Source organism: Heterodontus francisci, chromosome 29 (genome assembly GCF_036365525.1).
Source record: "Heterodontus francisci isolate sHetFra1 chromosome 29, sHetFra1.hap1, whole genome shotgun sequence".
NCBI classification, from domain to species: Eukaryota; Metazoa; Chordata; class Chondrichthyes; order Heterodontiformes; family Heterodontidae; genus Heterodontus; species Heterodontus francisci.
In genome coordinates this window covers 17,882,999-17,955,087 of record NC_090399.1, presented here as the reverse complement: position 1 = coordinate 17,955,087, position 72,089 = coordinate 17,882,999, and the positions used below count along the sequence as shown (strand labels likewise).

At 50.1% G+C, this 72,089-nt stretch overlaps 1 protein-coding gene across 1 annotated transcript; it reads left to right on the top strand.

The window, feature by feature from the left end:
- The first annotated feature begins 28,363 nt into the window (after nucleotides 1-28,363).
- Nucleotides 28,364-41,336, top strand: LOC137345697 (probable G-protein coupled receptor 139). The gene is made up of 2 exons (XM_068008961.1): nucleotides 28,364-28,430; nucleotides 40,426-41,336. Exons 1-2 carry the CDS (start codon nucleotides 28,364-28,366, stop codon nucleotides 41,334-41,336), a joined length of 978 nt encoding a protein of 325 aa, XP_067865062.1.
- The last annotated feature ends 30,753 nt before the right edge of the window (nucleotides 41,337-72,089 follow it).

Here is a 72,089-nt window from a genome sequence, read left to right as displayed (position 1 = left end):
TTTATGGCTGTCCGCCATCTCTGGCGATCACTGGCAACTGACTCCCATGACTTGTGATCAATGTCACAGGACTTCATGTCGTGTTTGCAGATGTCTTTAAAGCAGAGACATGGATGGCCGGTGGGTCTGATACCAGTGACGAGCTCACTGTACAATGCGTCCTTGGGGATCCTGCCATCTTCCATGCGGCACACATGGCCAAGCCATCTCAGGCGGCCCTGGCTCAGTAGGGTGTGTATGCTGGGGATGTTGGCCACCTCAAGGACTTCTGCGTTGGAGATACAGTCCTGCCACCTGATGCCAAGGATTCTCCGGAGGCAGCGAAGATGGAGTGAGTTGAGACATTGCTCTTGGCTGACATACGTTGTCCAGGCCTCTCTGCCATAGAGCAAGGTACTGAGGACACAGGCTTGAAACGCACACTCCGACTTTTGTGTTCCGTGTCAGTGCGCCATTTTCCCACACCCTCTTGGCCAGTCTGGACATAGCAGCGGACGCCTTTCCCGTGCGCTTGTTGATTTCTGCATCGAGAGACAGGTTACTGGTGATAGTTGAGCCTAGGCAGGTGAACTCTTGAACCACTTCAAAATCATGGTCGCCGATAATGATTGATGGAGCATTTCAGACATGCTATCCCATGATGTTCATTTTCTTGAGGCTGATGGTTAGGCCAAATTCGTTGCAGGCAGCCGCAATCCTGTTGATGAGTCTCTGCATGTGTGAGAAGCAGGGAGAAGAAGATCCCAAACAGTGTAGGTGTGAGAACACAGCCCTGTTTCATGCCACTCAGGATTGGAAAGTGTTCTGATGAGGCACCGCTATGCTGAATTGTGCCTTTCATATTTCACACACAGTGATGTCCTTTAAGAAAGTAGTGTGCGAATCAGCTAAGTACGAGGAAATAAACATGTGACTCAAAGCCAGAGTCACTCTGCAACTGTAACACCCAGAGTAAAGTTCTGTAAATAGTTTGCTCTGTACTGTATATAATAGTTAAGCTGCAATAAACCTGTTTGAGATCCGCAACATAACTGTACTCCACGCATCTTATTTCAGTTGCATCAGACAACAAACCTTCACTCAATTGTGGTTCGGGTGGTGAAGAGCAGATTGCAGCCAAAGTCCAGCTAGGCCTTGAGCTGCAGGATATTATTTTAAAGCACAGAGAACGGGAACTGCAGGCAGTGAAACTCCGGGGAGTCATTCACCATCTCATTGGCTAGAGTCTTCAGCTGTTCCTGGGAAGGGGAAAGGGAGGAGGTGACAAGGACAGGGTAAACCAGAGAGAGAGATTCACTGCCCACCACACCATGTCTGACCAATCAGAGCAAACACAGGAACAGGAGGAGGCCATTCTGCCGCCGTGACACTGTTACACAGGAACAGGAGGACTCCATTAAGTCCCCTCGAGCCTGTTACACAGGAAGAGGAGGAGTCGATTATGCCCTCTCGAGACTGTTATACAGGAACAGGAGGAATCCATTCAGCCACCTTCGAGCCTGTTACATGGGTACAAGAGGGGTCCATGAAGCCCCTCGAGCTTGTAACACAGGAACAGGAGGAGTCCATTCATCCCCCCAAGACTGCTCCATGGGAACAGAAGGAGTCAGTGGATGGCACAGTGGCGCAGTGGTTAGCACCGCAGCCTCACAGCTCCAGCGACCCGGGTTTGATTCTGGGTACTGCCTGTGTGGAGTTTGCAAGTTCTTCCTGTGTCTGCGTGGGTTTCCTCTGGGTGCTCCGGTTTCCTCCCACATGCCAAAGACTTGCTGGTTGATCGGTTAATTGGCCATTATAAATTGCCCCTAGTATAGGTAGGTGGTGGGGGAATATAGGAACAAGTGAGGATTTGGTAGGAATATGGGATTAGTGTAGGATTAGTATAAATGGGTGGTTAATGGTCGGCACAGACTTGGTGGGCCGAAGGGCCTGTTTCAGTGTTGTATCACTAAATCGAAATCTAAATCAGTTAAGCCCCTCCAAGACTGTTACACGGGTACAGGAGGAATCCATTCTGCCCCCTCGAGACTGTTACACGGGTACAGGAGGAGTCCATTCAACCCCCTCGAGCTTGTTCCACCTTTTGATGAAAGTTGCGTGGAGGGAGGAGGAAATTGGGAAATAGTTTTGAGTTTTAACACAACAGAGGGATTCATGACAGGGGGAGGTGTCGTGGAATCTTTTACCACCACCTGAGAGGGCAAAGAGAAACTCAGCATTTTGTCTCATCGAAAAAATGGCACCTCCGACATGCAGCACTACCTCAGTACTGACCCTCCGACAGTGCACACTCCCTCAGGAACAGCCCTCCGACAGTGCACACTCCCTCAGTACTGACCCTTCGACAGTGCACACTCCCTCAGGAACAGCCCTCCGACAGTGCACACTCCCTCAGTACTGACCCTTCGACAGTGCACACTCCCTCAGGAACAGCCCTCCGACAGTGCACACTCCCTCAGTACTGACCCTTCGACAGTGCACACTCCCTCAGGAACAGCCCTCCGACTGTGCACACTCGCTCTGACCCTCTGAGTGCTGTGCTCCCTCAGGACTGCCCTTCTGACAGTGCAGAAATCCCTTAGTGCTGGTACTGTCAGTAAATCTGAAACTGGGACCTTTGCACACAAGACTTTAAATTTGGCTGGGCAGGTTTAGAGGATTCATTGAAATACATACTGGATCCTGGGATTTATAAGTAGAGGCACATGGACAAAAACATGGAAGTTACACTAAATGTGTATAAACCGCGAATCGGTCCAAGCTGGAGAATTGTGTCCAATTCTGGGCACCACACTTTAGAAATAATTTTAAGCCCTTGAAGAGCGTGTAAGAGAAGATTGACCAGAATGATAGCAGGGCTGAGGGACTTCAGTGAATGTGGAGAGGTTGGAGTAGCTGGGATTGTTCTCCTTAGAGCAGAGAAGGTTAAGGGGAGATTTAATCAAGGTGTTCATGAAGGATTTTGACAGAGTGAATAAGGAGAAACTGTTTCCACAGCAGGAGGGTCAGTAACGAGAGGGACACATTGAAGATAATCGGAAAAGGAGCAGAGGGGAAGATGAGGAGAAATGTTTTTCTGCAGCGAGTTGCTATGATCTGGAATTTGCTGCCTGAAAGGGCGGTGGAGGTAGATTCAATAGTAACTTTGAGAAGGAGAGTTGGATAAACACGTGAAGAGGAAAACTTTACGGGGTCATGGGGAAAGAGCATAGGGAGTGTGGCCCTAACTGGATAGCTCTTTCAAAGAGCCAGCACAGGCGCACTGGGCCGAATGTTCTCTAGTGCTTCATGATTCTGTGCTCGGGTGTATTACTCAGAGTGAGAGAGGGCTGTTGGTTCAGTGTGGCACTCCCAGGGCCGTGACTAGGGCAGGACTGGCTTCCGAGTGACACACTTGAAGGATCCGGTTAGATCAACAGCGGTGGGGGATCAAAGTGGAGGTTTCTCAGCTTCGGAAATACCGAACCTGCACGTCCACTGGACAAAGCGTGAAACGCCTTTTCATGCACACGGTCTCACAGTCCGCAGTGACCACGATGAGGAATACTGTCCTGACATTAATGGTCAAAGCCCCAGTGTACAAATTATTCGATTCCTCAAAGCTTGTATCATTATGATTTCCCCTCGAACAGAATATATAGAGAGACAGGAAGAGTCACAATAACCCGAGCTGAACCTGCCCTGGAAGTGTTTGACGGGACAGTGTCGAGGGAGCTTTACTCTGCAACTGAGCTTTCTTTTGGCATTTACTCTGCATCTAACCCATTTTTTGGCCCTTTTTCCTCAGGCCCTTTTTGTTTTGGCTTGGAGGGGCCTTCAATTTCTAGGCCTTTATATGTGGTTTTCAAAATTAATAACTTTATTAAAAACAGATAAATAAAACAAAGCTCAAAATAATATAAGATAATCCACATCTCTGACGCTCTCCAGCCCCTGCAATGCCCTCCTGTCATGGAAAACCTCAAGCGAATCGGAAGACACCACAAGCTCCCTCTCCAGGGACACCTCGTAATCTCGTAATCAGGGTGGGCAGACCTACCATTGCCCGCAGCCGGGACCTGTGAATCAACACTTTGGTCCGGTCCAGGAACAGGCCAATGAGGAGAGCCCATTCCTGGCCCACATACTGGGTGCCCGAAGATCAGGAGTGTGGGGATGAAGCACAACCAAAATATTCAAAGGGGAGTCGTAACCTTGCAAACATCATTTAATTATGATACACGGACGTGACAGGCTGCAGAAATTACAGGTGGCCTGGGAGTCCGTGAACCAACTTAAAAGCATGATGCACGGGACTGCCCTGTGATACAGTATTCCTCGCACCCCCCAGGTCTCCCACATAAAGTGGGAGATCTGCAGTGTAGAGACAGGTCCACCGGGGCCCCCTGTTATGCCAGATGGCAACACGGATTTCCACAGCGTGGCCAGGCAGCAGACAAAGCCGAGGAAGTGGAGAGTGTGCAGGAGTGGCCCAGACAGGAAATCCCTCCATGCCGTATGGAATGGCACGGAGGACATTTCCGAGAGGTGCTTCATGTTGTGTGGGAATAGCTTCTGAGGTGGGTTTCAGGACCTGGGTCCGATGGGCAGTCCAGCCGAGCGGGGTCAGCTCAGATGGGAGCGCTCCATATTCCTGTGCCCCCTCAAAATTCACAGTGAGGAGCATCCCAGAGATTTTGGTTACTCCTCCACCTGTCAGTCCCTCCCCAGATTCGGCTAACCGGGCAGCCAGAGCCCTGTCCTCCACTGGCGGGGAGTGCCCTGACTGGAGGTGGACAAGTTCCTGACTCTGAATAAATCCTGGTAAAAGACGGGCAACTCCCTCAGAGAGGTGCAGCTAGCGTTTGCTGCTGGGAGGTGCAGGTCGTCCTGAAGGCAGGAACTCTAGCTGAAGAAAAATATATCACCAGTGTACAGCATCTAGGAGGATTCTTGATGTACCGGTATCTCTGCAGGTTCCGAAGGCAGACAGTCGCAGCCTGGGTCTCTGCTGGGTCTGCAGGTGGAGAGTCACAACCTTGGTACTGAGGCAGATCAGCGACTCATCACCTTCCTCAATTGGGAGACTCTGGACCGTGGCAGAGACCCACTCCTTCCTCTTACACCAGAGAACAGTGGACAGTCACAATTTAAACACAGGCTGAGGAGAATACTGGACAGTCACAACTTTAAATACATAGCCTGAGGGGAATCCTTAACAGTCACAGCATTAAACACAGGACGTGGGGAGAAACACCAGACAGTCACAAGTTTATACACAGGGTCTGGTTAGAATCATGGACTGTCACAGCTTTAAGCACAGTGCCTGGGGAGAATCTTGGATAGTCATAATTGTAAACACAGGACCTTGGGGGAGCTCCGGGTCTTCTTTGCTGTTAGTAGAGGTTGTGGCAATGAAGTAGTTGAAACTGTTGCTGCCGTCTGAGCCCATCCCTGCCGCTGTGAAAAAGATGGGGAAAGGCACAGATGTGCGACCGATTGTGCAGCGTCGGTTCAAGGCATTCCTCACTGGGGTGCTGAGGGTACAGTCAGCGATGAGCACTTCCACTCCGTCCTCACAATGAAGTGTTCTGATGACGGGATTAAAGTACTTTTGACATTAAGATAACCATATCCGGGTCTCAACATCAAGGGCAGCAGGGGCTGTCCGCAGATTTCACAATCTCTCAGTCCTCAATGAAGGGAGGTATGCGGTGAGCTTTCTGCAGGAAACCCACACCATACCGGGGGATGAAGCCCCGGGATCCTGGAGTGGCAGGGTGGGGTTTACACGAGTCACCTCACCCCTACTTCGAATGCAATGGCTGTCTTGTTGGCCACGACTTTTCAGCTGGAGATCTTGGGGATCAAGGCTGCATGCTCTCCCTCTCCATTCACCTGGGTGGTGAGCCACTCAAATGTGTGAATATGTATGTGCCCAGCCCCAGTGTGTTGCAAGTCCGTTTCTTTAAAATGTCTCTTCTTGAGGTCCATCGATAGCAGTGAATGCACCATCCTCAGGGAGTGAGGGGTGGGATTTCAACTGTAACGTCAAGGTGAGGGATTGCTCTGCTCCCCAGAGCGGACAGGTGTCAGGAAAGAAATTAATGGAACTGATCAGCTCCCTCAGCTTGGTGGACGCCTTGCAGAATGTCATCCCGACTCCAGCACCTTCACCTAGGGGTGGAGGAGGAGGGTCCTGAATTGACAGCCTCTACCATTTCTCAGATGCACATCTCCTGCATCTCAGCAGCATCCATGCAGCTAATGCCGTGTTCAGACCACCATCTAGTGGGCAGAGCTCACTCCATTCTGCATGCAGATGGGGTCCGCATACTGGCACTTTAACAACTGGCTGCTGGAGGATGAGCAATTTCAGGATGAGTTTCATCAATTCTATGCAGACTGGAGAAGGAAGTGGATGGGCTTCCCCTTCTTGAGGCTATGGTGGGGTTGCAGCAACACTCACATCTGTGTCTTCTGTCTGGAGTACGTGAAGGGTCGACCAAGAGGTAGGAGCCCAAAATTGGGCTCCTGGAGAGAGAGGTTCACGGAATTATAGAATTACAGAAATGTTACTGCACAGAAGGAGGCCATTTGGCCCATTGTTTCTGCACTGGCCCTCCAAATAAGTAAATTTAATTAGTGCCATTCCACTGCCTTCTGCCATTAACCCTGCACATTCTTCCTTTTTATTTAATGGTCCAATTCCCTTTTGAATGCTTCAAATGATCCTGCCTCTATCACACTCCCAGGCAGCACATTCCAGACCTTAACCACTCGCTGCGTGAAAAAGTTTTTCCGCATATCATTTGTGCTTCTTTTACGAAATACTTTAAATCTGTGCCCTCTCGTTCTCTTTCCTTTCATGAATGGGAACAGTTTCTCTCTATTTACTCTGTGCAGACCCCTCATGATTTCGAATACCTCCATCAAACCTCTTCTCAGCCTTCCTTTCTCCAAGGAAAACAGTCCTAACCTCTTCTATCTATCTCCATAACTGAAGTCCTTCATCCCTTGACCGAATCTCGTGAATCTATTCTGTACTCTCTCCCATGTCTTCACATCCTTCCTAAAGTGCGTCACCCAGAATTGGACGCAATACTCCTGCTGAGGCTGAACTAGTGTCCTATATAAGTATAATATAACCTCCTTGTTCTTGTACTCTAAGTCCCTATTAAAAAAGCCCAGAATACTGTATGCTTTATTAGCTGCTCTATCAGGCTGTCCTGCCACCGTCAATGGCTTTGAACAGATTGGACAGTCTTGTCAGATGCTGTAGAAACGAAGATCCTCCGTCCTTATAATGTGCAGGGACCTCACTAGCAGTGTCCTGTTTAGTGGTCGTCCCTCTGTTAATTTCTCATGAAAAATTCAATCTGATTTATGCCTCTTCTAGTTTTAGTTTACTATTTGTCTTTGTGTGTGTGCACAATAATTGATGATGCAGTTACCCTCTCTCACCATCTCCCTCTGCTGGTGTCCCTGTCTCACTGCAGATGGTGATGCGGAGAGGGTAGCAGTTATTGCAGTGAGACAGGGACACCAGCAGATGGCGATGGCGAGAGGGGACAGTAACTGCAGTGAGACAGGGACACCAGCAGATGGAGATAGTGAGAGGGGAGCAGTAACTGCAGTGAGACAGGGATAACGGCAGATGGAGATGGTGAGGAGGCCAGTGACTGCAGTGAGACAGGGAGACCAACAGATGGAGATGGTGAGAGGGGCACAATAACTGCAGTGAGACAGGGACACCAGCAGATGGAGATGGTGAGAGGGGAGCAGTAACTGTAGTGAGACAGGGGCATCAACAAATGGAGATGGTGCAAGGCGGACAGTGACTGCAGTGAGGCAGGGACACCAGCACATGGAGCTTGTGAGATGAGGCAGTGAATGCAGCGAGACAGGGACACCAGCAGATGGAGATGGTGAGAGGGGGACAATGACTGCAGCGAGACAGGGACACCAGCACATGGAGCTTGTGAGATGAGGCAGTGAATGCAGCGAGACAGGGACACCAGCAGATGGCGATGGCGAGAGGGGTCAGCCACTGCAGTGAGAGAGGGACACCAGCAAATGGAGATGGTGAGAGGGGGACAGAAACTGCAGTGAGGCAGGGACACCAGCAGATGGGGATGGTGAGAGGGGGACAATGACTGCAGTGAGAGAGGGACACCAGCACATGGAGATGGTGAGAGGGGGACAGTAACTGCAGTGAGACAGGGACACCAGCAGATGGAGATGGTGAGAGGGGGACAATGACTGCAGTGAGAGAGGGACACCAGCACATGGAGATGGTGAGAGGGGGACAATGACTGCAGTGAGACAGGGACACCAGCAGATGGAAATAGTGAGCGGGGGACCATAACTGCAGCGAGCGAGGGATGCACGGCAGCACCATATAGATCACCACTCCATAGGAAGCAGCATGAGCTCTGCAAGCCGCACAGCACCCTGTCTGAAGGGAGGAGGGGTGGTGTTGGGGTGTTCTTCATTCTGCCGCAGTTGTAACTGTACCCCACATACTGTAAACAGAATGGTTCAAACACCCTTTTCAATCAACCTCCAGCTGAAATAGGAATAAGCCCCACCCTTTAGACTTTATTTTGGAAAAGAGGGCGCGACTGAGGTGCCAAGTGGTGATTGGCTGTTCCCATTCATTGACCCATATGGGGCACTGGTTTCCAATTCAGCATAAAGCCAGGAAAGGAGAATGGCTCCGCCTTCAAAGGGCTGGACCAGAGCTCCAATAGAGCAGGACAGAAGCAGCAAGAGATGACCATCAAAGGACCAAAAGTAAAGGTGCTGGACAAGTGGAAATATCGAAGGATCAATGGGCAGTGGGCAAGAGTTGACAACTGGAGGAGACGCTATAAAGAGGCAGGAGGCGTAAAACACACCAAAGAGCTGTCAGGGATGAGAAAGAGGTGATGGCTGGAGGACCAGCAGTGCGCGGGCAGTGGTGTCACGCACACCAACGAGCAGTGGAGAAAAGGCAAGAGATGAAGACTGGAAGACCAGATTAAAGTAAGGGTGGGGGTAAGAGGAGTGAGACCACCCCCTGCAGGAGAGAAAGGGAACCAGCAGCTACAGCTTTTCTCCACATCCCTGGTTCGATTCTCAACACCTCACATCTGCTCAGAAAAAATGACTTGCTCTTCCAAAAGCAAAATGCTTCAGATGCTGGAAATCTTGTGTGAATTTTTTAAAATATTATTTTATATATTTTTGGAGATATTTTATTGGATCCATCTCCCTTCTATTCTGCCTACCCAGTCGTTGCTGCCTCCCTCTCTCTCTCTCTCTCTGAGACAGACAGCATTGGGGGAGGGGACTGTAGATTTTGCAGCTGGACAAGAGATGGAAGGTGTCATTGGCAGAGCTATCAAGCGGCAGTTGCTTAGCAATAACCTGCTCAGTGACGCTCAGTTTGGGTTCCGCCAGGGCCACTCGGCTCCTGACTTCATTACAACCTTGTTTCAGACATGGACAAAAGAGCTGAAGTCAAGAGGTGAGGTGAGAATGACGGCCCTTGACATCAAGGCAGTGGAAATATGGCATCAAGGAGCTCCAACAAAACTGGAGTCAATGGGAATCAGGGGGAAAACCCTCCGCTGGTTACAGTCCTACCTAATGCAAAGGAAGATGGTTGTAGCTGTTGGAGGTCAATCATCTCAGTTCCAGGACATCACTGCAGGAGTTCCTCAGGGTAGTGTCTTAGAGCCAATCATCTTCAGCGGACCTATCAATGATCTTCCTTCAATCATAAGGCCAGAAGTGGGAATGTTCGCTGATGATTGCACAATGTTCAGCACCATTCATGACTCCTCAGATCCTGAAGCAATCCCTGCAGAAATGGAACAAGACCTGGACAATATTCACGCTTGGGCTGATAAGTGGCAAGTAACATTCGCACCACACAAGTGTCAGGCAATGACCATCTCCAACAAGAGAGAATCGAACCATCTACCCTGCACATGCTGCTAGAATTGGTAGAAATGTGGCAGAGTAAAATTAATGCAGAACAGTGCCAAGTGATTCCTTTTAGCAGGAAGAATGAAATAAGGCAAAATAAATTAATGAGTATTAATTTAAAGGGTGTTCAGGAGCAGAGGGACCTGGGGGTATATGTGAATAAATCATTGAAGGTTGCAGGGCAGGTTGAGAGTGTGGGTAATAATACATATGGGATCCTGGGCTTTTTAAATGGGACATAGAGGACAATAACAAAAACGTTATGGTAAACCTGTATAAAATATTAGCACGGCCTCAACTGGAGTATCCGGTCCAGTTCTGGACACTGCACTTTTAGAAGGATGTTAAGGCATTAGAGTGGGCGCAGAAAAGATTTACAAGAATAGTTTCAGGGATGAGGAACTTCAGTTAAGTCCATAGATTGGAGAAGCTGGGTCTGTTCCCCTTGGAGAAGAGAAGATTAAGAGGAGATTTGATAGAGGTTTTCAAAATCATGAGGGGTCTGGATAGAGTGGATAGGAAGAAACTAGTGGCCCATTGGTCAAAGGATCGAGAACTAGAGGACACGGAGTTAAGGTGATTGGAAAAGGAATGCACTGGTGGAGGCAGGTTCAATCAAGACTTTCAAAGGAGAAAGGGATAATTATCTGAAAAAAAAATGTAGGACTAATGAGAAAAGGGAGGCAAGTGGGACTAGGTGAGTTGCTTTTGCAGAGAGCCGGCACGAACACGATGGGTTGAATGGCCTCCTCTGTGCCATAACAATTCTATGATTCTACAATTCTAAGCCATACCCCCAACACTAACCCCAAAACTCTAACACTAACCATAACCCCTAACCAACAACCCTGACCCTAATCCTGGACTTGGAGCAGCACTGATTCATCAGCCAGCAGGGGGCGGTAGGTGGTAATCACAGGTTTCCTTGCCCATGTTTGACCTGAAGCCATGAGACCTCATGGGGTCTGTAGTCAATGTTGAGGACTCCCAGGGCATCGTCCTCCCGACTGTATACCACTGTGGAACAAGACAGACCCAGGGATGGTGATGGTGATGTCAATGAGATCCGGCTGAATTTTATGAGCACGCCACAAACCCACAGTGATGCGCTCTGATCTCGGCGGGCTGCCTGCAAGGATCCACTGTCACTGAGCCCCCACGATGTTTTGCACAATAATGTAGAGGGGGCGGCCACTCCGTCCCCGGGAACAACGTCTGGCACCACTGCACTGGTGCCATTTTAAAGGACTTCAAGCCCTTCGGGTAGGTTTAAATTTTTGCAGGTGCCGCCGCACTGAAATGAGAAATAAAATTTCAGTGAAACATCCAATCCCCTCTCCCACCCCGTCTCACCACCAAGTTATCAATAAATAAAATAACCAATTACCCCGGAAAACCAATGTTTTTAAATGACGAAACTCCATCCCCCAACTTCAGCGCCTTTGACCCTCAATCCCTTCCCATCATTCCCACACCCAATCGGAGCGGTTTTTCTCGCTCCCGCACCTACTCCAGCCCTGAAATTTTCACTCCTCCTCCCTCCCCACCAGTGTCATGACTCGGAACTCCGAACACTACCAGGTAGGTGATTATTCTTTAATTGTAATGTCATTTGCATATTAAAATGAAGGCCCCACCAACAAGCGATGGGAGGAACACACCGAGGCCTCGTCGCCAGTCAAATGCGGCGGGGCCTTCCTGGCGTCAGGGATCATGGTGGGCCTCTCCCAGAAGAATGTTTCTGACCCCCTGCCACAACCCCCAACGTCGGAGGGCTGGTAAAATTCAGCCTAATGTCTGTAAGATATAATTCTGTGAGGATGACTATGTCAGGCTGTTGCTTGACTAGTCTGTGGGACAGCTCTCCCACTTTTCACACAAGCCCCCAGATGTTAGTAAGGAGGACTTTACAGGGTCAACAGGGCTGGGTTTGCCGTTGTCGTTTCCAGTGTCCATCTGGTTTCATTCCTTTTCCTACACTTTGTAGCAGTTTGATACAACGTAGTGAAATGCTAGGCCATTTCAGAGGGCATTTAAGTGTCATCCACATTGCTGTGGGTCTGGAGTGACATGTAGGCCAGACCAGGTAAGGACAGCAGATTTCCTTCCCTAAAGGACATTAGTGAACCAGGTGGGTATTTAAATTGCTTTTATTTCTGGATGGAGAGAGTTCAACACTTCCAAAACTCTTTGTGTGAAGGAGTGTTTCCTTAGTTTTCTCCTGAATGGACTGCCCCTGATTTTAAGGGTCTGTCTCCTTGTCCTCCAGTTCCCCAGCAGCAGGAAAAAGGTTCCTTCCCATCAATCTTTATTAATTCCTTTCATAATCCAAAAAAATTCTCAATCAAATGCAACCCGACAACCCCCCATCTCTGTAACCTCCTCCAGTCCCTGCAACCCTCCCTATCTCTGTAAACGCCTCCAGCTCCTACAACCCTCCCTATCTATGTAACCGCCTCCAGACTGCCAACCCTTCCTATCTATGCAACCTCCTCCAATTCCTACAAACCCCCCCCCCATTTCTGTAACCTTCTCCTGCCCCTGCAACCCTCCCTATCTCTATAACCTCCTCCAGATCCGACAACCCTTTCTATCTATGTTACATCCTCCAGCCCCAACAACCCTCCCTATCTATGTTACATCCTCCAGCCCCAACAACTCTCCCTATCTATGTAACCTCCTCCAGCCCCGAAAACCTTCTCTATGTCTGTAACCTCATCTGGTCCTACAATCCTCCCTGTCTCCGTAATCTCCTCCATTCTCTACATCCCTCCTTATCTCTGTAAATTCCTCCATTCACTACATCCATCCCTATCTCTGTAACCTCCTCCAATCACTACATCCATCCCTATCTCTGTAACCTCCTCCAATCACGACATCCATCCCTATCTCTGTAACCTCCTTCAGTCATTACTTCCCTCCCTATCTCTGTAACCTCCTCCAGCCCCTACATCACTCCTTGTCTCTGTAAACTCCTCCATGCTCTACATCACTCCTTATCTATGTAACCCACTCCAGCATGTTCTGCTCTATCGCAATCCGATACAGGGCTGTACACAGCAGGTTAGCTTGTCCCAATAACACTTCAGGTCAGTTATACTGCAGGTTACATAAAGAATAAAGTTCCCTGTACAATGTTCCATCAAAGAAGCTGAGGACAGTTACAGCAAGGGTTAGATACAGAGTAATGTTCCTTCTACACTGTCCCATCAAACACTCCCCAGGACAGGTACAGCACTGGGATTGGCTGGTCAATTTGGAGCACTTCCTGCCAGCAATCAGGGGTAGCAGCTGCACCTGTGCTGCAGCAACTGCAGAGTGGAGAGTGGAGACTGCAGCAACTGGGGAGAGGAGAGTGGAATAACTGCAAAGAAGTGACGAGAGAGTGGAGACAGCTGCATTTACTGAGGAACTGTTGCACTTTTCCAAGGATTAAGAAGACCTGCAAGTCATTTTGGAGAGGTGGGTGTTGGAGCACCAGAGAACTGTTGGTTGTTTGGACTGTTGGGGGAGGGAGGAGGCACCAGAAGATCCAGGGGTGGGGCTGCCAAATTCTATAGGGAGCCCCTGTATTTACTCCTATGTTTATCTGCCATCCTGCACAGAAGGGGCTCCCTCCCCACCCCCAACTGTGTGGCTCGGGACGGCTGGAGCTGCCCGGCTGAAGACTAGCTTTATACAACAACAGAAAAGGGCTCTAGCCGACCCGGGCGAAGAGCCCTCCCCTAACTGGAAGATTGAATTGTCGACTCTGCAGGAAGGTGCTCCAACCACCAAGTGAACTGTAACATCCTCGCAGCTGTTCTCTCTCTTCCATCACTCGGCCACCTATCCTCTCCTCTCCTTGTCCTTTTCAACCCTATCCTCCTCTACTCCCATCCCCACATCCCCCATCATATTGTTTGTGTTAAAGAAAACTGTCGTGTGCTTTATTTCTTGGGGGTGGGCGTAGCTCTGCGACCCCATGGCAAGCCCCTCTTCGCCGATGGCGGGGCCTTCCCGTTCATATGCTGCTGCGGCTGCTGCAGCTGCACCTGTTGCCCCGTCACCATTTGCTTTATTAACATCGAAGCATGGGGTCAAGAGCTACATCCACCCGAACATGACTATCGAGGCATGTGTGAAAGCAATGGCCGAGGTTGTCGGCCTTTCAGCCATTGTTGCAGCCTCTAAAATGTATGGGAAGGCAGTGTTGTTCCTGAGGACCGAGCGGGCGGTGTCCCTGGCTCTGAGCAAGGGGCTCACCGTGGGCGGGACCTTTCTGCCAGTGGACCCCCTGGAGGCCACTGCGCAAAGGCTCATTCTAACCAATGTCCCGCCCTTCATTCCTGGTGAGCTCCTCCTTCCCCACCTGCACCATCTAGGGGAGGTAAAGACGGGGCTCACCCCAGTCCCGCTCGGTCTTCGGGAGAACAGCCTCCGACACGTGTACTCCTTCTGCCGCCAGTTATTCATGCAGCTGGCGCGGGACGAGGTGACAGAGGGCCACTTTAATGTAGAATTCCAGGGGACGGCCTACCGCGTCTTCTGGAACTTGGACGGGGTGCGGTGCCATGTCTGTAAGGGGGTGGGGCATGTTCGTAAGAACTGCCCCAACCTCCCGGCTGCCAACTCCAACTCGGCGGCCCAGGGTGGCGATGCTGCACCTCCTCCCACCCCACTACACCTCCACCAGATACCATTCAGTCGGTAACGGAGGCTGTGGTTTTGACGGCCTCCGGCAGGGAGGGGGGTGACCGTCCAAGTGGAAGGAAGGCGCGGAGGAGAAATAAACATCGTGAGGCGCGTCCCCTGGACACTGTGACACTACCCGAGTCTGAGCTCAGCCCAAGGCCCGATCTCGGGAAGTCAACTTGCCCCAGGGCTGGGCTCAGGCCCAGGGTGAATAAAAAAAAGGAGAGTGTGGAGGTGGAGGCCTCTGATGATATGGAGGTCTCTGAGCCTCCGCACACAACTGGGAAAAAGAGGAGAAGGCACCCCTCCACAGAGGTAACAAGGGGCCCTGAGGCGCATGGCCCATCAGTTGGAGGGGAGCTGTCTCCTGTTTCGGGTCCCCAGGTTTCCCCTACCGCCACCACCAAGGCTGCAAAGTCCGGGCAGGAGCACCCTATTCCTCAGGATGGAGGGGAGGGGAAGGCCCCGGTACTTGAGGCCCCTCCTGAAGGAGTAAGTGGAGCCCTGCTTGTGGTGGGGGAGCCTGGGGACGCCGCCCATTCTGCCACTGCTACTGGGTCGGGTGCCCTGAATGAAGGGGAGGGCGAGGCCCCAGAGGGTCGGCCCTCCCAGCCGGAGTCCACCACCAACCAGGAGACACCCGACCTGGTTATAACTGAGAATGCTGCCCCATCTGCTGGGCCTGTGGGTGCTGGCGGAGCGGGAGATAGCCTCCTCCCTCTGCCTCCAGTCTCGGCTCCGGCTGGTTTCCCGGAGTCCGGAACTTCTGTCTCCCCTGGACCACTCATTGGCCTGGGGACGGAGGTTGAGGGGGGTCCTGAACCGCTGGTGCCCACAGGCTCCAGTTTCACAATAGAACCCAGAGAAGACTCCTCCGCCATCGATCCTGGGGGTGGGATCGTGACGGAGGCGGGACCAGCTGGCGCGGCCGGGACGTCCGCCCCGCAGTGTGTGGTGGGCGTGTCGGCCGCTGGCGGTGACGACCCGGAGGAGGATGGGGATTCGGTGGGGGGCACGGAGGATGATCTTGATTCCATCGCCAGTGAGGTGGTGGAGTCCCTCGTGCCTCCCACCGAGTCTCCTCTCATCCCCACGGCGGAACTCCGGGATTTCCTCGCGGTTTGCAGGGGTTGCCGCAATAAAGTTCAGCTGGCCCTCGACCGTTGGTCGAATCTGGCGCTGATCATCCAGTCCGTCCGTGCTGCCCTGAAGATAACGGGCAAGCGCGCGGGCGTGAAACTGGTTGAGAGGCGCCGTTTTAATGTGTTCCTCAATGGGTTGCTGGGGGAGTGGAAGGCCAGGTGCACTTCCACTCCCTCCTCACAGTGAGCTGTTGGTGACGGGTTTTAAGTACCTTTGACATGAAGGTAACCATAGCCAGCCTCAACATCAATGGCAGTAGGGGGTCTCACCGCAGATTTCACAATCTCTCAGTCCTCAGGGAAGGGAGATAAGCGGTGAGCTTTCTGCAGGAAACCCACACCGTTCCGGGAGACGAAGCCACATGGCTCCTGGAGTGGCAGGGTGGGGTTTACATGAGTCACCTCACCCCTATTTCTAGTGCGGTGGCTATCTTGTAGGCCCCGACTTTTCAGCCGGAGATCTTGGGGGTCAAGGAGCTAGTGCCGGGCCGCTTGCTCCACCTCGCCATTTGCCTGGGTAGCGTGCCGCTCCACTTTGTGAACGTGTACGCACCCAGACCTGGCGCGTTGAAACTGCGCTTCTTTGAAGAAGTGTCCGCTCTCTTGAGCTCCATCAATAGCGGCGAGTGCATCATCCTCGGGGGGGATTTTAACTGCACCCTCGAGGTGGGGGATCGCTCCGGTCCCCAGCGTGGCCAAGCGTCGGTGGAGAAGTTGAGGGGACTGATCATCTCCCTTAACTTGGTGGATGTCTGGCGGAATCTCCATCCCGACTCCAGCGCCTTCACGTGGAGGTCTGGAGGAGGAGGGTCGCGAATCGACCGCCTCTACATTTCGCAGGCGTACGCCTCCCGTGTCTCGGCGGCCTCCATGCGGCTGGTGCCGTACTCGGACCACCGCTTGGTGTGGGCGGAGTTCACTCCGCTCCGCACGCGGGCGGGGTCCGCGTACTGGCACTTTAAAAACCGGCTGCTGGAGGACGAGCGATTTCGGGACTCGTTCTGTCGATTCTGGGCCGACTGGAGAAGGAAGCGGGGGGCTTCCCCTCCTTGAGGCTATGGTGGGATGTGGGCAAGACTCACATCCGCGTCTTCTGTCAGGAGGACGCGGAGGGGTCGACCAAGAGGCGGGAAGACGAGATCGGGCGCCTTGAGAGGGAGGTGCTCAACTTGGAGTCTCGCCTCGGTCATGCCGTCGTGGACCCGGCCCTGTGGCAGGCGTACAAAGAGAAGAAGGGCGCGCTGAGAGACCTGCAGCTCATCGGGTCCCGAGGCGCGTACGTGAGGTCGCGGATCCAGATCCTGGAAGATTTGGACCGCGCCTCACCCTTCTTCTACTCGCTGGAAAAATGGCGGGGGGTCCGTAAGCAGCTCGTCGAGCTGCTGGCCGACGACGGATCCTCCATCATGGATCCGGAGGGAATGGGCCTCCTGGTCCGTACTTATTACAGTGCGTTGTTCTCTCCGGATCCGTCCAGCGAAGATGCGCGCAGAGTTTTGTGGGAGGACCTGCAGCAGGGCAGCCCAGAGGGTGCCGAAGGATTGGAGGCTCCGCTCACGTTGGCGGAGCTGACTGGCACCCTCCACCAGCTCTCAAGGGGCAAATCCCCAGGGCTGGATGGGTTGACCGTGGAGTTCTTCAGGGCGTTCTGGGAGAAAGCCTGGCGACCGGGGAGATGCGCCTCTCGTGGCGCAGGGCGGTCATCGTCCTGCTGCCGAAGTGGGGCGATCTCCGCCTGCTTAAAAACTGGCGTCCGGTCTCCCTCCTCAGCACGGATTATAAGATCTTTGCCCGGGCTATGTCTACCTACTTGGGCTCCGTGCTGGCCCACATGATCCACCCCGACCAGTCCTACATGGTCCCGGGCCGGTCCATCCAGGTAAACATCCACCTGGTCCGGGACCTGATCCATCTTTCCCAGAGGACTGGTCAGTCGGTCGCCTTTCTCTCCCTCAATCAGGAGAAGGCGGTCGACAGGGTGGATCACAAATACCTTTTCGGGACTCTCTGCGCGCTTTTATACGCCGCCGCAGAGTGTCTAGTCAAAGTTAACGGGTCCTTGACGGCGCCCCTTCGATTTGGGAGAGGAGTGCGTCAGGGGTGCCCCATGTCCGGCCAATTGTATACCATCTGCGTGGAGCCCTTCCTGTGCCTGCTTCGCAGGAGGTTGACGGGATTGGCTCTGCGCGAGCCGGCCATGCGGGTCATCCTCTCGGCTTACGCCGACGACGTGCTCCTCGCAATCACAAATCCCGTTGACTTGCGGAGGATGCGCGACTGCCAGCAGACCTTTTCTGCCGCGTCCTCCGCGAGGATCAATTGGGAGAAATGTTCCGGACTCCTGGTGGGTCAGTGGCGGGTGGACTCCCTGCTGGAGGAGATGACACCTTTTGCGTGGAGCACCACGCACCTCCTCTATCTGGGAGTCCACCTTAGCCCCGCTGAGGAAGCCTGGCCGGCAAACTGGCAGGAGTTGGAGACGAAAGTCACCGCTCGGCTGGGGCGCTGGACAGGACTGCTCCGAGTGCTTTCCTACAGGGGCTGAGCGTTGGTCATAAACCAACTGGTGGCCTCCATGCTGTGGTACCGGTTGGTCACTTTGGCCCCGCCCCCTGTATTTGCCACCAAGATCCAGAAGAAACTCGTCGATTTCTTCTGGGGCAAGAGGAAACACTGGGTCTCTGCCGCGGTCCTGAGTCTCCCGATCGAGGAGGGCGGTCAGTCGCTGGTGTACGTCCGCACCCAGGCTGCGACTCTCCGCCTTCGGACCCTGCAGAGATACCTGTACGTCGAGCGTCCTCCCAGATGGTGTGCGCTGGCGACGTATTTTTTCCGCCAGTGTCACTGCCTTCAAGACGACACGCAGCTCCCGGTCCGTTAGCCGCGCCTCTCTGAGGGAGTTGCCTGTCTTTTACCGGGATCTTTTCCGAGTCTGGAACATGGTCGCCTCCAGTCAGGGCGCTCCCCCGCCGGCGGAGGAGAGCGCCTCGGCTGTCCGGGCGGCCGACTCCGGGGACGGTCCGGCGGGCGGAGGAGTAGCCGAAACCCCCGGGACGCCCCTCACTGCGGGTGGCGATGGGGCTCGGGAGTGCGGAGCGATCCCGGCCGAGTTGACACCCGCTCGGCCGGAACTGCTCATCGGACCCAGGCCCCGAAACCCTCCTCGGGAGCCGGTCCCGCACAACCCGAGCTGCCTCTCGGAAATGCCCTCCGTGCCATTCCAATCGGCGCGGAGGGGTTTCCTGTACGGGCTGCTCCTGCACACACTCCACTTCCTCGCCCTCGTCAGCCGGCCGGACACGCCCTGGCGGTCCGCGTTGCCATCTGGCGGCGAGGGGAAACCCCGATGGAGGTCTCTCTACGCGGGAGTCTTCCCCCTTTACATCGGGGACCTGGGGTTGAGGGTGCTGCACAGAGCAGTCCCGTGCAATAGGCTTTTAAGTAGGTTCACGGACTCCCAGGCCACCTGTACTTTCTGCGGCCTGGACGAGTCCGTGTTCCACATTTATACGGAGTGTGCGAGGTTGCAGCCCCTATTTGAGTATCTGAAGGGGCTGCTCCTCAAATTCTGGCTGCACTTCAGTCCCACGCTCCTGATCTTTGGGCACCCGGTGCGGAGGGGCTTGGGCCGGGAGGAGGATCCCCTCGTCGGTCTGCTCCTGGGCCTGGCCAAGGTGGCAATTCACAGGTCCAGGTTGCGGGCCGTCGGGGGGTCCGTCCTCCCCGATTGCCTGCCCCTCTTCCGCGGTTACGTTCGCGCCCGGGTGTCCCTGGAAAAGGAGCATGCGGTGTCCGCCGGTACGCTTGAGGCCTTCCGCGACCGGTGGGCACCGCAGGGACTGGAGTGCATTGTCGACGCCGAGAATGGCATTTTAATTTGAGTTTTTTGTTTATTTATCTGGTTTTAATAAAGTTATTTTAAAAATATAAGTGTGTACATAAAGGGGGCCCGAGGAATAAAGGCCCCCTCGACATAAAAAAATATATAAAGGGGGCCTGAGGAATAAAGGCCCCCTCGACATAAAAAATATATAAAAGGGGCCTGGGGTATAAAAAAAAACGGGGGGTTAGATACAGAGTAAAGCTCCCTCTACACTGTTCCCCATAAAAAAAAAGGAAAAAAACGGGGTAAGATACAGAGTAAAGCTCCCTCTAAAATAAAATTAAAAAACGGAGTTAGGTACAGACTAAAGCTCCCTCTACACTGTCCCATCACACACTCCCAGGGCACGTAAAGGACAGGATAGATACAGAGTAAAACTCTCTCCACACTGTCCCATCAAACACTCCCAGGAAGGGAAAGCACAGGATTTGCTGGGCAATTTGGGAAGCACTTCCTGTCTGCAATCAGGGGGAACAGCTGCACCTGTGTTGCTGCAATTGGAGAGTGGAGGAACTGGAGAGGAGATAGCAGAGTGGAGAGAGCTGCATTTACAACTTAACTGTGGAACTGTTGCACTTTTTCAAGGACTAAGAAGACCTGCAAGTCATTTTGGAGAGGTGGGTGTTGGAGCACCAGAGAACTGTTTGTTGTTTGGACTGTTGGGGGAGGGAGGAGGCACCGGAAGATCCAGGGGTGGGGCTGCCAAATTCTATCGGGAGCCCCTGTACTTGCTCTTGTGTTTATCTTCCATCCTGCACAAAAGGGTCTCACTCCCCACCCCCAACAGTGTGGCTCGGGACAGCTGGAGCTGCCCGGCTGATAACAATCCTTATGCAACAGCAGGAAAGGGAGAGAACCGGACGGCGTTAGCTGACCTGGGCGAAGAACCCTCCCCCTGGGCGAAGAACTGGAAGACTTAACTGTGGACTCTGTAGCAAGTTGCTCCAACCACCAAATGAACAGTAACATCTTCGCAGCTCTTCTCTCCATTCCACCACTCGACCACCTATCTTCTCTCCTTTTCCTTTTCAGCCCTATACACTTCTACTCCCATCCCCCTCCCCACCATATTGCTTGTGTTTAAAAGTAAACTGTTGTGTACTTTGTTTCTCGGGGTTGGGCGTGGCTCTGTGACCCCATGGCAAGCCCCTCTTCGCTAATGGCGGGGCCTTCACACACATATGTTGCTGCTGCAGCTGCACCTGTTGCCCCGTCACCGTTTGCATTAATAACATCGAAGCATGGGGTCAAGAGTTATGTCCACCCAAACATGTCAATAGAGGTATGCGTAAAGGCAATGGCTGAGGTTGTCGGCCCTTCGGCCATTGTTGCTGCCTCAAAAATGTACGGGAAGGTGGTGTTTTTCCTGAAGACCGAGCGGGTGTTGTCCCTGGCTCTGAGCAAGGGGCTCACCATGGGCGGGGCCGTTCTGCCAGTGGATCCCCTGGAGGCCACTGCACAAAGGATCATTCTATGGAATGCCCTGCCCTTCATTCCTGGTGAGCTCCTCCTTCCCCACATGCACCATCTGGGGGAGGTAAAGACGGGGCTCTCCCCAGTCCCACTCGGTCTTTGGGAGAACAGCCTCTGGCACGTGTTCTCCTTCCGCCGCCAGCTATTCATGCAGCTGGTGCAGGAGGAGGTCACAGGTGGCCATTTCAATGTAGAGTTCCAGGGGACGGCCTACCGCATCTTCTGGACCATGGACGGGGCACGGAGCCATGTGTGCAAGGGGGTGGGGCATGTAGTTAAGAACTGCCCCAACCTCCCGGCTGCCAATTCCACCTCAGCGGTCCAGGGTGCCACCGCTGCACCACCTCCCACTCCCCTTACATCTCCACCTGACACCAGTCGGTCAGTTCTGAAGGCTGTGATTTTCCCAGACGGGGTGGGGAGTGCCCGTCCAGGTGGAAGGAAGGCGCGGAGAGAAAATAAACATCAAGAGATGCGTCCCCTGGGCACATTGACACAACCCGAGCCTGAGCTCAACCAAGGCCCGATCTCGGGGAGTCTACTTGCCCCAGGCCCAGGGTGACTAATAAAAATGTAAGTGCAGAGGTGGAGGACTCTGATGGCATGGAGGTGTCTGAGCCTCTGCCCCCAACTGGGAAAAAGAGGAGAAGGCACCCCTCAATAGAGGTAACACAGGGCCCTGAGGCGCAGGGCCCATCTATTGGAGGGGAGCTGTCTCCTGGTTCAGGTCCCCAGGTGTCCCCTACCACCACCATCACCAAGGCTGCAAAGTCTGGGCAGGTGTTCCCTACCCCTCAGGATGGAGGGAAGGGGGAGGCCCCTGTACATGAAGCCCCTCCTGAAGGAACAAGTGGAGCCCAGCTTGTGGTGGGGGAGGCTGGGGACACCTCCCCTTCATCCACTGCCACTGGGTCGGGTGTCCTGAATGGAGGGGAGGGCGAGGCCCCATAGGGTCAGCCCTCCCAGCCAAAATCCACCACCAACCAGGAAACACTTGACCCGGATATAACTGAAAATTTTGCCCCAACTGCTGGGTCTTTGGGCGCTGGCGGGGCAGGAGATGGCCTCCTTTCTCCGCAGATGGATTTCCGGAGTCGGGCACTTCCATCATTGGCCTGGGGACAGAGGGAGAGGGGGGTCCTGAACTGCTGGTATCCACAGGCTCCAGTTCCATTCTAGAACCCAGAGAGGACTCCGCCGCCATCTATACTGGGGGTGGGATCGTGACGAAGGCAGGACCAACTGGCGCAGCCAGGACGTCCGCCCCAAAGTGGTGGGCGTGACGGCCGCTGGCGGTGACGACCCAGAGGAGGATGGGGACTCAGTGTGGGGCACGGAGGACGATCTTGATTCCAACGCCAGTGAGGTGGTGGAGTCCCGCATGCCTCGCACCGAGTCTCCTCTTATCCCCACGGCGAAACTCCAGGATTTCCTCACTGCTTACAAGGGTTGCCACAAGGGGTCGTTGGTCGAGTCTGGCGCTGATCATCCAGTCAATCCGTGCCACCCTCAAGAAAGCTGGCATGGGCACGGGTGTGAAACTGGTTGAGTGGCGCTGATTGAATGCGTTCCTCAATGGGTTGCTGGGGGACTGGAAGGCCAGGTGCACTTCCGCTCCCTCCTCACAGAGAGGTGTTGCTGACGGTTTTAAGTACCTTTGACATGAAGATAACCATAGCCAGCCTCAACATCAACAGCAGCAGTGGGTGTCACCGCAGATTTCACAATCTCTCAATCCTCAGGGAAGGGAGATATGCGGTGAGCTTTCTGCAGGAAACCCACACCGTTCCAAGAGATGAAACCACCTGGCTTCTGGAGTGGCAGGGTAGGGTCTACATGAGTCACCTCACCTCCATTTCTCGTGGGGTGGCTATCTTGTTGGCCCCGACATTTCAGCCGGAGTTCGTGGGGGTCAAGGAGCTAGTGCCGGGCCGCTTGCTCCACCTCGTCGTTCACCTGGGGAGCATTTCGCTCCACTTAGTGAACGTGTACGCGCCCAGGCCCGGTGCGTTGCAACTGCGCTTCTTTGAAGAAGTGTCCGCACTCTTGAGCTTCATCGATAGCAGCAAGTGCATCATCCTCGGGGGAGAGGGGAAGGAATTTTAACTGTACCCTCGAGGTGGGGGATCGCTCCAGTCCCCAGAGCGGCCAAGCGTCGGTGGAGAAGTTGAGGGGATTGATCAGCTCCCTCAACTTGCTGGATGTTTGGTGGAATCTCCATCCCGACTCCAGCGCCTTCACGTGGAGGTCTGGAGGAGGACGGTCCCGAATCAACCGCCTTTACTTTTTGCAGGCGTATGTCTGCCGCGTCTCGGCAGCCTCCATGCGGCTGGTGCCGTGGTCAGACCACCACCTAGTGTGGGTGGAGTTCATGCCGCTCCGCACGCGGGCGGGGTCCACGTACTGGCACTTTAACAACCAGCTGCTGGAGGACGAGCGATTTCGGGACTCATTCTGTCGATTCTGGGTCGACTGGAGAAGGAAGCAGGGGGGCTTCCCCTCCTTGAGGCTATGGTGGGATGTGGGCAAGACTCACATCCGCGTCTTCTGTCAGGAGTACGCAAAGGGGTTGACCAAGAGGCGGGAAGCCGAGATCGGGCGCCTACAGAGGGAGGTGCTCGACTTGAGTCCCGCCTTGCTCATGCTGTCATGGACCCGGCCCTGTGGCAGGCGTACAAAGAGAAGAAGGGCGCGCTGAGGGACCTGCAGCTCATCGGGTCCCGAGGCGCATACATGAGGTTGCGGATCCAGATCCTGGAAGATTTGGACCGCGCCTCACCCTTCTTCTACTCACTGGAAAAATGGCGGGGGGTCCGTAAGCAGCTCGATGAGCTGCTGGCCGATGACGGATTCTCCATCACGGATCCGGAGGGAATGGGCCTCCTGGTCCGTACTCATTACAGTGCGTTGTTCTCTCCGGATCCATCCAGCGAGGACACGTGCAGAGTTTTGTGGGAGGACCTGCCACAGGTCAGCCCGGAGGGTGCCGAAGGATTGGAGGCTCCGCTCACATTGGCGGAGCTGACCGGCGCCCTCCACCAGCTCTCGAGGGGCAAATCCCTGGGGTTGGACGGACTGACCCTGGAGTTCCTCAGGGCGTTCTGGGACTTCCTGGGGGAGGATTCCACGCGGGTCCTGGGGGAAAACCTGGTGACCGGGGAGATGCCCCTCTTGTGGCGCAGGGCAATCATCGTCCTGCTGCCGAAGAGGGGCGATCTCCGTCTGCTTAAAAACTGGCATCCGGTCTCCCTCCTCAGCACGGATTATAAAATCTTTGCCCAGGCAATGTTTACCCGCCTGGGCTCCGTGCTGGCCCACATGATACACCCGGACCAGTCCTACACGGTCCGGGACCTGATCCATCTTTCCCAGAGGACTGGTCAGTCGGTCGCCTTTCTCTCCCTCGATCAGGAGAAGGCGTTCGACAGGGTAGATCACGAATATCTTTTCGGGACTCTGCGCGCCTTCGGCCTCGGGCCGCATTTCGTGGCCCGGGTCCGACTTTTATACGCCGCCGCAGAGTGCCTGGTCAAAGTTAACGGGTCCTTGACGGTGTCCCTTCGCTTTGGGAGAGGAGTGCGTCAGGGATGCCCCATGTCCGGCCAATTGTATACATTCTGCGTGGAGATTGTATACCATCTGCGTGGAGCCCTTCCTGTGCCTGCTTCGCAGGAGGTTGACGGGATTGTCTCTGCGCGAGCCGGCTATGCAGGTCGTCATCTCGGCTTACGCCGATGACGTGCTCCTTGCGGTCACAGATCCCGTTGACTTGCGGAGGATGCGCGACTGCCAGCAGACCTTTTCTGCTGTGTCCTCCGTGAGGATCAATTGGGAGAAATGTTCTGGACTCCTGGTGGGTCAGTGGCGGGTGGACTCCGTGCTGGAGGAGTTGACACCTGTTGCGTGGAGCACCACGCCCCTCCTCTATCTGGGAGTCCACCTTGGCCCCGCTGAGGAAGCCTGGCCGGCAAACTGGCAGGAGATGGAGGCGAAGGTCACCACTCGGCTGGGACACTGGACAGGACTGCTCCGATTGCTTTCCTACAGGGGCCGAGCGCTGGTCATAAACCAACTGGTGGCCTCGATGCTGTGGTACCAGGTGGTCACTTTGGTCCCACCCCCTGCATTCACCAGCAAGACTCAGAAGAAACTCGTCGATTTCTTCTGGGGCAAGAGGAAACACTGGGTCTCTGCCGCGGTCCTGTGTCTGCCGATCGAGGAGGGCGGCCAGTCGCTGGTGTGCGTCCGCACCTAGGCTGCGACTCTCCGCCTTCAGACCCTACAGATATACCAGTACATCGAGCGTCCTCCCAAATGGTGTGCGCTGGCGGTGTATTTTTTCCGCCAGTGTCACTGCCTTCAAGACGACACGCAGCTCCCGGTGGAGTCCGTTAGCCGCGACTCCCTGAGGGAGTTGCCTGTCTTTTACCGGGATCTATCCTGAGTCTGGCATTATGGTCGCCTACAGTCAGGGTGCTCCCCCGCCGGCAGAGGAGAGCGCCTCGGCTGTCCGGGCGGCTGACTCCAGGGATGGAACGATGGACGGAGGAGTAGCCGAAGCCCCCGGGATGCCCCTCACTGTGGGTGGCATGGGGGCTCGGGAGAGCGGAGCGCTCCCGGCCGAGCTGACCCCCGCTCGGTTGGTATTTCTCATTGAACCCAGGCACCGAAACCCTCCTCGGGAGCCGGTCCCGCATGACCCGAGCCGCCTCTCGGAAATGCCCTCCGTGCCATTCCAATCAGTGCGGATGGGTTTCCTGCACGGGCTGCTCCTGTACACTCTCCACTTCCTCGCCCTCGTCAGCAGGCCGGACACGCCCTGGCGGTCCACGTTGCCATCTGGCGGTGAGGAAAATCCCGGATGGAGGTCTCTCTATGCGGGAGTCCTCCCCCTTTGCATCGGGGACCTGGGGTGGAGCGTGTTGCACAGGGCAGTCCCGTGCAATAAAGTTTTAAGTATGTTCACAGACTCCCAGGCCGCTTGTAATTTCTGCGACCTGGACGGGTCCGTGTTGCACGTATATATGGAGTATGTGAGCTTGTCGACCCTCTTTGAGTATTTGAAGGGGTTGCTCCTCAGGTTTTGGCTGCACTTCAGTCCCACACTCCTGATCTTTGGGCACCCGGTGCAGAGGGGCGTGGGCCGGGAGGAGGATTTCCTTGGCAGTCTGCTCCTGAGCCAGGACCAGATGGCAATTCACAAGTCCAGGCTGTGGGCCATCAGGGGTCCGTCCTCCCTGATTGCCTGACCCTCTTCTGCGGTTTTGTTCATGCCCGCGTGTCCCTGGAGAAGGAGCATGCGGTGTCCGCCGGTATGCTTGAGGCCTTCCGCGACCAGTGGGCACCGCAGGGACTGGAGTGCTTTGTCGACGCCGAGAACGGCATTTTAATTTGAGTTTTTTGTTTATTAATTTGGTTTTAATAAAGTTATTTTTAAAAATATGTATATAAAGGGGGCCTGAGGAATAAAGTCCCCCTCGACATAAAATATATACAAAGGGCCTGGGGTATAACGGCCACCTTTATCAAAAAAACAGATTCAAAAAATAGTAAGGTTCCATCTACCCTCTCTATTTGTCTCTCCCTCTCCCCTTCTCTTGCTCTGTCTCCCCGTCTCTCTCTGTCTACCCCATATCTCTCTGTCTACCCCATATCTCACTCTGTCTCTCACTCTGTCTCCTCGTCTCTTGCTCGGTCTCTCCCCTCTCTCACTCTGTCTCCACCTGTCTCACTCTGTCTCTCCCTCTCTCTTACTTTGTCACTCTCTCTTTATCACTCCATCTCTCTGTATGTCTTTCTCTCCCACCCTCTCTGGAACACACTTTTCCATACGTCCGTGATTCTTCCCCGGTTCCTCTATCACACTCCCATTCATTCTATCACCCTCTTCCACTCTCCATCTTTTCCTCCCACTATCTCCAACTGCCCCTCCCTTTTTCTCTGTCTCTCCCATTCTCTCGGTCCCTCGTCATTTTTCCACATTCCTTTGTCCTTCTGTCCCTCCCTGACATAATAACATAAGAAATCCGAGCAGGACTAGGCCATACGGTACCTCAAGCCTGCTTTGCCATTACTGAGTGAACCTTTGTTTTTCTGCTTCCGAGGCAATTATATCCTTCTTTACGTACAGGGACCAGGACTGCACACAGTATTCCAGGTGTGGTCTTACCAAAGACGTGTACAATTGTAACAAGACTTCCTCACCCTTGTCCTCCAGTATCCTTGCAATAAAGGCCAACACAGCATTTGTCTATCTGCTTGCACCAGCAGGTTAACTTTGTGCGATTTGTGTACAAGGACACCCAAATCCCTCTGAGCACCAACATTTGATAGCTTTTCACCTCTTACATAAGATACTGTTTTTCTATTATTCCTACTGAAATGAATAACCTCACATTGTCCCACATTATATTCGAGCTGCCACTTTCTTGCCCATTCACTTGTCCCTTTGCAAGCACTTTGTGTCCTCCTCTCAGCTTACTTTAACTATACTGTCAGTAAACCTGGATACATTACACTCGTACCCTTCATCTAACACATCGATATAGATTGTAAATAGCTGCGACTCTAAGATCCTTGTGGCACCTCACTAGTACTGGCCTGCCAACCTGAAATTGACCCATTGATTCCGACTAAGATTTCTAAGGAACCCCAATGTACACAAGTTTAATGTATCATTTTACAATGTTAATTTGAACAGCCCAGTTGTATGACAAAAGGTTAGATTTTCTACATCTGTGACCCACAGGCACACATTCTACACCTTGACCGGGTAACTAAATGTTCATAGTTAAAGAGGACAGACACATCCCAGAGTGCAGTAAAGCAGCCCTGAGAGAGAGACTCGCACATTTGAAGTTTAATTACTGAATGGCCACAGCACAGTGAAGGACATTTGCGACCCAATATGAGATGTAAAGGTAGGACTGATGGTTGTTGACAGAACACTGTTGCTGGAAGCTTACAACTCCCAATTTTTCTTTGTGAATTAATGCAATCAGAATTGCCCAATTCAGTCTCAGTGCAAAATATATTCTGTCACAAGAAGGAATTAACTCGATGTCGTAATCTGTTTTTTCAATTTTTAAAAATAATATGTTGAACAATGTTTGCAACATCAATATCCCTGTGGTGATCTCACAGGGTATAAATTACAAGCTCTGGGAATGTATCACCTCAGAGTTTAATACAGAGAGATTACCTGCAGCACGAATAAATAGATCACTTTGCAGAGAATATGCGTGAAACAATTTATACTGTCCTGCAAATTTACTATACAATCATTGGCATCATTGGTGTTCCTGGTAAGTGACAATAGCCATTCAAGTTATGACTTAGTTTCTGGTTTTAATATAGGAGATATGATCAGTAAGTTCGCAGATGACATGAAAATTGGTGGTGTTGTAAATAGTGAGGAGGAAAGCCTTAGATTACAGGATGATATCGATGGTCTGGTAAGATGTGCAGAGCTGTGGCAAATGGAATTTAATCCTGAAAATAAGGTCAGAGGGACCTTGGTGCACTTGTCCATCGATCACTGAAGGCAGCAGCAGAGGTAGATAACGTGGTTAAGAAGGCATATGAGATACTTGCTTTTATTAGCCGAGGCATAGAATATAAGAGCAGGGAGGTTATGATAAAGCTGTATAAAACGCTAGTTAGGCCACAACTGGAGTACTGTGTACAGTTCTGGGCACCACACTATAGGAAGGATGTGATTGCACCAGAGAGGGTGCAGAGGAGATTCACCAGGATGTTGCCTGGGCAGGAGCATTTCAGCTATGAAGAGAGACTGAAAAGGCTAGGATTATTTTCCTTGGAGCAGAGAAGGATGAGGGGCGACATTATTGAGGTATACAAAATTATGAGGGGCATTAATAGGTTAGATAGGAAGAAACCTTTTCCTTAGCGGAGGGGTCAATAACCAGGGGGCATAGATTTACAGTAAGTGGCAGGAGGTTTAGAGGGGATTTGAGGAAAAATGATTTCACCCAGAGGTGGTTGGAATCTGGAATGCACTGCCTGAAGAGGTGGTAGAGGCAGGAAACCTCACAACATTTCAGAAGTATTTAGATGAGCATTTGAAATTCCATTGCATACAAGGCTACTGGCCAAGTGCTGGAAAATGGGATTAGAATAGTCAGGTGCTTGATGGCTGGCATGGACATGATGGGCCGAAGGGCCTGTTTCTGTGCTGTATAACTCTCTGATGCTGAGGCTCTATGATATAGTGGTGACTGTTATACAGACACCAGATTAGTGATATCATTTCAATGAATAGGAATTCCAAAGATTTACTGTCCTGTTTCAACGTTTTTTATCTAAATATATATTTCTATTGAAATCTCATGGCCAAGTTGTTATCAAATTTAGTGCAATGCCATGAAGTCTTGTTTCTGCCCTCTGTGCTGGTACGGGTCATGGATATTTGTACAGGAAATATCTGTCACTGTAGAATTGTACTGAGTGTGGGTCACAAACTGGAGTGGAACACTTGACCCCAGTGGCCATGTGTTACTGGGAGTATCTGTCACTGTAGAATTGTACTGAGTGTGGGTCACTAACTGGAGTGGAACACTTGACCCCAGTGGCCATGTCTTACTGGGAGTTTCTGTCACTGTGGAATTGTACTGAGTGTGGGTCACTAACTGGAGTGGAATGCCTGACACCAGTGGTCATGTGTTACTGGGAGTATCTGTCACTGTAGAATTGTACTGAGTGAGGGTCACTAACTGGAGTGGAACACTTGACCCCAGTGGCCATGTGTTACTGGGAGTATCTGTCACTGTGGAATTGTACTGAGTGAGAGTCACAAACTGGAATGGAAAAGTCTCATTCTATTTTGAAGTCATTGTTTGAGCTGACTGATCTCTCCACTTCATGGAGCTGTCTCCATGCTTTACACATGCAATGGTTTGCAAACGGGAAGATTTTTGCTGTTTATTGAAAATGTCTGTTGGTGAGTTTATAAAGTGGAATGTATTGATATTGCTCTGTCTCCTGTTGAACTGCTGCAACAGAAACAGACATTCATTATTAACTCAAACAAAAACAAGAAATGCCGGATTCACTCAGCAGGTCTGGCAGCATCTGTGGAAAGAGAAGCAGAGTTAACGTTTCGGGTCAGTGACCCTTCTTCGGAACTGACAAATATTAGAAAAGTCACAGATTATAATCAAGTGAGGTGGGGGTTGGGCAAGAGATAACAAAGGAGAAGGTGCAGATTGGACCAGGCCACATAGCTGACCAAAAGGTCACGGAGCAAAGGCAAACAATATGTTAATGGTGTGTTGAAAGACAAAGCATTAGTACAGATTAGGTGTGAATATACTGAATATTGAACATCAGCAAGTGCAAACCTGAAGAAGAACAACCTGAAAAAAACAGTGGGTAAGCAAACTGAACAAACTAAGATGAAATGAAATAAATGCAAAAAAAGATTGTAAAAAATGTAAAAAGGAATGCAAAAAAAAGGAAGAAAAAATAACTAAAAATAACTAAAAATTAATTATTAACTGACAGGTAAACAACAGGACAGCACCGTTACTGTATTCAAATCCTCTGTATAATAAATTCATTCTTAATCTGCATATAGTTACTGTAAACACTTTGTTTGTTTTAGTGCTGTTTAGTCCCCTTCCCCCGAGCTCGATCCTGAGAATCTTTGGGTCATGAGTGCTGAATTTTATTATCTGTCTATCATTGGGTGTATTTCTTGAATCATCCATTTCAGTAATTGATAAAGATTTGATGGATCAGTTCTCAGCTATGATTCAGAGTCTTTGCACATGTAACATGCACCTACACCTGTCCTTAGCTCAGTCAGGCGTCCTTTTGTGAGGAGAGACACCTGTAACTGAGGGACAGACATATTGGGATTTCATTCTGCAGAGATCAGAGAGGTGGCAGTAAATAAAACCTTAATAAATGGTCGAATAAATGGAGAAATTCTCTGAGTTCTGGTATCATCCTGGTTAAAATAATTGCACCTGCTCCAGTGCATCATGTTCCTGTATGTCATACGGAGACCGGAAATGCACACAGAATGCTAGGTGTTGTTTCACCGAGGCTCTGCATTGGTTTAACATCAGCTCTTTGCTTTTTCAATTCCATTCCTCTAAAAATGAACTGCAAGGCTTTCCTTGAATTTTATGGTAGTGTTAACCTGTGTTGCTACTTTAAATGATGTGTCAATCTATAGCCCCGAATCTCTTTGCCCCTCTACCCCATTCAGACACTTAACATCCAAAGATTACTTGAGAAACTTATTCTTCTGACCAAAATTCAGCAACTCACATCAGTTCTAATCAAATTAATTTACATTTAAAAGCCCAATGTGTACCTGTCCTTATTATTGTTAAAGTGTTCAGGTATTTTGTTGCATTTTTCCTGCGTATTAACTGTGCTCTCAATTTGGAATTATCGGCCAATTTTGAAAACATGCCTCTGCTTCCCAAGTCCATATTGTTTATGTAAATGGTGAACCACAGTGTTCCCAGCACTGATCCTTGTGGAACACCATTTCCCACCTTCTGTCAATCTGACTAAATACTTTTAACCCCTTCTCCCTAGTTTCTGTTTTTGCCGCCCATTTAGCTTGACTCTAAATTCCATTTGCTCTGAGATTAGTTATGAACCTTTAGAAAATCAATGTATATTACATCTATTGTATTAGCCTGATCGACACTTTCTGATAGTTATTCAAAACATTCAATAAGATTGGTCAAGCATGAGCTTCCTTTTGGAATCTATGCTGACTCCTGTTCATCATATTATGTGTTTCTAGATTTTTTCTGTTATATCGTTGTACAAGAATTCCATTATCTTTCCTACCACTGATGGTATCACCGCTGGTCTATAGTTCTTTTGACTTGTGTAATGGAATCCAAAGCTTGTATTTGCTTAGACTCTAACTCCAAGGCAAACTAGAATTGAAAGAGAAACGTGAACCAAAACTGAAACAGAAGCTGGAAATACAACTTCTAGTTTCTGGGGAAATTGAAATTGAACCTGATAAAAGGAGACAGAGTCCTCCCCAGACCAGGCAGGAGTGAAGCTCCAGAAAGCAGAAAAAGATGAAGACTGAATCCAGGAGCTGTTCCTGTTACTTAAAGTAGCCGACTAACCAGATCTGGGAATATAGTGCACAGGTTGTCACTGAAGGACTCGGAAAAAGAGAAGACTGTTAAATCTACAGCATCAAGACTGTCATGAGCAGAGCTGAGGAGGTGCTGGAGAATTGTGTCTTGTGGTGAAGACTGCACCCGTGAAGTTTGGATTGAGAGGAAACTGCTATCAGAAGAGGAACAGTAGCTAAAGCCTTGAAGAAAGGAGCAGAAAATCTATATCAGGAACTTCAGAGTTGTGAAGAACTGTGGGACTGTAATTTGTTGCCATATATGCTGGGTGGACTGCCTAGTTAAACTGTGAGACCCATCTCTGTTGTGTCTGATAGTTAAGGTGGAATTTGTATATATATATTATATATATATATATATACAGACAGTGATCTGATTTTTGCTTCATGTTTAATTTATGTTGGTTTTGCTTTATGTGTTAAAGTAAAATTTATAAAAATGAAATCTTGTCCGTTTGGTTTGATTTCCTAAATTGGGGTCAATCGGTGGATTTGATTCTTTTGGTTTGTTGGTGATCTCCACAGGTTGCTGCTGCTCCCTCCATTTTTCTTGGAGTTGTCTTGCTGTGAAGATCCTGTCCACTGTGCCTCTTGATGGACAGAATCCGCATTGTAATACCAGGAGGAGCTCTTCAGCCACGGGGAGGAGGAAGTTGAACAGGACTCTTGCAATGACCTTCCCTGTGGCAGACAGCAGGCGGACCACGGGGAGGAGGAAGTTGAGCAGGACTCTTGCGATGACCTTCCCTGTGGCGGACAGCAGGCGGACCACGGGGAAGAGGAAGTTGAGAAGGACTCTTGCGATGACCTTCCCTGTGGCAGACAGCAGGCGGACCACGGGGAGGAGGAAGTTGAGAAGGACTCTTGCGATGACCTTCCCTGTGGCGGACAGCAGGCATACCCCTCTCTAGTTACCACAGTGGGTCTTGTTGCCTTTATTGAAGATGGCCACAATTACGGCATCTCAGAGATCCCCCGGCGTGCTCTCCTCTTTCCAGATGAGGGAGATAGGACCATGTATTTGTGTCAGTAGTGCCCCTCCACTGTATTTTTAGAATTTCCACAGGAATTCCATCTACGATGGCAGCCTTATTGTTTTTTAGCTGTCGTATGACCTTTTCGATCTCATGTCAGGCTGGAGTTGTGCTGAGGTCGTGGCGTGTAACATGCTGTAGAATGTAGTCGAGGGTGCTCGCATCAAGGACTGAGTTGCAATTGAGAAGATCTTCAAAGTGCTCCTACACATGGCCTTCTTTGACCTCACAAAGGCCTTTGACTCTATCAACCTGGAGGGTTTACGGAACATCCTCCTCAAATTTGGCTGCCCGGAGAAATTTGTCACCACCCTCCGCCTTTTGTGCAATGACATGCAAACTGTAATCCTTGCCAACGAGTCTGCCACTGACCCCGGCTGAGTGCAAACTTGGGTCAAGCAAGGGTGTGTCATCGCAACAACGCTCTTTTCATCTTCCTCAATGCAACTCTCCACCTCATCTCCTTGACATTCCCTGTTGGAGTAGATCTACTCTACACGATGAGCAGCAAACTATTTAACCTTTGTGGCCTCCTGTCCAGAACCAAGGTCACCCCAACATCTGTCATTGAGCTGCAGTACGCTGACGATGCTTGTGTATGCACACACTCAGAGGCCAAGCTTCAAACCCTCGTCGATGCATTCACAGAGGTGTATGAAAGAATGGGCCTTAAGCTAAACATATGGAAGACAAAGGTCCTCTATCAGTCTGCTCCCTCAGTGCAACATTGCCATTCAAGATCCACAGCGAACCACTGGACAATGGGGATCACTTCTCATATCTTGGGAACCTCCTCTCGGCCAGGGCAGACATCGACGATGAAACTTAGCATTGCCTCCAGTGTGTCAGTGCAACCATCGGTCATCTGAGAAAAAGAGTGTTTAATGACAAAGGCCTCAAACCTGGCACCAGGCTCATGGTCTACAGGGCCGCAGTGTCACCTGCCCTCCTCTATGCATTGGAAACATGGACAGCAGACATCTCAAAGCCCTGGAGATATCACCAGCAGTGCCTCCGCAAGATCCTGCAAATTCAGTGGCAGGACAGGCACACCAATATCAGTGTCCTCTCTCAGGCCAAAGTTCCCAGTATCGAGACACTGGTCATGACTATTCAGTGACACTGTGCGGGCCACATCGTCCACATGTCTGACACAAGACTCCCAAAACAAGCATTCTACTCCGAGCTCCGTCACGGCAAGAGGCCACCAGGAGGGCAGAGGAAACGCTACAAGGATGTCCTTCAAGCCTCCAATGATTTGTGGGAATTTCTTTCTGAGACCACCCAAAGTGGAGAAGAAACATCCACGATGGTGCCAGCCAGTCCAAACAACGTCGACATGCCCAAGCAGCGACGAAGTGCAAACAGTGGAAGGAGCGTTCGGAATATCGAGCATCCCATTCACTCGCCTCACCAAACATCACCTGCCTCACCTGTGGCAGAGCGTGCCGATCCAGAATTGGTATATTCAGTCACAACCCTAAAGTGGAAGAAAGTCAGCCTCATTCCCAAGGACTGCCTAAGAGAAAGACAGAGGTCTCCACACGGATCATTATACTTGTTTAAATACAAGAATCACATTAGCTGTCCATCAGTCCTCTAGCACTATTCCCGATTCTGATGATTATTAATGAACAGAGAACAATGCCTCTTACTATCTCTTCATTATCTTTTATAGTCTGTGTGGATGCAATCTATGTGAACCAGAGATTTTACCCACTTTTTGATACATTATCAAATATCAAAAACAGATATAGCAATGCAAAACTGGGCATCCATGAGGTGCTGTGGGCCATCAGCAGCAGCAGAATTGTACTCAACCACAATCTGTAACCTCATGGCCCGGCATCTCCCCCACTCTACCATTACCATCAAGCTGGGGGACCAACCCTGGTTCAATGAAGAGTGCAGGAGGCCATGCCAGGAGCAGCATCAGGCATACCTCAAAATGAGGTGTCAACCTGGTGAAGCTACAACACAGGACTATCTGCATGCCAAACAGAGTTAGCAGCATGCATTAGACAGAGCTAAGCGATCCCATAACCAACGAATCAGATCTAAGCTCTGCAGTCCTGCCACATCTAGCCGTGAATGGTGGTGGACAATTAAACAACTAACTGGAGGAGGTGGCTCCACAAATATCCCCATCCTCAATGATGGGGGAGCCCAGCACATCAGTGTCCTCAAGGCCCTACGGGAAAAGGAAACGGTGGATCCTGTCGGATGGTTCCCCGAGCAGACCGTCAAAGTCATTTGGCGGAATGCCTCATCACCAGAACTTTCAAACAAGCACCAAGACGTAGCTTGGCTGGTGGTGAGAAGGGCCCTCCCCGTCAGATCCTTCATGCACACCCGAAGTCTCGCCCCCTCCGCACAGTGCCCCCGCGTTGGCTGTGGTGGGGAAGAGACGGTCGCCCACCTCCTCCTGGAATGTGCCTTTGCAAAGCAGGTGTGGAAAGAGATGCAGTGGTTTTTGTCAAGGTTCATCCCAAGCAGCTCTGTAACACAGGAGTCTGTGCTCTACGGGCTGTTCCCAGGGACGCACACCGAGACAAACATCAACTGCTGCTGGAGGGCTATCAATTCGGTGAAAGACGCCCTTTGGTCTGCCCGAAACTTGCTGGTCTTCCAGCGCAAAGAGTTGTCCACCACCGAATGTTGCAGACTGGCACATTCCAAGGTCCAGGACTACGTGCTGAGGGACGCACTAAAGCTTGGGGCAGCCGCAGCAAAGGCTCAATGGGGAAAGACCGCAGTGTAAGGTTCCCCCACCAAGCTGGACTGAGGGGCTGGAACCATGGGAAGCCCCTCGAACTGTATCGTTAATATTCTCAATTGCTGTAAATGTAAAACTGTAATTGACATGACAATTGTGAAACGGAAGGGTTGGGAAGAAACTCATGACATTATTGAAAGAAACTGATCTCTTTTGCAATGTTTGTATTTTTTCGTGCTGTTTGGAAACTGTTTGGCAATGTAATTTTTACAGATTTTTATGAATAAAGTATATTTTGGAAATAAAAAAAAAAATCAGTGCGAAAGATAAGGCAGAAGCATTTGCAACAATCTTCATCCAGAAGTGCCGAATTGATGATCCATCTCGGCCTCCTCCTGAAGTCCCCAGCATCACAGATGCCAGACTTCAGCCAATTCGATTCACTCCACATGATATCAAGAAATGACTGAAGGCACTGGATACTGCAAAGGCTATGGGCCCTGACAATATTCCGGCAATAGTACTGAAGACCTGTGCTCCAGAACTTGCCGTGCCCCTAGCCAAGCTATTCCAGTACAGCTACAACATTGGCATCTACCCTGCAATGTGGAAAATTGCCCAGGTATGTCCTGTACACAAAAAGCAGGACAAGTCCAACCTGGCCAATTACCGCCCCATCAGCCTACTCTCAATCATCAGTAAAGTGATGGAAGATGTCATCAACAGTGCCATCAAGTGGCATTTGCTGAGCAATAACCTGCTCAGTGATGCTCAGTTTAGGTTCCGACAGGGCCACTCAGCTCCTTACCTCATTACAGCCTTGGTTCAAACATGGACAAAAGAGCTGAACTCAAGAGGTGAGGTAAGAGTGACTGCCCTTGAGATCAAGGCAGCATTTGACCGAGTATGGCATCAAGGGGCCCTAGCAAAACCGAGGTCAATGTGAATCAGGGGGAAAACCCTCCGCTGGCTGGAGCCATACGTAGCGCAAAGGAAGATGGTTGTGGTTGTTGGAGGTCAATCATCTGAGCTCCAGGACATCACTGCAGGAGTTCCTCAGGGTAGTGTCCTAGGCCCAACCATCTTCAGCTGCTTCATCAATGACCTTCCTTCAATCATAAGGTCAGAAATGGGCATGTTCACTGATGATTGCACAATGTTCAGCACCATTCGTGACTCCTTAAATACTGAAGCAGTCCGTGTAGAAATGCAGCAAGACCTGGACAATATTCAGGCTTGGGCCGATAAGTGGCAAGTAACATTCGCCCCACACAAGTGCCAGGCAATGATCATCTCCAACAAGAGAGAATCTAACCATCTCCCCTTGACATTCAATGGCATTACCATCGCTGAATTCCCCACTATCAACATCCTAGGGGCTACCATTGACCAGAAACTGAACTGGAGTAGCCATATAAATACCGTGGCAACAAGAGCAGGTCAGAGGCTAGGAATCCTGAGGCAAGTAATTCACCTCCTGACTCCCCAAAGCCTGTCCACCATCGACAAGGCACAAGTCAAGAGTGTGATGGAATACTCTCTCCACTTGCCTGGATGGGTGCAGCTCCAACAACACTCAAGAAGCTCAACACCATCCAGGACAAAGCAGCCCACTTAATTGGCACCCCATCTACAAACATTCACTCCCTCCACCACTGACGCACAGTGGCAGCAGTGTGTACCATCTACAAAATGCACTGCAGCAATGCACCAAGGCTCCTTAGACAGCACCTTCCAAACCCACGACCTCTACCAACTAGAAAGACAAGGGCAGCAAATGCATGGGAACACCACCACCTGCAAGTTCCCCTCCAAGTCACACACCATCCTGACTTGGAACTATATCGCCGTTCCTTCACTGTCACTGGGTCAAAATCCTGGAACTCCCTTCCTAACAGCACTGTGGGTGTACCTACCCCACATGGACAGCAGTGGTTCAAGAAGGCAGCTCACCACCACCCTCTCAAGGGCAATTGGGGATGGGCAATAAATGCTGTCCTAGCCAGCGACGCCCATATCCCTTGAATGAATAAAAAAAATCTTCCTGGAAAGACTCTGTTCATTTCTCCCAGTTTCTCTACCTCTGTTCCATCTGTCCTGACAATGCTACCTTCCACATAAGTGCTTCTGAAATATCTTCATTATTCCTCAGCCGAGGATTCCCCTCCACTGCGGTTATCAGGGCCCTCGACCGTGTCCATCCCATTTCCTTCATTACTGCCTTCACTCCTTCCCCTCCCGGGCAGAACCACGATAAGCTTCCCCCCTTGTCCTCAACTTGCACCCCACCAGCCTCCACATGCTGCACATCAGCCTGAAACAATTCTGCCACATTCAATATATTCTGTTTCCCCTCCCATGCCCCAGATCATCGTAAAACCCTGGTCCACTCCTCGATTACCCCTAACATCTGCTCCCTTTACTAGAGCCCCTTCACATGCAGGCGCAGGAGACGTAAAACCTGCCCTTTCACCTCCACCCCAGGCCAAGGCCTCAAAAACCTTTTCCAGGTGAAATAGCAATTTTCTTGTACTTCTTAGAATTTAGTCACTGTATTCGCTGTTCACGATGGAATCTCCTGCACACTGGGAGAGCAGCAAATGCAGATTGGGTGATTGCTTTGCTGAACTCCTTTGTTCAGTCTGCAAGTGTGACCCTGAGCTTCCGGTCATATGTCCCTTCCATTCTACATCTCACTCCCACTCAATAATCTCTCAGTCCTCAGACTCCTACACTCTTCCACTGAGGATCAAAGAGGAAAAACACTCGAGATTTCAATTCGGCATTTTATTGCCTATCGGACTGAACGCTAGGACTAAAACCCTCAGATTATAACCATTGCTCCCACTTTCTCAGACGGCCTGTGATGGTAATGGAGATGGCTACACCAGAGTCACTGGGAGTGGAGGGGGTGTGGGCTGGTGCTTGGGGTGCGGATCCCCTATTGGTACACAGCTGGCAGGCTGGTGCACACCCCTGGAGTCTATCCACCATTCTCTGTCACTTTTCTGGGCCACTGGAGCCTTGTCCTCTTTGCCAGATTTTCCATGTTTCCCTCTATCTCTGATTTTCTGCTGTCACCATTTACACCTCCTCTGGACCCATCCTCTGTTGCTTTAATTGTCACTTTCACCTTGCACCATCATCCCTTTTATCATTGAATCATTCCTGCCCTCCAGCCGATCACAGACCTTTCCTTTCGTTCTTTGCTCCCTCTATACACCACTTTTCACTGCCTCAATCACTGGTTTAAAACTGTTAATCTCTAATATCTGCCATTCCTTTTGAAAGGCCATTATCGTGAAAATTTAACTCTGTCTCTTTCTCTCTCCACAGATGTTGCCTGACCTGCTGAGTGTTTTCCACACTCTCCTATTTTTATCAGATTTACAGCTGTTTCAGTATTTTGTTTTCACTCCAATGTTTAGGCCTGGATATTAACAGGGGTGAGTGACAGAGGTGGAGAGCAGAGTTTCAGAGTTTTAACTCCACAGATTGCCTCTTTTATCCTTGACAGGTTCCCTGCCCTGAAGTCAGCCTGATTGACAGGCTTGACCTCCAGTCGAGCAGGGCGGACACCGGAGCAGGCCTCAGGACCAGAGCGGTCCACACCCTGACCCCGGGTATCTGGGGGCTGTCTGATATTAAGGGTGTCCAATCACCTACTCCAGAGGGGTGGGGAGGGGGGGGTGGGTACAGAGTGGTGACATCTCCAATCGCTGGGCTGTCGATGCTCAACCCTGGGGAAGGGGTCTCCTATCGTGGTACATGGTACAAGTCCATGAATGGGGGAGTGGGAGTGCCTGATCCTCATCCCTGGGGAGGGGTCTCCTATCCTGGAGCCTGGTCCGAGTACAGGGACGGGGAGGGGAGAGTTTGATTCAGGACATGATAGGGGGTCCTGATCCCCAGCGTGTCTAATCCCAGGAACCCAGTCCCGAACATGGAGGTTGCTCTGATCGCAGGAGGGGGTCTGAAAATGAGGTGGGGTCTGATCCTGGTAGGGTCCAATCCGGGGTGGGGGGGGTCTGATCCCAGAGGAGCGGCTGGTTCTGTTTGACAATTCCGGCTATCTTGGTATGTGGTGTGGGATCTATTGAGGAAACCTGGACGGCCAGAGATTAACCTGTAAAACAGATTAAATGAGACTTTCATCCTCATTCAAATATTTAAATTGTCATTCTGCTCTTCTGGGAGCAGTTGTCTGCTCGCTTCCTGTCCCAACACCTTTAAATCTGGAAGCGGGCGTTTCATAGGTGAGTTGGGATCGGGGAAAGATGTTTAAATTTAAAATTTGACCCACCCCAACCCTCCTGTCTTTGTGCTAAAATCATGCCCCTTACTGCCTGGGTCAGACACGGAGAATGTTTGATCAGTAATTTCCAGTCTCTTTTCCCTTCTCTCTCTTCCAGTTAATTTAGTGGCGATTGTGATCCTGTCCCGGGGAAAGTGCGGTCTCTCCACCTGCACCACTCGCTACCTGGTGGCCATGGCAACGGCAGATCTACTGGTCATTATTACTGAGGCCATACTGTTCAGGATCAATATTTATTATTTCCCGGGATCGTTCCTGCACCTTACCCCTGTGTGTAGTGTTATCCATGTCCTGCTTCGTGCAACCACACACTGTTCTGTCTGGTTCACTGTCACTTTCTCCTTTGATCGATTTGTGGCCATTTGTTGCCAGAAGCTGAAAACAAAATATTGCACCGGGAAAACTGCGGCTGTTGTTCTAACAACAACCGGCATCCTACTCTGTTTAAAAAATGTCCCCTTCTACTTTATGCATGAACCTGCTCTGATAATCGACAATGTACCGTGGTACTGTACTGTAAAACCAAACTGTTTTACTGATCCCGGATGGGTGGGATTTCAATGGTTTGATACCATTTTAACCCCATTGCTCCCATTCGGTTTAATTCTGTTGCTCAACGCTCTGACAGTCAGACATATTTTAGTGGCCAGTCGAGTCCGTAAGGGACTGAGGGGTCAGAGCAAGGGAGAGAATCACAGTGACCCAGAGATGGAGAGCAGAAGGAAGTCTGTGATTTTACTCATCACCATATCCGGCAGCTTCATACTTCTGTGGTTGGTGTATATTATAAATTTCTTATACTATAACATTAGAGGAACAAATACCAATGATTACAATGATTCTGAATATATGTTGGGACAAGCTGGAGTTTTGCTGCGAAATTTAAGTAGCTGCACAAACACGTTTATTTATGGAGCAACACAGTCCAAGTTCAGAGAGCAGTTCAGGAGTGTGGTGAATTATCCAGTTACTTCAATTATTCAGTTAATGAATAAACAAAAGAAATGACAAAAAATTCATGTCCCACCCACTATCGGTTAATTCTGCATGAAAAGCTACACAATAATTTGATGCTTTCACTCTTCCATAGAAACACAGAAAATAGGAGCAGGAGTAGGCCATTCGGCCCTTCAAGCTTCCTCCACCATTCATTGTGATCATGGCTGATCATCCAACTCAATAACCTGTTCCCACTTTCTCCCCATACCCTTTGATCCCTCCAGACCCAACAGCTATATCTAACTCCTTCTTGAAAACATACAATGTTTTGGCCTCAACTGCTTTCTGTGGTAGCAAATTCCACAGGCTCACCACTCTCTGGGTGAAGACATTTCTCCTCATCTCAGTCCTGAAAGGTTTACCCCGTATCCTTAGACAATGACCCCTGGTTCTGGACTCCCCCACCATCGGGAACATCCTTCCTGCATCTACCCTGTCAAGTCCTGTTAGAATATTATAGGTTTCTATGAGATCCCCCCTCACTCTTCTGAACTCCAGCGAATATAATCCTAACCGACTCAATCTCTCTTCGTACATCAGTCCCGCCATCCCAGGAATCAGTCTGGTAAACAACATGGACCACAGTGGTTCAAGAACGAGGCTCAACACCACCTCTCAACAGCAATTAATTATGAGCAATAAATGCTGGCCTGGCCCGTGTTGCCAGACCAGGAGCCAATATCGGTCAGCGAGCACAGAAGTGATGGTTAAATGGGACTTGGCATGAGTTAGCATTGAGGCAAATGAGATCAAGTTTATTTTTATTTATTTATTGTTTAATTAGAGATCCAGCACTGAAACAAGCCCTTCAGCCCACCGAATCTGTGCCGACCATCAACCACCCATTTATACTAATCCTACACTAATCCCATATTCCTACCACATCCCCACCTGTCCCTATATTCCCCTGCCACCTACCTATACTAGGGGCAATTTATAATGGCCAATTTACCTATCAACCTGCAAGTCTTTTGGCTTGTGGGAGGAAACCGGAGCACCCGGCGAAAACCCACACAGACACAGGGAGAACTTACAAACTCCACACAGGCAGTACCCAGCATTGAACCCAGGTCGCTGGAGCTGTGAGGCTGCGGTGCTAACCACTGCGCCACTGAGGTTAAAAGATGGGAGGCCATTCAGGAGAGCATTGTAATAGTTGAGTCCAGACGTAACAAAGGCATGGGTGAGGTCATGTGCCAGTGAGAAATTCATTCTTGATCTATCTTAACAAAGTCATAATGTGTTTATTTTAGAGGACTAATGAGGATTTATTAAAATAGAGTAAGTAGGAATTTTACAGGGGCAAAATACTCTCCTTCTAATCGATGGAAAATCACAGGCCTTGAAACGATAGATTCCCAACAAGTGAATCTTCACCACCCATCCTCCACTCAGCAAACTGTTAAAAATAGCCATCATTCAACACACTAATGGAACTCTGAAACTACTCTTTAGGAATTCCGTGCACTTAAAGAAACCTACTGACTGACCTCAGTTATACTGTCAGTTCCACTCTGCTCTCTGCTCAAGCAAGGTGAATAGTCTGCAAGTTTGTTCAAGCATGGGGGAATCCAGGGTTATGATAACAGGCAAAGGCCATTAACTTTTCATCTTTACATTAGCCATAAGCTGTTAGGAACATCAAGCTCTCGACCAACATTGACCATTGGCAAACTTCCTCCGACTAATGGAGTGGGTGCCGTGTCAGAGTGAAGCCACCAATTGGAGGCTGAGTCTTCACTCCCATGGTGTTCGGCCTGAGTTTTCCACTTCTGCACTCACCAGCCACCTATCAAAATGAATCGGGGGAAAACATCTCAGTCTTGTGGTGCACAGAGCCAGACCACACAAAGCTTCCTGTCTCGGAGAATATGAAATGGGTTCTTTGCATTAATGCAAGTCAAGTAATGTAAGTGACCCGTTAAAGATTGGTGGTGGAATTGCCATGGAAACAGTGCGTCATGTAGCAGAAACTGATCCCCAACATAATGCGTGACACAGGCCGACCCTCTATCCTGGGCATGGCTCCATGACCACTGTCCTGAATCTCATTCTAGTTTCTCCCTCAGTGATGCTCCCTGAAGATCTGACGTTTGCTGGGTTTTGAATCCAGGGATAGTTGCAATGATCCAGCATCCTCCTTTTCTATAACTATCAGGAAAGACTGAACAGGCTGGGCCTCTAGAAAAACAGAAGGCTGAGGGCTGACCCAATGGAGCTCTTTACGATTATGAAGGGGTTTGACAGGGGAGATGTTCCCACACTGGAACTACAGTGAGACAGGAACACCAGCAGATGGAGATAGTGAGTCGGGGACAGTAACTGCAGTGAGAGAGGACCACCAGCAGATGGAGATGGTGAGCGAGGGACAGTAATTGCAGTGAGACAGGGACACCAGCAGATGGAGATGGTGAGAGGGGGACAGTAACTGCAGTGTGACAGAATTTCAAGGTATCTGCGGGGAGACATTTTCAGTAATTTTCTGAACTTTCTTTACACTGGAGGTTCTTCCTCCTTCTGACTCAGTCTCTCTCTCTCTCAATCTCTCTCTCAATCTCTCAATCACTCGCAAATGAGCTGCCACGTTTACTTCAAGAAGGTATTTTATTGGCCATCAAGTACTTTGAGATGTCCCAAGTCTGTGAAAGTTGTTGTATAATTGCATTGTCTATTCCAGTAATATTACGACATCAGTAATGTATTAAAATTTCACAGCTGTCCGCACATCATGGCTACAAAGTTTTATTACATTATCACGTTTTTCTGCGCAGAATGATATGGATTTTGCTGGACAGAAAGAGGCCATTTGACCCATCCCATCTTGATCTGGTGTTTAAGCTCCACATAGACCTCCAGCCACTCTATTTACAATCATCTCAGCCCATCACCAGGTCCTTCTATTCCTTTCTCCCACATGTATTTATCTAGCTTCTCCTCGAATGATTCTGTGCTGTGTGCCTTGTCACGGTCTTGTGTCATTTTTTTTCTCCCCTCAGGAAAATTCTGTGTGTCTTTAAGATTGTAAAAAGGTCAGTGCACCTTTAAGAACTCTCCGGAGGCTCAGTGAGCCAAAGTGCATCCTGGTTGCCAAGCAAAAGCCACAGAGAGAGAGGACAGAGATTCAATGTTGCAGTTTGACATTTGAAAACTGGCTGCAAAAACTGGTTTGAGCAGAGAGACTGTTCCAGCAATTGAAGGGAGAAGGAGAGCTCTCTGAGACAATTTAAACTGAAGGGAAAAGAGCTGTGTTGTTTCTTTCTCAAGAAGATTCGACAAAGTCAAGCCAAATTAATTCCCTCAGAAAAATCAGACAAGTTTTTCTTTCTTAACAAAGTATCAGTATTGCTGTGTTTATCACTGAAGGGACAGTTTATGCTACAACGGCTGAACTTCTATCTTTGGAAGGACGTATTTTGCACCAGACCTTGGAAGACTGCAAGTGAACTTTGACCGTGTTGTAGTAGAAGACCATTCCTCAGGAATGTAACTTACAAAGACTTGTTATTTGTTTTATTTCTGAGAAAAAGCTACTTATAAAATCAACATTCTTTTAAAACCCGAACCACTGTTAATTTTTAGTATATATATGCGAATGCAGGAGTTAGATTTTTAAATAAGAAGTTATCAGGTCTATAGATATTGGTTTATCTTGGTAGTGTTTAAGATTTTAGTTTTTTTTAATAAATAGTTAATTTGTTGATATGTAAAGATACTTCATTCAGGGGTTACTAGATTGTTCAATTTGGCTGTTTTTTCTTTCCGATTTGGAAAGCAGACAGAAATATGATGCGACCCGTGGAGTGCCAGGACTGAATTGACAGTGCATTGCTCCCACCACGATCAGAATCATATATTTTGATCGGGGGCTTTGTCCTGAGTGGTCGTAACTGCCTCAACCACTCCATGTAGCTCCACAGTTCTGTCACACATTTGTTTGGATATTTTTCCGTTATACGTTCCTGTGACCACTTCCACTTCCTATGTAAACTTTTCACACTGTAACTATGACCCCCTCTCGCCACTGGTGGTGCTGCAGTTCTGTCAACCAACTCCTCAGCCTCTACAACAGAGAACCTCCCAGGCTCCGACCAGCTCTACCTCCCAAATTGCCCTCCGTTCTGCTATTTAACTATAAATAATATCAAATCAATTCTTACACAAGGACAGAACGTGTGACTTTAAAATGGGGGATAGGGGCCGAATTACATTTGCGCGCCCTGGTACAATGATCCCCTGCCCTCCGATCTCGCTGGACCCGAAGGCAGCCCCTGCATCCACCAACCCAGCATACAAAGCTACAGGTGGTCGACTACAACAACAACTCGCATTCATATAGCACCGGTAACATCGTAAAACATCCCACGGGGCCTCACAGAGCATTATAAGGAAAGAAGTGGCACTGAACCAGGTAAGGATTATATTAGGGCAGGTGACCAGAAGCTTGGTCAAAGAGGTTGGTATTGAGCAGCACCCTGAAAGAGGAAAGAGAGATGGAGAGGCGGAGGTTTGGAGGGAGGAGGGGGAGTGCGGGCGGTGGGGAGGGAATTCCAGAGTTTAGGGCCTAGGCAGCTGAAGGCCTGGTCGCCAATGGAGTTGCGATTAAAATGAGGGAGTGAATTTTAAAATCGAGGTGGAGCTGTGAGGGGAGCCAACGTGGGTCAGCGAGCACAGGGGTTGATGGGTGAGCAGGACTTGGTGCGAGTTAGGATATGGGCACTAAGGTTTTCGATGTATCAGCAGACGAGTTATAGAAAAAACCTTCTCACTTCTCTGAAAGACGAAACATTCAGAGTCCAGGTGCTGCTCGTATTAAAAAAAGATGCCAAATCTTGATTGTCGGTTGCGTTGTCAAAGTTCTGGGAGAGTTCTGCTAATACATGGAAATATATACAAATATATACAGGGAAGTGGTCCTTTTTCATGGATGTTTTCCTTCACCCTCGGATTTGCTTTGAAAGCAGTTTGCACTGTGAGAGGAATGTAGCCCGTTCTGCCAGCGTGTATGTGTTTGAAGACTGAGGCGGTCAGCTCTGAAGTGAACTAAAGAGTATGCTAGGGAATGGGAGCTGAATATTTACTCACTTGGCAATTAATAGGACAGCCTTGAGATCTTGTTTGGACGGTTTCAGGTGAAAGAGCATTCCTGGGAACAAACTGTGATCTCACTGTGTCGGCTGCTGTTTCAAGTCCATCCCTCACAGTGTAACTCATGGGAGTTTGGGGCTTGATATTCATATGCTCTAGGCTTAGCTATTCCAATGATCGCCTGGCCGTCCTCACACATTCCACCCTCCATAAACAAACTCAGCCAAAACTCAGTTGCTCAGATGCTGACTCGCACCAAGCCCCATTCGCCCCCTCACCCCTGTGCTCGCTGACCTACGTTGGCCGCTGGTCTGGCAAAGCCTCAATTTGAAAATTCTCATGCCTGCTTTCAAATCCCACCATGGTCCTTGCCTTATTTCTGTAACCTCCGGCAGCCCTACTACCCTCCGGGATATCTGCGCTGCTCCAATTCCCCATTTTAATTGCTCCACCATTGGCGGCCGTGCCTTCAGCTGACAGGGCCTGAAGCTCTGGAATTCCCTTTCTAAACCTCTCAGCCTCTTTACCACACTCTCCTCCTTCACAACGCTGCTCAAAATGTTCCTCTTACAGGGGTCATTCCCAGTGTCAGTCTGAGTTTCTGGGACAGCATCTGGCAGGTGCATGTAGCTATTTCCGTAAGTTCCTGTTCTCCCGTCACTGCGACACTGTGTACAGTCAGTATGCTGAGATCCCAAACGGTTCTTGCACAGAACTACAATGCAAAGACAGGCCATTCAGCCCAACCAATGTTAGCCTTTATCCACTCCAGCAATCGCCCTATCCCATATGCCCTCTTTGTTCCCATTTCCCTTGATCCTCAGCTGCCTATCCAATCTATTCTTCAATGTAGGCAGGTCCTCGGCTTCAACATACAGCCAGACAAGAAAGTTGCAGGTGAGTTGATTGTTCAGCAGTAGTGGTGCTACAATTGGCCCCGGCATCCAACAATGGTCATTTATTTGGGTGACGGAGAGGATATCGAGTCAGAAGCTGATCTTGGGATCAAATAGATTGTGAATGGTCTGAGTTAGGGAAAGGAAAGTGACCGAGGTCCTCACTGCCAATGACATTAATGGCATGAAAAATACAACAAGGAAATAGGCCGTTCGGCCAAACCAATGTGTGTTCTTTATCCTCCACACGAGCAGTGTTCCTAATCCCATGTACCTGCCCTGTTTCCATATCCCTATAATCCCCTTTCAACCACCCATCTAACCTGTTCCTAAATGTCAACACGGCCCCTTCTTCAAACACAAACTCGGGTGTCGTGTGTTCCACAACCGTCTGTGTAAATAAAGAAATGTTCCTCCTCCTACATTTAATTTTGTGTCAGTCCATCGTGGACAGTGAACTTGGTGATTCAGGCTGGTTACAGTGGAATCAACCAGCAATCCCACATCTGCTCGAATACATCTGCACAAAGCTCACAGCTTTGCTTTCAATAGAAAGATAGAAGCTCCAATAGCAGGTACATACACGATAGGTAGAAAAGAAGGACTTGCAATTCACAGCTTCTGGGTGACCCAAAGCACGTTTGAAGTGTGTTCCCTGTTGTGATGTAGGAATCGCAGCAGCCAATTTGCACACAGCAAGATCCCACAAGCAGCAATCAAATAAATGGCCAGATCGTTGGGTTTCGGTAATAAAGACAGAAAATACTGGAATGACTCACCTGGTCAATCTGAGAAACAGAGTTTAACCTTTCAGATCAATGACCGTCACTCGAACAGTCCAAAGAAAAGTCATTGACCATAAACATAAACTCCCTCCACAGATACTTCCTCACCTGCTGAGTTCAGATTTCCAGCAGCCACAGGATTTTGATTTGGTGTTGGTTTTAGGTGCTGGTTGGATGATAAATATTAGCCAGAAAGTGAGGTAACAGATAAGAGATAAAAGATAAAAGCTGATCAGTTAACACTTTTAAAAATTCATTCATGGGATGTGGGCCTCACTGGCAAGGCCGACATTAAATGCCCATCCCTAATAGCCCTCAGGGAGGTGGTAATGAGCTGCCTTGCTGAACCACTGCAGGAGAAATGTGACACAACTGGACTGGCTTTCTCAGCCATTTCAGAGGGCAGTTAGAAAGTCACTTGAAAAATAAATCTATACTGAACTATTTCATCAGTTCATGGGTGTTCACTAGTCAGTTTCTGAGGAAAACAAGGATTTCTTTCAGATAGAAAAGCCAGGACAATTGGCAGATTCTCGCAATATCAACATGGGAGTGTAGACAGCTTGTAAGTGGGACCTGATCCAGGTAAATTGAATCTTAAACTAGTGTAAAAGACTGCGGAAAACATGAACATCGGTGAATTTGGGCATAACACCCATACATTTTAAATCGTTGGTCTTTTGAATTGGTACAGCTGATTCCGCCCAGATTGTGCTGATATCACTGGTGTACAGGATTGGATACTCGACCCCTTACATTCAGTGCTGTGTCTATATTGTCCAATCCTGTAACCCAGTGATGTAACAGTGGGCAAAAAGCTCCCTCGAGGCCCAATACAAAGTCAACTGAATAGACCGTCCCAGCCCATCACTCTGAATAGACCGTCCCAACCCATCACTCTGAATAGACCGTCCCAACCCATCACTCCGAATCGACTGTCCCAACCCATCACTCTGAATAGACCGTCCCAACCCATCACTCTGAATAGACCATCCCAACCCATCACTCTGAATAGACCATCCCAACCCATCACTCTGAATAGACCGTCCCAAAAAATCACTCTGAATAGACCGTCCCAACCCATCACTCTGAATAGACCGTCCCAACCCATCACTCTGAATAGACCATCCCAAACCATTACTCTGAATAGACCATCCCAACCCATCACTCTGAATAGACCGTCCCAAAAAATCACTCTGAATAGACCGTCCCAACCCATCACTCTGAATAGACCATCCCAAACCATTACTCTGAATAGACCGTCCCAATCCATCACTCTGAATACACCGTTCCAACCCATCACTCTGAATAGACCGTCCCAAAAAATCACTCTGAATAGACCGTCCCAACCCATCACTCTGAATAGACCATCCCAAACCATTACTCTGAATGGACCGTCCCAATCCATCACTCTGAATACACCGTTCCAACCCATCACTCTGAATAGACCGTCCCAAAAAATCACTCTGAATAGACCGTCCCAATCCATCACTCTGAATACACCGTTCCAACCCATCACCCTGAATGGACCGTCCGATCCCATCACTCCGAATAGACCATCCCAACCCATCACTCCGAATAGCCCGTCCCAACCCATCACTCTGAATAGACCGTCCCAACACATCACTCTGAATAGCCCGTCCCAACCCATCACTCTGAATAGACAGTCCCAAAAAATCACTCTGAATAGACCGTCCCAACACATCACTCTGAATAGCCCGTCCCAACCCATCACTCTGAATAGACCGTCCCAACACATCACTCTGAATAGCCCGTCCCAACCCATCACTCTGAATAGACAGTCCCAAAAAATCACTCTGAATAGACCGTTCCAACCCATCACTCTGAATAGACCGTCCCAAAAAATCACTCTGAATAGACCGTCCCAATCCATCACTCTGAATACACCGTTCCAACCCATCACCCTGAATGGACCGTCCGATCCCATCACTCCGAATAGACCATCCCAACCCATCACTCTGAATAGACCGTCCCAACCCATCACTCTGAATACACCGTTCCAACCCATCACCCTGAATGGACCGTCCGATCCCATCACTCCAAATAGACCATCCCAACCCATCACTCTGAATAGACCGTCCCAACACATCACTCTGAATAGACCGTCCCAATCCATCACTCCGAATAGACCATCCCAACCCATCACTCTGAATAGACCGTCCCAACCCATCACCCTGAATGGACCGTCCCAACCCATCACTCTGAATAGACCGTCCCAACCCATCACTCTGAATAGACCGTCCAAACCCATCACTCCGAATAGACCATCCCAACCCATCACTCTGAATAGACCGTCCCAACCCATCACTCCGAATAGACCATCCCAACCCATCACTCTGAATAGACCGTCCCAACCCATCACTCTGAATAGACCGTCCCAACCCATCACTCTGAATAGACCGTCCCAACCCATCACTCTGAATAGACAGTCCCAACCCATCACTCTGAATAGACCGTCCCAATCCATCACTCTGAATAGCCCGTCCCAACCCATCACTCTGAATAGACCGTCCCAACCCATCACTCTGAATAGACCGTCCCAATCCATCACTCTGAATAGCCCGTCCCAACCCATCACTCTGAATAGACCGTCCCAACCCATCACTCTGAATAGACCGTCCCAATCCATCACTCTGAATAGACCATCCCAACCCATCACTCTGAATAGACAGTCCCAACCCATCACTCTGAATAGACCGTCCCAACCCATCACTCTGAATAGACCGTCCCAACCCATCACTCTGAATAGACAGTCCCAACCCATCACTCTGAATAGACAGTCCCAACCCATCACTCTGAATAGACCGTCCCAACCCATCACTCTGAATAGACAGTCCCAACCCATCACTCTGAATAGACAGTCCCAACCCATCACTCTGAATAGACAGTCCCAACCCATCACTCTGAATAGACAGTCCCAACCCATCACTCTGAATAGACCGTCCCAACCCATCACTCTGAATAGACAGTCCCAACCCATCACTCTGAATAGACAGTCCCAACCCATCACTCTGAATAGACAGTCCCAACCCATCACTCCGAATAGACAGTCCCAACCCATCGCTCTGAATAGACCGTCCCAACCCATCACTCTGAATAGACCGTCCCAACACATCACTCTGAATAGCCCGTCCCAACCCATCACTCTGAATAGACCGTCCCAACCCATCACTCTGAATAGCCCGTCCCAACCCATCACTCTGAATAGACCGTCCCAACACATCACTCTGAATAGCCCGTCCCAACCCATCACTCTGAATAGACCGTCCCAACCCATCACCCTGAATAGACAGTCCCAACCCATCACTCTGAATAGACCGTCCCAACCCATCACTCTGAATAGACCGTCCCAACCCATCATTCTGAATAGACCGTCCCAAAAAATCACTCTGAATAAACCGTCCCAACCCATCACTCTGAATAGACAGTCCCAACCCATCACTCTGAATACACCGTCCCAACCCATCACTCTGAATAGACCGTCCCAACCCATCACTCTGAATAGACCGTCCCAACCCATCATTCTGAATAGACCGTCCCAAAAAATCACTCTGAATAAACCGTCCCAACCCATCACTCTGAATAGACCGTCCCAAACCATCACTCTGAACAGACAGTCCCAACCCATCACTCTGAATCGACTGCCCCAACCCATCACTCTGAATAGACCGTCCCAACACATCACTCTGAATAGACCGTCCCAACACATCACTCTGAATAGACCGTCCCAACCCATCACTCTGAATAGACCGTCCCAAACCATCACTCTGAACAGACAGTCCCAACCCATCACTCTGAATCGACTGCCCCAACCCATCACTCTGAATAGACCGTCCCAACACATCACTCTGAATAGACCGTCCCAACACATCACTCTGAATAGACCGTCCCAAACCATCACTCTGAACAGACAGTCCCAACCCATCATTCTGAATCGACTGCCCCAACCCATCACTCCGAATAGACCGTCCCAACCCATCACTCTGAATAGACCGTCCCAACACATCACTCTGAATAGCCCGTCCCAACCCATCACTCTGAATCGACTGTCCCAACCCATCACTCTGAATACACCGTCCCAACACATCACTCTGAATAGACCGTCCCAACACATCACTCTGAATAGACCGTCCCAACCCATCACTCTGAATAGACCATCCCAACCCATCACTCTGAATAGACCGTCCCAACCCATCACTCTGAATAGACCGTCCCAACCCATCACTCCGAATCGACCGTCCCAACCCATCACTCTGAATAGACCGTCCCAAACCATCACTCTGAACAGACAGTCCCAACCCATCACTCTGAATAGCCCGTCCCAACCCATCACTCTGAATATACCGTCCCAAAAAATCACTCTGAATAGACCGTCCCAACCCATCACTCTGAATAGACCGTCCCAAAAAATCACTCTGAATAGACCGTCCCAACCCATCACTCTGAATAGACCGTCCCAAAAAATCACTCTGAATAGACCGTCCCAACCCATCACTCTGAATAGACCGTCCCAACCCATCAATCTGAATAGACCGTCCCAACCCATCACTCTGAATGGACCGTCCGATCCCATCACTCTGAATAGACCGTCCCAACCCATCACTCTGAATAGACCGTCCCAACCCATCACTCCGAATAGACAGTCCCAACCCATCGCTCCGAATAGACAGTCCCAACCCATCACTCTGAATAGACCGTCCCAAAAAATCACTCTGAATAGACCATCCCAAAAAATCACTCTGAATAGACCGTCCCAACCCATCACTCTGAATAGACCGTCCCAACCCATCAATCTGAATAGACAGTCCCAACCCATCACTCTGAATAGACCGTCCCAAAAAATCACTCTGAATAGACCATCCCAAAAAATCACTCTGAATAGACCGTCCCAACCCATCACTCTGAATAGACCGTCCCAACCCATCACTCTGAATAAACTGCCCCTAACCATGACTCTGAATAGACCGTCCCAACCCATCACTCTGAATAAACTGCCCCTAACCATGACTCTGAATAGACCGTCCCAACCCATCACTCCGAATAGACAGTCCCAACCCATCGCTCCGAATAGACAGTCCCAACCCATCACTCTGAATAGACCGTCCCAAAAAATCACTCTGAATAGACCATCCCAACCCATCACTCTGAATAGACCGTCCCAAAAAATCACTCTGAATAGACCATCCCAAAAAATCACTCTGAATAGACCGTCCCAACCCATCACTCTGAATAGACCGTCCCAAAAAATCACTCTGAATAGACCATCCCAAAAAATCACTCTGAATAGACCGTCCCAACCCATCACTCTGAATAGACCGTCCCAACCCATCAATCTGAATAGACCGTCCCAACCCATCAATCTGAATAGACCGTCCCAACCCATCACTCTGAATAGACCATCCCAACCCATCACTCTGAATAGACCGTCCCAAAAAATCACTCTGAATAGACCATCCCAAAAAATCACTCTGAATAGACCGTCCCAACCCATCACTCTGAATAGACCGTCCCAACCCATCAATCTGAATAGACCGTCCCAACCCATCAATCTGAATAGACCGTCCCAACCCATCACTCTGAATAGACCTTCCCAACCCATCACTCTGAATAAACTGCCCCTAACCATGACTCTGAATAGACCGTCCCAACCCATCACTCTGAATAAACTGCCCCTAACCATGACTCTGAATAGAGTGTCACAACCCATCCCTCTGAATAGACCGTCCCAACCCATCACTCTGAATAGACCGTCCCAACCCATCACTCTGAATAGACAGTCCCAACCCATCCCTCTGAATAGACCGTCCCAACCCATCCCTCTGAATAGACCGTCCCAACCCATCGCTCTGAATAGACCGTCCCAACCCATCACTCTGAATAGACCGTCCCAACCCATCACTCTGAATAGACCGTCCCAAACCATCACTCTGAATTGACCGTCCCAACCCATCACTCTGAATAGACCGTCCCAACACATCATACTGAATAGACCGTCCCAACCCATCCCTCTGAATAGACCGTCCCAACCCATCACTCTGAATAGACCGTCCCAAACCATCACTCTGAATTGACCGTCCCAACCCATCACTCTGAATAGACCGTCCCAACACATCATACTGAATAGACCGTCCCAACCCATCACTCTGAATTGACCGTCCCAACCCATCACTCTGAATAGACCGTCCCAACACATCATACTGAATAGACCGTCCCAACCCATCACTCTGAATAAACCGTCCCAACCCATCACTCTGAATAGACCGTCCCAACCCATCACTCTGAATAGACCGTCCCAACACATCATACTGAATAGACCGTCCCAACCCATCACTCTGAATAGACCGTCCCAACCCATCCCTCTGAATAGACCGTCCCAACCCATCACTCTGAATAGACCGTCCCAAACCATCACTCTGAATTGACCGTCCCAACCCATCACTCTGAATAGACCGTCCCAACACATCATACTGAATAGACCGTCCCAACCCATCACTCTGAATTGACCGTCCCAACCCATCACTCTGAATAGACCGTCCCAACACATCATACTGAATAGACCGTCCCAACCCATCACTCTGAATAAACCGTCCCAACCCATCACTCTGAATAGACCGTCCCAACCCATCACTCTGAATAGACCGTCCCAACCCATCACTCTGAATAAACCGTCCCAACCCATCACTCTGAATAGACCGTCCCAACACATCATACTGAATAGACAGTCCCAACCCATCACTCTGAATAGACCGTCCCAACACATCATACTGAATAGACAGTCCCAACCCATCACTCTGAATAGACCATCCCAACCGATCACTCTGAATAGACCGTCCCAACCCATCACTCTGAATAAACCGTCCCAACCCATCACTCTGAATAGACCGTCCCAACCCATCACTCTGAATAGACAGTCCCAACCCATCACTCTGAATAGACCATCCCAACCGATCACTCTGAATAGACCGTCCCAACCCATCACTCTGAATAGACCGTCCCAACACATCATACTGAATAGACCATCCCAACACATCACTCTGAATAGACAGACCCACCCATCACTCTGAATAGAGTGTCCCAACCCATCACTCTGAACAGACCGTCCCAACCCATCACTCTGAACAGACCGTCCCAACCCATCACTCTGAATAGACCGTCCCAACCCATCACTCTGAATAGACCGTCCCAACACATCATACTGAATAGACCGTCCCAACCCATCACTCTGAATAGACCGTCCCAACCCATCACTCTGAATAGAGTGTCCCAACCCATCACTCTGAACAGACCGTCCCAACCCATCACTCTGAACAGACCGTCCCAACCCATCACTCTGAATAGACCGTCCCAACCCATCACTCTGAATAGACCGTCCCAACCCATCACTCTGAATAGACCGTCCCAATCCATCACTCTGAACAGACCGTCCCAAACATCACTCTGAACAGACCGTCCCAACCCATCACTCTGAACAGACCGTCCCAAACATCACTCTGAATAGACCGTCCCAACCCATCACTCTGAACAGACCGTCCCAAACATCACTCTGAATAGACCGTCCCAACCCATCACTCTGAACAGACCGTCCCAAACATCACTCTGAACAGACCGTCCCAACCCATCACTCTGAATAGACCGTCCCAACACATCGCTCTGAATACACTGTCCCAACCCATCACTCCGATTAGACCGTCCCAACACATCACTCTGAATAGAACTTCCCAACCCATCACTCTGAATAGACCGTCCCAACCCATCACTCTGAATAGACAGTCCCAACCCATCACTCCGAATAGACCGTCCCAACCCATCGCTCCGAATAGACCGTCCCAACCCATCGCTCCGAATAGACCGTCCCAACCCATCGCTCCGAATAGACCGTCCCAACCCATCACTCTGAATAGACCGTCCCAACCCATCGCTCTGAATAGACCGTCCCAACCCATCACTCTGAATAGACCATCCCAACCGATCACTCTGAATAGACCGTCCCAACCCATCGCTCTGAATAGACCTTCCCAACCCATCACTCTGAATAGACCGTCCCAACACAACACTCTGAATAGACCATCCCAACCCATCACTCTGAATAGGCCGTCCCAACCCATCACTCTGAATAGACCGTCCCAACACATCACTCTGAATAGACCGTCCCAACCCATCACTCTGAATAGACCGTCCCAACACATCACTCTGAATAGACCGTCCCAACCCATCACTCTGAATAGACCGTCCCAACACATCACTCTGAATAGACCATCCCAACCCATCGCTCTGAATAGACCGTCCCAACCCATCACTCTGAATAGACCGTCCCAACACATCACTCTGAATAGACCGTCCCAACCCATCACTCTGAATAGACAGTCCCAACACATCACTCTGAATAGACCGTCCCAACCCATCACTCTGAACAGACCGTCCCAACCCATCACTCTGAACCGACCGTCCCAACCCATCACTTTGAATAGACCGTCCCAACCCATCACTCTGAACAGACCGTCCCAACCCATCGCTCTGAATAGACCGTCCCAACACATCACTCTGAATAGACCATCCCAACCCATCACTCTGAATAGAACTTCCCAACCCATCACTCTGAATGGACCGTCCCAACCCATCACTCTGAATAGACCGTCCCAACACATCACTCTGAATAGACCGTCCCAACCCATCATTCTGAATAGACCGTCCCAACCCATCACTCTGAATAAACCGTCCCAACACATCACTCTGAATAAACCGTCCCAACACATCACTCTGAATAGCCCGTCCCAACCCATCACTCTGAATAGACCGTCCCAACCCATCACTCTGAATAGACCGTCCCAATCCATCACTCTGAATAGCCCGTCCCAACCCATCACTCTGAATAGACCGTCCCAACCCATCACTCTGAATAGACCGTCCCAACCCATCACTCTGAATAGACCGTCCCAATCCATCACTCTGAATAGACCATCCCAACCCATCACTCTGAATAGACAGTCCCAACCCATCACTCTGAATAGACCGTCCCAACCCATCACTCTGAATAGACCGTCCCAACCCATCACTCTGAATAGACAGTCCCAACCCATCACTCTGAATAGACAGTCCCAACCCATCACTCTGAATAGACCGTCCCAACCCATCACTCTGAATAGACAGTCCCAACCCATCACTCTGGATAGACCATCCCAACCCATCACTCCGAATAGACCGTCCCAACCCATCACTCTGAATAGACCGTCCCAACCCATCACTCTGAATAGACAGTCCCAACCCATCACTCTGAATAGACAGTCCCAACCCATCGCTCTGAATAGACCGTCCCAACCCATCACTCTGAATAGACCGTCCCAACACATCACTCTGAATAGCCCGTCCCAACCCATCACTCTGAATACACCGTCCCAACCCATCACTCTGAATAGACAGTCCCAACCCATCACTCTGAATAGACCGTCCCAACCCATCACTCTGAATAGACCGTCCCAACCCATCACTCTGAATAGACAGTCCCAACCCATCACTCTGAATAGACCGTCCCAACCCATCATTCTGAATAGACCGTCCCAAAAAATCACTCTGAATAAACCGTCCCAACCCATCACTCTGAATAGACAGTCCCAACCCATCACTCTGAATACACCGTCCCAACCCATCACTCTGAATAGACAGTCCCAACCCATCACTCTGAATAGACCGTCCCAACCCATCACTCTGAATAGACCGTCCCAACCCATCATTCTGAATAGACCGTCCCAAAAAATCACTCTGAATAAACCGTCCCAACCCATCACTCTGAATAGACCGTCCCAAACCATCACTCTGAACAGACAGTCCCAACCCATCATTCTGAATCGACTGCCCCAACCCATCACTCTGAATAGACCGTCCCAACACATCACTCTGAATAGACCGTCCCAACACATCACTCTGAATAGACCGTCCCAAACCATCACTCTGAATAGACCGTCCCAAACCATCACTCTGAACAGACAGTCCCAACCCATCATTCTGAATCGACTGCCCCAACCCATCAATCTGAATAGACCGTCCCAACCCATCACTCTGAACAGACAGTCCCAACCCATCATTCTGAATCGACTGCCCCAACCCATCACTCCGAATAGACCGACCCAACCCATCACTCTGAATAGACCGTCCCAACCCATCACTCTGAATAGACCGTCCCAACCCATCACTCTGAATAGACCGTCCCAACCCATCACTCTGAATCGACTGTCCCAACCCATCACTCTGAATAGACCATCCCAACCCATCACTCTGAATAGACCGTCCCAACCCATCACTCTGAATAGACCGTCCCAACCCATCACTCTGAATAGACCGTCCCAACCCATCACTCTGAATAGACCGTCCCAACCCATCACTCTGAATCGACTGTCCCAACCCATCACTCTGAATAGACCATCCCAACCCATCACTCTGAATAGACCGTCCCAACCCATCACTCTGAATAGACCGTCCCAACCCATCACTCTGAATAGACCGTCCCAAAAAATCACTCTGAATAAACCGTCCCAACCCATCACTCTGAATAGACCGTCCCAACCCATCACTCTGAATAGACCGTCCCAAAAAATCACTCTGAATAAACCGTCCCAACCCATCACTCTGAATAGACCGTCCCAACCCATCACTCCGAATCGACCGTCCCAACCCATCACTCTGAATAGACCGTCCCAAAAAATCACTCTGAATAAACCGTCCCAACCCATCACTCTGAATAGACCGTCCCAACCCATCACTCCGAATCGACCGTCCCAACCCATCACTCTGAATAGACCGTCCCAAACCATCACTCTGAACAGACAGTCCCAACCCATCACTCTGAATAGCCCGTCCCAACCCATCACTCTGAATATACCGTCCCAAAAAATCACTCTGAATAGACCGTCCCAACCCATCACTCTGAATAGACCGTCCCAAAAAATCACTCTGAATAGACCGTCCCAACCCATCACTCTGAATAGACCGTCCCAAAAAATCACTCTGAATAGACCGTCCCAACCCATCACTCTGAATAGACCGTCCCAAAAAATCACTCTGAATAGACCGTCCCAACCCATCACTCTGAATAGACCGTCCCAAAAAATCACTCTGAATAGACCGTCCCAACCCATCACTCTGAATAGACCGTCCCAAAAAATCACTCTGAATAGACCGTCCCAACCCATCACTCTGAATAGACCGTCCCAAAAAATCACTCTGAATAGACCGTCCCAACCCATCACTCTGAATAGACCGTCCCAACCCATCAATCTGAATAGACCGTCCCAACCCATCACTCTGAATGGACCGTCCGATCCCATCACTCTGAATAGACCGTCCCAACCCATCACTCCGAATAGACAGTCCCAACCCATCACTCTGAATAGACCGTCCCAACCCATCACTCTGAATAGACCGTCCCAAAAAATCACTCTGAATAGACCGTCCCAACCCATCACTCTGAATAGACCGTCCCAACCCATCAATCTGAATAGACCGTCCCAACCCATCACTCTGAATGGACCGTCCGATCCCATCACTCTGAATAGACCGTCCCAGCCCATCACTCTGAATAGACCGTCCCAACCCATCACTCTGAATAGACCGTCCCAACCCATCACTCTGAATAGACCGTCCCAACCCATCACTCTGAATAGACCGTCCCAAAAAATCACTCTGAATAGACCATCCCAACCCATCACTCTGAATAGACCGTCCCAACCCATCATTCTGAATAGACCGTCCCAAAAAATCACTCTGAATAGACCATCCCAACCCATCACTCAGAATAGACCGTCCCAAAAAATCACTCTGAATAGACCGTCCCAACCCATCACTCTGAATAGACCGTCCCAAACCATCACTCTGAATATACCGTCCCAACCCATCACTCTGAATAAACTGCCCCTAACCATGACTCTGAATAGAGTGTCACAACCCATCCCTCTGAATATACCGTCCCAACCCATCACTCTGAATAAACTGCCCCTAACCATGACTCTGAATAGAGTGTCACAACCCATCCCTCTGAATAGACCGTCCCAACCCATCGCTCTGAATAGACCGTCCCAACCCATCACTCTGAATAGACCGTCCCAACCCATCACTCTGAATAGACAGTCCCAACCCATCCCTCTGAATAGACCGTCCCAACCCATCCCTCTGAATAGACCGTCCCAACCCATCGCTCTGAATAGACCGTCCCAACCCATCACTCTGAATAGACCGTCCCAACCCATCACTCTGAATAGACCGTCCCAAACCATCACTCTGAATTGACCGTCCCAACCCATCACTCTGAATAGACTGTCCCAACACATCATACTGAATAGACCGTCCCAACCCATCACTCTGAATATACCGTCCCAACCCATCACTCTGAATAGACAGTCCCAACCCATCACTCTGAATAAACCGTCCCAACCCATCACTCTGAATAGACCGTCCCAACCCATCACTCTGAATAGACAGTCCCAACCCATCACTCTGAATAGACCATCCCAACCGATCACTCTGAATAGACCGTCCCAAACCATCACTCTGAATTGACCGTCCCAACCCATCACTCTGATTAGACCGTCCCAACACATCATACTGAATAGACCATCCCAACACATCACTCTGAATAGACAGACCCACCCATCACTCTGAATAGAGTGTCCCAACCCATCACTCTGAACAGACCGTCCCAACCCATCACTCTGAACAGACCGTCCCAACCCATCACTCTGAATAGACCGTCCCAACCCATCACTCTGAATAGACCGTCCCAACACATCATACTGAATAGACCGTCCCAACCCATCACTCTGAATAGACCGTCCCAACCCATCACTCTGAATAGAGTGTCCCAACCCATCACTCTGAACAGACCGTCCCAACCCATCACTCTGAACAGACCGTCCCAACCCATCACTCTGAATAGACCGTCCCAACCCATCACTCTGAATAGACCGTCCCAAACATCACTCTGAATAGACCGTCCCAACCCATCACTCTGAACAGACCGTCCCAAACATCACTCTGAACAGACCGTCCCAACCCATCACTCTGAATAGACCGTCCCAACACATCGCTCTGAATACACTGTCCCAACCCATCACTCCGATTAGACCGTCCCAACACATCACTCTGAATAGAACTTCCCAACCCATCACTCTGAATAGACCGTCCCAACCCATCACTCCGAATAGACAGTCCCAACCCATCGCTCCGAATAGACCGTCCCAACCCATCGCTCCGAATAGACCGTCCCAACCCATCGCTCCGAATAGACAGTCCCAACCCATCACTCCGATTAGACCGTCCCAACACATCACTCTGAATAGAACTTCCCAACCCATCACTCTGAATAGACCGTCCCAACCCATCACTCCGAATAGACAGTCCCAACCCATCGCTCCGAATAGACCGTCCCAACCCATCACTCCGAATAGACAGTCCCAACCCATCGCTCCGAATAGACAGTCCCAACCCATCACTCTGAATAGACCGTCCCAACCCATCGCTCTGAATAGACCGTCCCAACCCATCACTCCGAATAGACAGTCCCAACCCATCACTCTGAATAGACCGTCCCAACCCATCGCTCTGAATAGACCGTCCCAACCCATCACTCCGAATAGACAGTCCCAACCCATCGCTCTGAATAGACCGTCCCAACCCATCACTCCGAATAGACAGTCCCAACCCATCACTCTGAATAGACCGTCCCAACCCATCACTCCGAATAGACAGTCCCAACCCATCGCTCCGAATAGACAGTCCCAACCCATCACTCTGAATAGACCGTCCCAACCCATCGCTCTGAATAGACCGTCCCAACCCATCGCTCTGAATAGACCTTCCCAACCCATCACTCTGAATAGACCGTCCCAACACAACACTCTGAATAGACCATCCCAACCCATCACTCTGAATAGGCCGTCCCAACCCATCACTCTGAATAGACTGTCCCAACACATCACTCTGAATAGACCATCCCAACCCATCGCTCTGAATAGACCGTCCCAACACATCACTCTGAATAGACCGTCCCAACTCATCACTCTGAATAGACAGTCCCAACCCATCGCTCTGAATAGACCGTCCCAACCCATCACTCTGAATAGACCGTCCCAACACATCACTCTGAATAGACCATCCCAACCCATCGCTCCGAATAGACCGTCCCAACACATCACTCTGAATAGACCGTCCCAACTCATCACTCTGAATAGACCGTCCCAACCCATCGCTCTGAATAGACCGTCCCAACCCATCACTCTGAATAGACCGTCCCAACACATCACTCTGAATAGACCGTCCCAACCCATCACTCTGAATAGACCGTCCCAACACATCACTCTGAATAGACCGTCCCAACTCATCACTCTGAATAGACAGTCCCAACCCATCGCTCTGAATAGACCGTCCCAACCCATCGCTCTGAATAGACCGTCCCAACCCATCACTCTGAATAGACTGTCCCAACACATCACTCTGAATAGACCATCCCAACCCATCACTCTGAATAGACCGTCCCAACACATCACTCTGAATAGACCGTCCCAACTCATCACTCTGAATAGACAGTCCCAACCCATCGCTCTGAATAGACCGTCCCAACCCATCACTCTGAATAGACCGTCCCAACACATCACTCTGAATAGACCATCCCAACCCATCGCTCTGAATAGACCGTCCCAACCCATCACTCTGAATAGACCGTCCCAACACATCACTCTGAATAGACCGTCCCAACCCATCACTCTGAATAGACCGTCCCAACCCATCACTCTGAATAGACCGTCCCAACCCATCACTCTGAATAGACCGTCCCAACCCATCACTCTGAACAGACCGTCCCAACCCATCGCTCTGAATACACTGTCCCAACCCATCACTCCGAATAGACCGTCCCAACACATCACTCTGAATAGACCATCCCAACCCATCACTCTGAATAGAACTTCCCAACCCATCACTCTGAATGGACCGTCCCAACCCATCACTCTGAATAGACCGTCCCAACACATCACTCTGAATAGACCGTCCCAACCCATCATTCTGAATAGACCGTCCCAACCCATCACTCTGAATAAACCGTCCCAACACATCACTCTGAATAGACCGTCCCAACCCATCACTCTGAATAGACCATCCCAAAAAATCACTTTCATGAGACCGTCCCAACCCATCACTCTGAATAGAGTGTCGCAACCCATCACTCTGAATAGACCGTCCCAACCCATCGCTCTGAATAGACCATCCCAACCCATCACTCTGAATAGACCGTCCCAACCCATCACTCTGAATAGACCGTCCCAAAACATCACTCTGAATAGACTGTCCCAACCCATCACTCTGAATAGACCGTCCCAACACATCACTCTGAATAGACCGTCCCAACCCATCACTCTGAATAGACCGTCCCAACCCTTCACTCTGAACAGACCGTCCCAACCCATCACTCTGAATCGACCGTCCCAACACATCACACTGAATAGAACTTCCCAACACATCACTCTGAATAGACAGTCCCAACCCATCACTCTGAATAGACCGTCCCAACCCATCGCTCCGAATAGACCGTCCCAACCCATCGCTCCGAATAGACCGTCCCAACCCATCACTCTGAATAGACCGTCCCAACCCATCGCTCTGAATAGACCGTCCCAACCCATCACTCTGAATAGACCGTCCTAACACATCACTCTGAATAAACCGTCCCAACACATCACTCTGAATAGACCATCCCAACCCATCACTCTGAATAGAGTGACGCAACCCATCTCTCTGAATAGACCGTCCCAACCCATCACTCTGAATACACCGTCCCAACCCATCACTCTGAATAAACCGTCCCAACACATCACTCTGAATAAACCGTCCCAACACATCACTCTGAATAGACCATCCCAAAAAATCACTTTGATGAGACCGTCCCAACCCATCACTCTGAATAGACCGTCCCAACCCATCGCTCTGAATAGACCATCCCAACCCATCACTCTGAAGAGACCGTCCCAACCCATCACTGTGAATAGACCGTCCCAACACATCACTCTGTATAGACCGTCCCAACCCATCGCTCCGAATAGACCGTCCCAACCCATCGCTCTGAACAGACCGTCCCAACCTATCACTCTGAATCGACCGTCCCAACACATCACTCTGAATAGACCGTCCCAACCCATCACTCTGAATAGACAGTCCCAACCCATCACTCTGAATAGACCGTCCCAACCTATCACTCTGAACAGACCGTCCCAACCTATCACTCTGAACAGACCGTCCCAACCTATCACTCTGAATCGACCGTCCCAACACATCACTCTGAATAGACCGTCCCAACCCATCACTCTGAATAGACAGTCCCAACCCATCACTCTGAATAGACCGTCCCAACCCATCGCTCCGAATAGACCGTCCCAACCCATTGCTCCGAATAGACCTTCCCAACCCATCACTCCGAATAGACCGTCCCAACCCATCGCTCTGAATAGACCGTCCCAACCCATCACTCTGAATAGACCGTCCCAACCCATCGCTCTGAATAGACCGTCCCAACCCATCACTCTGAATAGACCGTCCCAAACCATCACTCTGAATAGAATGTCCCAACCCATCACTCTGAACAGACCATCCCAACCCATCACTCTGAACAGACCGTCCCAATCCATCACTCTGAATAAACCGTCCCAACACATCACTCTGAATAGACCTTCCCAACCCATCACTCTGAATAGACCGTCCAAACCCATCACTCTGAATAGACCGTCCCAACACATCACTCTGAATAGACCGTCCCAACCCATCACTCTGAATAGACAGTCCCAACCCATCACTCTGAATAGACCGTCCCAACCCATCGCTCCGAATAGACCGTCCCAACCCATTGCTCCGAATAGACCTTCCCAACCCATCACTCCGAATAGACCGTCCCAACCCATCGCTCTGAATAGACCGTCCCAACCCATCACTCTGAATAGACCGTCCCAACCCATCGCTCTGAATAGACCGTCCCAACCCATCACTCTGAATAGACCGTCCCAAACCATCACTCTGAATAGACTGTCCCAACCCATCACTCTGAACAGACCATCCCAACCCATCACTCTGAACAGACCGTCCCAATCCATCACTCTGAATAAACCGTCCCAACACATCACTCTGAATAGACCTTCCCAACCCATCACTCTGAATAGACCGTCCAAACCCATCACTCTGAATAGACCGTCCCAACCCATCACTCTGAATAGACCGTCCCAACACATCACTCTGAATAGACCTTCCCAACCCATCACTCTGAATAGACCGTCCAAACCCATCACTCTGAATAGACCGTCCCAACCCATCACTCTGAATAGACCGTCCCAACCCATCACTCTGAATAAACCGTCCCAACACATCACTCTGAATAAACCATCCCAACACATCACTCTGAATAGACCGTCCCAACCCATCACTCTGAATAGACCATCCCAAAAAATCAATTTGATGAAACCGTCCCAACCCATCACTCTGAACAGACCGTCCCAACACATCACTCTGAATAAACCGTCCCAACTCATCACTCTGAATAGACCGTCCCAACACATCGCTCTGAATAGACCGTCCCAACCCATCACTCTGAACAGACCGTCCCAACCCATCACTCTGAATAAACCGTCCCAACTCATCACTCTGAATAGACCGTCCCAACACATCGCTCTGAATAGACCGTCCCAACCCATCACTCTGAACAGACCGTCCCAACACATCACTCTGAATAAACCGTCCCAACACATCACTCTGAATAAACCGTCCCAACACATCACTCTGAATAGACCGTCCCAACCCATCACTCTGAATAGACCGTCCCAACCCATCACTCTGAATAGACCATCCCAAAAAATCACTTTGATGAGACCGTCCCAACCCATCACTCTGAACAGACAGTCCCAACCCATCACTCTGAATAAACCGTCCCAACTCATCACTCTGAATAGACCGTCCCAACACATCGCTCTGAATAGACCGTCCCAACCCATCACTCTGAACAGACCGTCCCAACACATCACTCTGAATAAACCGTCCCAACACATCACTCTGAATAGAACGCCCCAACCCATCACTCTGAATAGACCATCCCAACCCATCGCTCTGATTAGACCATCCCAACCCATCACTCTGAATAGACCGTCCCAACCCATCACTCTGAATAGACCGTCCCAACCCATCGCTCTGATTAGACCATCCCAACCCATCACTCTGAATAGACCGTCCCAACCCATCACTCTGAATAGACCGTCCCAACACATCACTCTGAATAGACCGTCCCAACCCATCACTCTGAACAGACCGTCCCAACCCATCACTCTGAATAGAACTTCCCAACCCATCACTCTGAATAGACCGTCCCAACCCATCACTCTGAATAGACAGTCCCAACCCATCACTCTGAATAGACCGTCCCAACCCATCGCTCCGAATAGACCGTCCCAACCCATCGCTCCGAATAGACCGTCCCAACCCATCGCTCCGAATAGACCGTCCCAACCCATCACTCTGAATAGACCGTCCCAACCCATCGCTCTGAATAGACCTTCCCAACCCATCACTCTGAATAGACCGTCCCAACACAACACTCTGAATAGACCATCCCAACCCATCACTCTGAATAGGCCGTCCCAACCCATCGCTCTGAATAGACTGTCCCAACACATCACTCTGAATAGACCATCCCAACCCATCGCTCTGAATAGACCGTCCCAACCCATCACTCTGAATAGACCGTCCCAACACATCACTCTGAATAGACCGTCCCAACTCATCACTCTGAATAGACAGTCCCAACCCATCGCTCCGAATAGACCATCCCAACCCATCGCTCCGAATAGACCGTCCCAACCCATCACTCTGAATAGACCGTCCCAACACATCACTCTGAATAGACCATCCCAACCCATCACTCTGAATAGACCGTCCCAACACATCACTCTGAACAGAACGTCCCAACCCATCACTCTGAATAAACCGTCCCAACCCATCACTCTGAATAGACTGTCCCAACCCATCACTCTGAACAGACCGTCCCAACCCATCACTCTGAATAAACCGTCCCAACCCATCACTCTGAATCGACCATCCCAACCCATCACTCTGAATAGACCGTCCCAACCCATCACTCTGAATAGACCGTCCCAACCCATCATTCTGAATAGAACGTCCCAACCCATCACTCTGAATAGACCATCCCAACCCATCATTCTGAATAGAACGTCCCAACCCATCACTCTGAATAGACTGTCCCAACCCATCACTCTGAACAGACCGTCCCAACCCATCACTCTGAATAAACCGTCCCAACCCATCACTCTGAATCGACCATCCCAACCCATCATTCTGAATAGAACGTCCCAACCCATCACTCTGAATAGAACGTCCCAACCCATCACTCTGAACAGACCGTCCCAACCCATCACTCTGAATAGACCGTCCCAACCCATCACTCTGAATAGACAGTCCCAACCCATCACTCTGAATAGACCGTCCCAACACATCACTCTGAATAGACCATCCCAACCCATCATTCTGAATAGAACGTCCCAACCCATCATTCTGAACAGACCGTCCCAACCCATCACTCTGAATAAACCGTCCCAACCCATCACTCTGAATCGACCATCCCAACCCATCACTCTGAATAGACCGTCCCAACCCATCACTCTGAATAGACCATCCCAACCCATCATTCTGAATAGAACGTCCCAACCCATCACTCTGAACAGACCGTCCCAACCCATCACTCTGAATAGACCATCCCATCCCATCATTCTGAATAGAACGTCCCAACCCATCATTCTGAATAGAACGTCCCAACCCATCACTCTGAATAGACAGTCCCAACCCATCACTCTGAATAGACCATCCCAACCCATCATTCTGAATAGAACGTCCCAACCCATCACTCTGAATAGAACGTCCCAACCCATCATTCTGAATAGAACGTCCCAACCCATCACTCTGAACAGACCGTCCCAACCCATCACTCTGAATAAACCGTCCCAACCCATCACTCTGAATCGACCATCCCAACCCATCACTCTGAATAGAACGTCCCAACCCATCACTCTGAATAGAACGTCCCAACCCATCACTCTGAATCGACCATCCCAACCCATCACTCTGAACAGACCGTCCCAACCCATCACTCTGAATAAACCGTCCCAACCCATCACTCTGAATCGACCATCCCAACCCATCACTCTGAACAGACCGTCCCAACCCATCACTCTGAATAAACCGTCCCAACCCATCACTCTGAATCGACCATCCCAACCCATCACTCTGAACAGACCGTCCCAACCCATCACTCTGAATAAACCGTCCCAACCCATCACTCTGAATCGACCATCCCAACCCATCACTCTGAATAGAACGTCCCAACCCATCACTCTGAATAGAACGTCCCAACCCATCACTCTGAACAGACCGTCCCAACCCATCACTCTGAATAGACCGTCCCAACCCATCACTCTGAATAAACCGTCCCAACCCATCACTCTGAATCGACCATCCCAACCCATCACTCTGAATAGAACGTCCCAACCCATCACTCTGAATAGAACGTCCCAACCCATCACTCTGAACAGACCGTCCCAACCCATCACTCTGAATCGACCATCCCAACCCATCACTCTGAATAGAACGTCCCAACCCATCACTCTGAATAGAACGTCCCAACCCATCACTCTAAACAGACCGTCCCAACCCATCACTCTGAATAGACCGTCCCAACCCATCACTCTGAATAGACCGTCCCAACCCATCACTCTGAATAGACCGTCCCAACCCATCACTCTGAATAGACAGTCCCAACCCATCACTCTGAATAGACCGTCCCAACACATCACTCTGAATAGACCATCCCAACCCATCATTCTGAATAGAACGTCCCAACCCATCATTCTGAACAGACCGTCCCAACCCATCACTCTGAATAAACCGTCCCAACCCATCACTCTGAATCGACCATCCCAACCCATCACTCTGAATAGACCGTCCCAACCCATCACTCTGAATAGACCATCCCAACCCATCATTCTGAATAGAACGTCCCAACCTATCACTCTGAACAGACCGTCCCAACCCATCACTCTGAATAGACAGTCCCAACCCATCATTCTGAATAGAACGTCCCAACCCATCACTCTGAATAGACAGTCCCAACCCATCACTCTGAATAGACCGTCCCAACCCATCACTCTGAATAGAACGTCCCAACCCATCACTCTGAATAGAACGTCCCAACCCATCATTCTGAATAGAACGTCCCAACCCATCATTCTGAATAGAACGTCCCAACCCATCATTCTGAATAGAACGTCCCAACCCATCACTCTGAATAGACAGTCCCAACCCATCACTCTGAATAGACAGTCCCAACCCATCACTCTGAATAGACAGTCCCAACCCATCACTCTGAATAGACAGTCCCAACCCATCACTCTGAATAGACAGTGCCAACCCATCACTCTGAATAGACAGTCCCAACCCATCACTCTGAATAGACAGTCCCAACCCATCACTCTGAATAGACAGTCCCAACCCATCACTCTGAATAGACAGTCCCAACCCATCACTCTGAATAGACCGTCCCAACCCATCACTCTGAATAGACAGTCCCAACCCATCGCTCTGAATAGACAGTCCCAACCCATCACTCTGAATAGAACGTCCCAACCCATCATTCTGAATAGAACGTCCCAACCCATCACTCTGAATAGACAGTCCCAACCCATCACTCTGAATAGAACGTCCCAACCCATCATTCTGAATAGAACGTCCCAACCCATCACTCTGAATAGACAGTCCCAACCCATCATTCTGAATAAACCGTCCCAACCCATCACTCTGAATCGACCATCCCAACCCATCACTCTGAATAGACCGTCCCAACCCATCACTCTGAATAGACCATCCCAACCCATCACTCTGAATAGAACGTCCCAACCCATCACTCTGAATAGACCGTCCCAACCCATCACTCTGAATCGACCGTCCCAACCCATCACTCTGAATAGACCGTCCCAACCCATCACTCTGAATCGACCATCCCAACCCATCACTCTGAATAGACCGTCCCAACCCATCATTCTGAATAGACAGTCCCAACCCATCACTCCGAATAGACCGTCCCAACCCATCACTCTGAATAGACCGTCCCAACCCATCACTCTGAACAGACAGTCCCAACCCATCGCTCTGAATCGACCATCCCAACCCATCATTCTGAATAGACAGTCCCAACACATCACTCTGAATAGACCGTCCCAACCCATCATTCTGAATAGACAGTCCCAACCCATCACTCTGAATAGACCATCCCAACCCATCATTCTGAATAGACAGTCCCAACCCATCACTCTGAATAGACCGTCCCAACCCATCACTCTGAATAGAACGTCCCAACCCATCACTCTGAATAGACCATCCCAACCCATCACTCCGAATAGACCGTCCCAACCCATCACTCTGAATCGACCATCCCAACCCATCATTCTGAATAGACAGTCCCAACCCATCACTCTGAATAGACCGTCCCAACCCATCACTCCGAATAGACCGTCCCAACCCATCACTCTGAATAGACCATCCCAACCCATCACTCCGAATAGACCGTCCCAACCCATCACTCTGAATAGAACGTCCCAACCCATCACTCTGAATAGACCGTCCCAACCCATCACTCTGAATAGACCGTCCCAACCCATCACTCTGAATAGACAGTCCCAACCCATCACTCTGAATAGACCGTCCCAACCCATCACTCTGAATAGACCGTCCCAACCCATCACTCTGAATAGACCGTCCCAACCCATCACTCTGAATAGAACGTCCCAACCCATCACTCTGAATAGACCGTCCCAACCCATCACTCTGAATAGAACGTCCCAACCCATCACTCTGAATAGACCGTCCCAACCCATCACTCTGAATAGACCATCCCAAGCCATCACTCCGAATAGACCGTCCCAACCCATCACTCTGAATAGAACGTCCCAACCCATCACTCTGAATAGACCGTCCCAACCCATCACTCTGAATAGACCATCCCAACCCATCACTCCGAATAGACCGTCCCAACCCATCACTCTGAATAGAACGTCCCAACCCATCACTCTGAATAGACAGTCCCAACCCATCACTCTGAATAGACCGTCCCAACCCATCGCTCTGAATAGAACGTCCCAACCCATCACTCTGAATAGACAGTCCCAACCCATCACTCTGAATAGACCGTCCCAACCCATCATTCTGAATAGACAGTCCCAACCCATCACTCTGAATAGACCGTCCCAACCCATCACTCCGAATAGACCGTCCCAACCCATCACTCTGAATAGAACGTCCCAACCCATCACTCTGAATAGACCGTCCCAACCCATCACTCTGAATCGACCATCCCAACCCATCATTCTGAATAGACAGTCCCAACCCATCACTCTGAATAGACCGTCCCAACCCATCACTCTGAATAGACCGTCCCAACCCATCACTCTGAATAGACCGTCCCAACCCATCACTCTGAATAGACCATCCCAACCCATCACTCTGAATAGACCGTCCCAACCCATCACTCTGAATCGACCATCCCAACCCATCACTCTGAATCGACCATCCCAACCCATCATTCTGAATAGACAGTCCCAACCCATCACTCTGAATAGACCGTCCCAACCCATCACTCTGAATAGACCATCCCAACCCATCACTCTGAATAGACCATCCCAACCCATCACTCTGAATAGACCGTCCCAACCCATCACTCTGAATAGACCATCCCAACCCATCACTCTGAATAGACCGTCCCAACCCATCACTCTGAATAGACCGTCCCAACACATCACTCTGAATAGACCGTCCCAACCCATCACTCTGAATAGAACGTCCCAACCCATCACTCTGAATAGACCGTCCCAACCCATCACTCTGAATAGACCGTCCCAACC

Bases quoted from the DNA above. Each gene is read 5' to 3' on its own strand.
- LOC137345697 (XM_068008961.1), top strand. From the start codon at position 28,364: ATGCGTGAAACAATTTATACTGTCCTGCAAATTTACTATACAATCATT. The intron at 28,431-40,425 runs GTAAGTGACAAT...TCTCTCTTCCAG, and splicing joins TGGCATCATTGGTGTTCCTG to TTAATTTAGTGGCGATTGTG.